Source organism: Oncorhynchus keta, chromosome 10 (assembly GCF_023373465.1).
Source record: "Oncorhynchus keta strain PuntledgeMale-10-30-2019 chromosome 10, Oket_V2, whole genome shotgun sequence".
NCBI lineage: Eukaryota > Metazoa > Chordata > Actinopteri > Salmoniformes > Salmonidae > Oncorhynchus > Oncorhynchus keta.
In genome coordinates, this window is record NC_068430.1 from 53320190 (window position 1) to 53392278 (window position 72089).

General features: G+C 41.9%; 2 protein-coding genes across 2 annotated transcripts; one reads left to right on the forward strand and one right to left on the reverse strand.

Moving 5' to 3' along the window:
- Positions 1-1923: 1923 nt before the first annotated feature.
- LOC118388953 (stathmin-3-like) lies at positions 1924-21099 on the reverse strand. The gene is made up of 5 exons (XM_035778595.2): positions 20881-21099; positions 5455-5550; positions 4980-5155; positions 4616-4807; positions 1924-3974 (listed from the first exon to the last, which is right to left on the reverse strand). Exons 1-5 carry the CDS (start codon positions 20897-20899, stop codon positions 3915-3917), a joined length of 543 nt encoding a protein of 180 aa, XP_035634488.1. The 5' UTR covers positions 20900-21099; the 3' UTR covers positions 1924-3914.
- A 6588-nt stretch (positions 21100-27687) lies between these two features.
- On the forward strand, positions 27688-40467 carry LOC118389546 (helicase with zinc finger domain 2-like). Its single transcript, XM_035779442.2, has 6 exons — positions 27688-27749; positions 34764-35568; positions 35726-35801; positions 36105-39974; positions 40079-40219; positions 40319-40467. Exons 2-4 carry the CDS (start codon positions 34825-34827, stop codon positions 37280-37282), a joined length of 1998 nt encoding a protein of 665 aa, XP_035635335.1. The 5' UTR covers positions 27688-27749; positions 34764-34824; the 3' UTR covers positions 37283-39974; positions 40079-40219; positions 40319-40467.
- Positions 40468-72089: the final 31622 nt, after the last annotated feature.

Genomic DNA, 72089 nt, shown 5'->3' on the forward strand with positions numbered 1-72089 from the left:
TTAATCTATAGCCTAATAAACAACATACCAAACAACACTTGTGAGAATGCTATTCATCGACTACAGCTCAGCGTTCAACACCATAGTACCCTCAAAGCTCATCGCTAAGCTAAGGATCCTGGGACGAAACACCTCCCTCTGCAACTGGATCCTGGACTTACTGACGGGCCGCCCCCAGGTGGTGAGGGTAGGTAGCAACACATCTGCCACGCTGATCCTCAACACTGGAGCTCCCCAGGGGTGCGTGCTCAGTCCCCTCCTGTACTCTCTGTTCACCAAAGACTGCATGGCCAGGCATGACTCCAACACCATCATTAAGTTTGGAGATGACACAACAGTGGTAGGCCTGATCACCGACAACGACGAGACAGCCTCTTGGGAGGAAGTCAGATACCTGACCGGGTGGTGCCAGAATAACAACTTATCCCTCAATGTGACCAAGACTAAGGAGATTATTGTGGACTACAGGAAAGGAGGACCAAGCATGCCCCCATTCTCATTGATGGGGCTAAAGTGGAGAAGGTTGAGAGCTTCAAGTTCCTTGGTGTCCACATCAACAACAAACTAGAATGGTCCAAACAGACCAAGACAGTCGTGAAGAGGGCACGACAAAGCCTATTCCCCCTCAGGAAACTAAAAAGATTTGGCATGGGTCCTGAGATCCTCAAAAGGTTCTACAGCTGCAACATCGAGAGTATCCTGACTGGTTGCATCACTGCTTAGTACGGCAATTGCTCGGCCTCTGACAGCAAGGCCCGGTACATCACTGGGGCTAAGCTGTCTGCCTTCCAGGACCTCTACACCAGGTGGTGTCAGAGGAAGGCCCTAAAAATTGTCAAAGACCACAGCCACCCCAGTCAAAGACTGTTCTCTCTACTACCGCATGGCATGTGGTACCGGAGTGCCAAGTCTAGGAATAAAAGGCTTCTCAACAGTTTTTACCCCCAAGCCTTAGGACTCCTGAACAGGTAGTCAAATGGCTACCCAGACTATTTGCATTGTGTGCCCCCCCCAACCCCTCTTTTTAAGCTTCTGCTACTCTCTGTTTATCATATATGCATAGTCACTTTAACTATACATTCATGTACATACTACCTCAATTGGGCTGACCAACCAGTGCTCCCGCACATTGGCTAACCGGGCTATCTGCATTGTGTCCCACCCACCACCCTCCAACCCCTCTTTTACACTACTGCTTCCCTCTGTTCATCATATATGCATAGTCACTTTAACCATATCTACATACTACCTCAATCAGCCTGACTAACCGGTGTCTGTATGTAGCCTCACTACTTTTATAGCCTCGCTACTGTATATAGCCTGTCTTACCTAGGATAGGATAAAGTAATCCCCCCCCCCTTAAAAGATTTAGATGCACTATTGTAAAGTGGCTGTTCCACTGGATGTCATAAGGTGAATGCACCAATTTGTAAGTCGCTCTGGATAAGAGCGTCTGCTAAATGACTTAAATGTAATATAATGTAATGTCTTTTTACTGTTGTTTTATTTCTTTACCTACCTATTGTTCACCTAATACCTTTATTGCACTATTGGTTAGAGCCTGTAAATAATTTCACTGTAACACCTGTTGTATTCAGCGCACGTGACAAATAAACTTTGATTTGATTTGATTCCGTGACTCCAAGTTGACTTCGAGATGATTATTATATTAATATTTGCGCATAAAGGAGTTTCTGCCACCATTTCGCACATCATACGTTTTATTGAAACAAAAAGATACCACCTTGACTAGTGGATTTTATTTTGTCGACATTTGGAAAGTTTACGAACAAATGTCATGTTTCCATCAGGCCTGTCATGACATTCATTAACCCGAGATGGACTTTACTAGCATAAAAAGTCTGGATGGAAACGTGGTTATTGTAAGAATTGTAATATGTTAATTAATAAGGGTCACAAATGTAAATGACAAAATAAGGTATCACCAACTTTATTATAGTTCATCAGACTTTATATTCCAGCAACAGCAGCCAGTTAACCTTTTATTAAAGGTGAGATACTATTGAGTTATGCACACAGAGTCGCTGTATGCAATGAATCTAAGTTAAATGAATGGCCAACAGTGTGTGTGTATGTACTGTGTAAGCATGGTGGCCTGGTGGACTCATCTTAGACAAGGAGAATAAAAACAGAAGTTGGCATGGTGTCAAGGTTACTTAATACATGGCGACAACCAACCAAGTCAAGCACCTGCATGAAAGGAATGTGTCCTAGCAGAACCCTACTGAAGCTGAGCAGTCTTATCCCAAATAACACTGCTATAGGGAAACCAGGCACGAGTTGCCTACAGATGTAGGATCTTAAATTGAACCAGTTTGCTACAGCAGGAAAATGATCCTGCAGCAACAAGAACTGTGAAGTATTATGTGGATTATAATGAATGGACATTTTTGTAGGGTTTGTTACATTTACTCATTAGAGTAAATCAAGACTGACATTTTTAAGTGGAAATTACAAACTTTAGAAGCCTTTTCAAACCTTAAATACACTACAAGTTTGCATTTCCTGCTAAGCAGGAAAATTCCTGCAACAACAGGATGACCAAATTAAGATATAGGCTGCTAGAAGGGTAAGTGTGTCTGGCAATACATTCAGTGCTGTGTCAGCATTTGATGCCTCTACATTACATGCCAACATTCACATCATAATCCAATAACAAAATCAAATAAACACTTTGCATATAATTTGCATTAAAACAGTTCTGTCACATTGCTCTGTATCTCACTGCAAACAAACTATGGCACTCTGTAGAGGAGTCATCTTGTTACTAAATGTAGTCCCCTAAAGTGACAGCAGAATTGAGTGATTCTCAGAAATAAACAGACTGTGTGGGAGATTTCAGTAGCTAGGAAATTAAACCTAAAAGAGACCGGAACCCACTCTTAAAGCAGTTTAAACGTATGTATCGTAACCTTATTCATTTACTGACGTATACGGCAAACTGAATACTGAACTTTATTGAACTGAAGCCTAAATGCGACTGTGCTCCATTTTATACAGTCACTTGATTGACGTTGCATGCTTGATTGAAGATGGCTGCACAAACTGACAATGGGTGTGACTATATATGATGAATGACCAGGTTATAGTGTTTGCCTATAGAGTGTGCTGAATATTGTATATTATCAGATACCCCTTTTACACATGGTCCAAGCAAGAGCAACACTTGAATCAATTTAGCTTGGCTCTGCTCCCCTGTTATACAGTACCTTATGCAATAGATGGAGGGATTGTGTAAAGACCTCAAGCTCATTTTTCAAGAGAAAGACATTTTGGCAATTTGTGTAACAGGTTTGCTCACAGTACAGATGCAGCATAATCATGACTTCCTATGAGAATTAAGCGTAACTATTGAGCTATGTTTTTGGATCAATAAGGGAAATTCATCATTATGATCTAACAGTAGCTTCTTAGGTCTGACACACACAGAGGGCCCGACTTACCAAGCATTTGCACAAGTGTAAAATTTTACTGATTATTTTTCCAGACAGAACCGAACACAACGACTTAAATGTAAAATTAAATGTAAAATAAAGGTAAGAGAAGGAATAGGTTTCCTAAGATAAAGAAGAAATGTTTCAAATGTTTTCATTTTGTTCCCTTGTATGAACTCACAGGTGCAGTCTTAAGAAAGGTGCAAATGTTTAGTAAATCTGACCCTTGACCTTGGGCCTTACTTCAGCTCTACCCGTGTTCAATATCAATATTATTTAAAATAAATAAATTGAGAGATGAGAAACAATCGGTGTAAGTTGTTGTTGAATTATTAGCTTGTGAAACCAGTGTATATTGAACAATGCAAGAGACTTTCAGACATCAAGATTTAAAAAAGTAGCATTTCTTTCCAACCAAAACCAGACGAGAATCTCTTGACAAAACCGTAGAAAATATCTTCAACCAGAGAGGTCAGCTTGGAGTTCCTTGTTTCTACGGACCTCATCGGCATGGATTTCCTGTGATAGAACAAACTGAAAGTTAGAAAAAAATTGCAATACGATACCGCAGTATAAGTTCATGTAGATATTCCCACTGTTCCCTGCATGCTGTAGCCTCTTACACATAAATTGATTTTGCTTTTTGTTTCTCTCTGCTTGTCATGTCATTCGATGGAGAGATAGCCTAGATATATGAGCACAGATAGATAGAACCATAACCTCGTAGAATTGTTCTTCCGAAGGACAAGACATGGTCCAAGACCTTCCTCTATTCTTCATGTTTCAACCTCAACTGCCATCCAACAAGAGTGAAGAAATCGGATTGTTTCTCCACTTAGCAATGCTAAATTGTTGGCTTGCCAAGGATGTTACAGAATGGTATCTACTTACAGACTGGCATTCAGGCTAATAAATTAATTATATTGCATTTCATCCTGTTGTCACACAGGCTAGGTCATCCTCACAGGTATTCACAATGCATATGTCTACGGCCTTGGTCCTCCTTGTTTTAACCATTACAGTAGCCCCCTAAAACCAAAGAGCACCTCCAACCCTGCCTTTGATACTCTACTCGCTACTCGGTACCCACATAATGCTCCACGTCTTTCATTTCTCTAGACTAGGCCATAGCTTCGATTGACAGTCAGTGGGCGATTTACCTTCTCACGGAGCCTCTGCTTGAGCGCATTCAGGTGGGCCTCGCGGTTCTCTTTGTTGACCTCCATCTTGTAGTTGAGTTTCTCCTCTGCCATCTTGCTGAAGTTGTTGTTCTCCTCCAGGGCCTTGTGGAGCACCTCTCGCTCATGCTCCCGCTTCTCAGCCAGCTGCTTCAGGAGCAGGGCCTCCTGAGACTGCAGAGAGAGAAGAGTGAGAGGAGATGGTAAAGAGGGATAAACAGAGAAAGGGGAGTGTGGAAGAGGGATAGATGGTGAGAAAGAATGGGGAGAGTGAGAGGAAGCATGATTAGAATTGAGGGGTGAAAAAGATATTGCAGACCCATTCTCTGTCATGCTCTCTGTTTACCTTCCTCCTCTCCTCCGCAGCCTCTAGCCTCTGCTGGAGCTCCTCCAGAGAGAGGTCCTTCTTAGGGGGAGAGAACAGCGGCTGGGGCCTGTCAGGAGAGAGGTCAGCGGGGGCCTTCAGGATGACCTCGAAGGCCTGGCCGGATGCCCGCTTGTTTAGGGACTTCACCTCCATGTCTGTGGAGGACAACAGGTATTAGGGCAGTAAGGCTATGCAGACAGACAGACAGACAGACAGACAGACAGACAGACAGACAGACAGACAGACAGACAGACAGACAGACAGACAGACAGACAGACAGACAGACAGACAGACAGACAGACAGACAGAGAGACAGAGAGAGAGAGAGAGAGAGAGAGAGAGAGAGACAAAAGCAAAGGTGGATGGAGTAGACAAACCATAGAATTACATTCTGAGCATAATTATATGATCTCTATGGGACAGAGGCAAACGCATAGAGCTCTTCATCACTAACCTCCATATTGGTAGAGGCTGTTGGGATGTGGTTGTGAGTGGAAGCAGGAGCAGATCAGAGACAGCATGGACATCTCTTTGATCTTGTCCGAGTAGGCTGGAAAAGAGGGAGAGGAGAAGACAGAGTGAGAAGAGATATCCACAGTTATCCTTGAATCCACTTTTAAATTGGCACCTGGCATTTATTGTGAATGATACAGCCATGTTGTATTCGCTAAACAGAGCTGATATCATCATATAATTAAATAATGTGTGCACGAAAGGTCTAATGTGAAAAGGTTGAATTCAGGTTGTATTGTATATTGCTCATAACAAATGACTGTATGACAGGACGAATGGCATGAATATTTTGGGGGGTTTAATCCCATCCCCAGTAACATTGAGAGAATGATCAATTATTCATATGTAGACATTTATCTCTGGTTTTCACTTCACCCACTCACTAGGACTGTGCAGTGTGTGTGTATGTGGTGGATTACATGTCCATACTGTAGCTTATCCACGGGCACTGTACGGTGTGTGTTGTAGATAAGTGTGTGTCCAAGAGTGTGTATGTGTATGTGTTAGGGTTCAATATGACGGCATGGCCGGATTAAGCGTAGGGGTTTTACCGGGGGTGAAGCCCCCTGGGGCCAGGCCCATGGGCCCCAGAGGCAGGAAAAAAATATATATACACTTTTTTATATACAATATATATTAATATATGTACATACATATATATTATTCTTCAATGTAGAAAATAGTAAAACGTTTGGACAGACCTACTCATTCAAGGGTTTTTCTTTATTTTTGACTATTTTCTACCGGTCACCGGTATTGAACCCTCGCTGACGGTTGAGTAAAAACGGAACTGGTTAATACTGAAAAAAAGATTTTCAACTAAGCCAACAATGAACACAGTGGAAGTTGTTTCTGTTCCAGTTTTAGCCAACTGCCTTTTGTTTTTATGCAAATCATGTTTGGGTGAAGGAGTTGTCCGAGGCAGAAACAGGCACAATGGCTAGAAGTTGGATGACATTAAAGTTACAATTGTATGCGGCAAACTTCCTTCCTCTTGACTCCTCACTGTGCTTTGGCTCATGTAATATTTACGTAGCGTCAGTGATAATGATTCGACACGTCACAGAGCTACCACTTTCAGGTTCGGTTGGGATTGTGCACTGTGAACCAACACTTGTGAGGAGACAGCTCACAAAAAAATGCTGTGGCAGGGCCTGCACGCCAACACACATGCCAGTAGCAAGGATGGCTTCAACACGACTGACTTGGCTGAGTTCATCAAGTTCATTCCTCTCTTTAGCAGCATCTTTCAGTGTCACAAGATCTTTGTCAACAGGGGTTTGAACTCCTTCCTAGAAATGATGTTCTGTGTCCTTATAAAATAAAGAGAGATCTTCACTGACGTGTAACGAGGGTCTGTGTGCTGAAACACCTATGTCGATATTCCATCAAAAAATCAGCCGTTTCCAGCTACAATAGTCATTTACATTCATTAACAGTGCCTACACTGCATTTCTGATCAATTTGATGTTATTTTAATGGATGAAAAATGTGCCTTTCTTTCAAAAACAAGGACATTTCTAAGTGACCCTAAACTTTTGAACGGTAGTGTATATACTTGATTTAGTTCTGTAGTGATTTTTATGAAATGGCTTCTTTCAATTATTGACAAACGTGCACCTGTTAAGGCTCCATGGATTGATGTGGAATTTAAAAACTTGATGTGGAATTTAAAGAGATGGGGGGGGGGGATGATCTTTGGAGTACTTTAAATGAAATGATGGGCTGAAATGCAAATTCAACGCCACCTTTCATCGAATCAGATGGCTTATTCATCACAAAACCATTTGATGTTGCTAATTATTTGAATGATTACTTAATCAGCAAAGTGGGCAAACTTAGGCAGGTTATAAAATAAAATCAAAAGTGTCACATGCACCGAATACAACAGATGTAGACCTTACAGTGAAATGCTTACTTACAAGCCCTTAACCAACAATGCAGTTGTAAGAAAACACCCCAAAAAGTCAGAAATAAAAGTAACAAATAATTAATGAGCAGCAGTAAAATAACAATAGCGATTGTATATATACAGGGGTTAATATGTACATGTAGGTAGAGTTATTAAAGTGACTATGCATCGATAATAACAGAGAGTAGAAGCGTAGAAGAGGGAGGGAGCAATGCAAATAGTCTGGGTAGCCATTTGATTAGATGTTCAGGAGTCTTATGGCTTGGGGGTAAAAGCTGTTTAGAAGATTCTTGGACCTAGACTTGGCGCTCCGGTACCGCTTGCCGTGCAGTAGCAGAGAGAACAGTCTATGACTAGGGTGGCTGGAGTCTTTGACCATTTGTAGGTCAAAGACTCAAAGCACGAGCAGATGCCATACCAGGCAGTGATTCAACCTGTCAGGACACTCTCGATGGTACAGCTGTAAAAATCTTTTGAGGATCTGAGGACCCATGCCAAATCTCATAGGTTTTGTCGTGCCCTCTTCACGACTGTCTTGGTGTGCTTGGGCCATGTTAGTTTGTTGGTGATGTGGACGACAAGGAACTTGTAGCTCTCAACCTGCTCCACGGCAGCCCCGTCGAGGGAAATTGGGGTGTGCTCAGTCCTCCTTTTCCTGTAGTCCACAATCATCTCCTTTGTCTTGATCACGTTAAGGGAGCGGTTGTTGTCCTTGCACCACACGGTCAGGTCTCGGACCTCCTGTTACGCGGGGCGGTGCAGGTGAACCCAAATGTAGACTCAGACGAGGAGACAAGGATAGCTAACCAATGTATTTATTGAAAAGCGGGAGAGGAGATGAGGTGCAGTCCAGGGGATCTCGGGCGGGTAGTATGGAATCTGGACGAAGGCTGAGGCTGGGGGCAAGAAGATTAGGAACCGGGTAAGCAGGTCTGGAGCGGAATCCAATGAAGCAGTGTGTTAGGATTTGGGTACACTTATCCAAGATCTGTGACTACTGGAAATATCTACCCACAGCATGTTCATAAATTCTCCCAGACACTCAAGGTAATTTAATAGATACCGGTGTAATCAGACAATCGCAAACACAGGCACTGTTTCCCTGGCGACACAGTTCGTGGGTCAGACTGAGTGCAGACCCAACCCTCCCCTTCTCTCCACCCACTGCAGCAGGGCTACTCAGTTGAGCAGCTCAGGGACGGAAGGTTTGTTTATTTGTGTGTGTGTTTGCATGTGAGTGCACACTGTGTAAAATAATGGCCTGGTGGGCCGATTTTAGACAAAGATTATACATTTAGAAGTTGGCACGATGTCAAAGCGACAACCAACTTAGTCAAGCACCACAATGAAGGGATTGTGTCCTAGCGTGCACGCTCTGTGTGTAGTGAAATTAATGGCCTACAGTGTTTGTGTGTGTCTGTGGGTGTCAGTGAGTATGCTTGCATGTGTGCATGGAGTGGGAGAGACAGAGAGAGGGTGGGAGGGTAGCTGGTGTGTGTCTGTGTGAGTCGATTGCTCCTAGAAACTGTGTTGCCAAGGTGATATCGCTGTCTGCTTGACAGAGAATGAGTCTTCTATCAGCTAGAGCCAGGGAGCCATGTCTGAAACAGCAGTCATAACCAGAACACTCTGTGGCTATGTTCTACAGTGGAAAGAAAAAGTATGTGAACCCTTTGCAATTACCTGGATTTCTGCATAAATTAGTCAGACATTTTTGATTTGCTCTTCATCTTAAATCACAACAATAGATGAAAACTGTGCTTAAACTAAAAACACACAAAATATTGTATTTGTCTTGTCTATATTGAATACATCACTTAAACATTCCCAGTGTAGGTTGGAAAAAGTATGTGAACCCCAAGGTTAATGCCTTTTCCAAAAGCTAATTGGAGTCAGGAGTCAGCTAACCTGGAGTCCAATCAATGAGACATGTTAGGTTCTTATTTTACAGAGTAAATAACTCACAGACACTAGAGAAGCTTAACCAAGTTTAATTCTTCCCAAAGGGTCGTAACAGCAAAGAAAATGGCTTCCCTCATGGTGGTAAGTCTCCTCCTTATCTCTAAACATTGCATCCTTCTTGCTAAGCAGGGAACTAGGTAATATGAGCCTTCAACAGTTTCTCCCCTTATCAGTACTGTCACATGCAATTGTTTTCCCTGCACTCAGCACATTCCAAGCTTAGTTGTCTTGCTACAGATAACCATTAACGTCTCACTCCTTTATATACTATTAGTCTGATCTATCATCTCTTTAATATCTCAATGTTCAAAGTTTACCCCAAATGCAACAGACAAGATTAGAGATGTTGGTTAGAGCTGCCTTGTCCTATAAAAACACACAAAATTTGAGTTTACTATTCACAAGAAGCATTGCCTGATGTGAACCATGCCTCGAACGAAAGAGATCTCAGAAGACCTAAGATGAAGAATTATTGACTTGCTTTAAGCTGGAAAGGGTTACAAATGTATCTCTAAAAGTATTGATGTTCATCAGTCCACAGTAAGACAAATTGTCTATAAATGGAGAAATTTCAGCACTGTTGCTACTCTCCCTAGGAGTGGCCGTCCTGCAAAGATGACTGCAAGTGCACAGTGCAGAATGCTCAATGAGGTTAAGAAGAATCCTAGTGTCAGCTAAAGACTTACATAAATCTCTGGAACATGCTAACATCTCTGTTGACGAGTCCACGATACACGATACGTAAAACACTAAACAAGAATGGTGTTCATGGGAGGACACCACGGAAGAAGCCACTGCTGTCCAAAAAGCACCTGGATGTTCCACAGCGCTTCCGGCAAAATATTCCGTGGACAGATGAAACTAAAGTTGAGTTGTTTGGAAGGAGCACACAATACTATTTGTGGAGGAAAAAAGACACAGTACACCAACATCAAAAACTTTTCCCAACTGTAAAGTATGGTGGAGGGAGCATCATGGTTTGGGGCTGCTTTGCTGCCTCAGGGCCTGGACAGCTTGCTATTATTGACGGAAAAATGAATTCCCAAGTTTATCAAGACATTTTGCAGGAGAATGTAAGGCTGTCTGTCTGCCAATTGAAGCTCAACAGAAGTTGGGGGATGCAACAGGACAATGACCCAAAACACAGAAGTAAATCAACAACAGAATGGTTTCAACAGAAGAAAATACGCCTTCTGGAGTGGCCCAGTCAGAGTCCTGACCTCAACCTGATTTAAAATGCTGTGGCATGACCTCGAGAGAGGCTCACACCAGACATCTTAAGAATATTGAAGAACTGAAACAGTTTCGCAAAGATGAATCAAATCAAAGTGTATTTGTCACGTGCGCCGAATACAACAGGTGTAGGTAGACCTTAGAGTGAAATGCTTACTTACAGACTCTAACCAACAGTGCAAAAAAGGTATTAGGTGAGCAAAAGGTAAGTAAAGAAATTAAAACAACAGTAAAAAGACAGTGAAAAATAACAGTAGCGAGACTTTATACAGGCACCGGTTAGTCGGGCTGATTGAGGTAGTATGTACATGTAGATATGGTTAAAGTGACTATGCATTTATGATTAACAGAGAGTAGCAGTAGCGTAAAAGAGGGGTTGGTGGGTGGTATGTGGCAGGACACAATGCATATAGCCCGGTTCGCCAATGTGCGGGGGCACTGGTTGGTCGGGCCAAATGAAGTAGTATGTACATGAATGTATAGTTAAAGTCACTATGCATGTTTGATAAACAGAGAGTAGCAGCAGCGTAAAAGAGGGGTTGGGTGGGGAGGCACACAATGCAAATAGTCCGGGTAACCATTTGGTTACCTGTTCAGGAGTCTTATGGCTCGGGGGTAAAACCTGTTGAGAAGCCTTTTATTCCTAGACTTGGCACTCCGGTACCGCTTGCCATGCGGTGGTAGAGAGAACAGTCTATGACTGGGGTGGCTGGGGTCTTTGACAATTTTTAGGGCCTTCCTCTGACACATCCTGGTGTAGAGGTCCTGACATTTAATCCAAGTAAAAATTCCCTGTTTTAGATCAGTTAGGATCTTTATTTTAAGAATGTGAAATGTCAGAATAACAGTAGAGAGAATGATTTATTTCAGCTTTTATTTCTTTCATCACATTCCCAGTGGGTCAGAAGTTTACATACACTCAATTAGTATTTGGTAGTATTTCCTTTAAATTGTTTAACTTCTGTCAAATGTTTCAGATAGCATTTCACAAGCTTCCCACAATAAGGGGTGCATTTTGGCCCATTCGTCTTGACAGAACTGGTGTAACTGAGTCAGGTTTGTAGGCCTCCTTGCTTGCACACGCTTTTTCAGTTCTGCCAACACATTTTCTATAGGATTGAGGTCAGTTCTTTGTGATGGCCACTCCAATACCTTGACTTTATTGTCCTTAAGCCATTTTCCCACAACTTTGGAAGTATGCATGTCCATTGTCCATTTGGAAGACCCATTTGCAACCAAGCTTTAACTTCCTGACTGATGTCTTGAGATGTTGCTTCAATATATCCACAGACATTTCCTCCCTCATGACGCCATCTATTTTGTGAAGTGCACCAATCTCTCCTGCAGCAAAGCACCCCCACAACATGACGCTGCCACCCCCGTGCTTCAAGGATGGGATGGTGTTCTTTGGCTGGCAAGCCTCCCCTTTTTCCTCCAAACATAACGATGGTCACTATGGCCAAAAAGTTGTATTTTTGTTTCATCAGACCAGAGGACATTTCTCCAAAAAGTACGATCTTTGTCCCCATGTGCAGTTGCAAACCGTAGTCTGGCTTTTTTATGGCAGATTTGGAGCAGTGGCTTCTTCCTTGCTGAGCGGCCTTTCAGGTTATGTTTATATAGGACTAGTTTTACTGTGGATATAGATACTTTTGTACCTGTTTCCTCCAGCATCTTCACAAGGTCCTTTGCTGTTGTTCTGGTATTGATTTGCACTTTTCGCACCAAAGTATGTTCATCTCTAGGAGACAGAACAGCTTCTAAAGCCATCATTTTCTGGAATTTTCCAAGCTGTTTAAAGTCACATTCAAGTTAATGTTTGTAAACCTCTGACCCACTGGAATTGTGATACAGTTCATTCATTGTGAAATAATCTGTCTGTACACAATTGTTTGAAAAATTACATGTGTCTTGCACAAAGTAGATGTCCTAACCGACATGCCAAAACTATAGTTTTTTAATAAAAGATTTGTGGAGTGGTTGAAAAACGAGTTTAATGACTCCAAGCTAAGTGTATGTAAACTTCTGACTTCAACTGTATATATAAATCAAATCAAATCAAATCAAATCACATTTTATTTGTCACATACACATGGTTAGCAGTTGTTAATGCGAGTGTAACGAAATGCTTGTACTTCTAGTTCCGACAATGCAGTAATAACCAACAAGTAATCTAACTAACAATTCCAAAACTACTGTCTAATACACAGTGTAAGGGGATAAAGAATATGTACATAAGGATATATGAATGAGTGATGGTACAGAGCAGCATAGGCAAGATACAGTAGATGGTATTGAGTACAGTATATACATATGAGATGAGTATGTAAACAAAGTGGCATAGTTAAAGTGGCTAGTGATACATGTATTACATAAGGATGCAGTCGATGATATAGAGTACAGTATATACGTATGCATATGAGATGAATAATGTAGGGTAAGTAACATTATATAAGGTAGCATTGTTTAAAGTGGCTAGTGATATATTTACATCATTTCCCATCAATTCCCATTATTAAAGTGGCTGGAGTTGAGTCAGTGTCAGTGTGTTGGCAGCAGCCACTCAATGTTAGTGGTGGCTGTTTAACAGTCTGATGGCCTTGAGATAGAAGCTGTTTTTCAGTCTCTCGGTCCCAGCTTTGATGCACCTGTACTGACCTCGCCTTCTGGATGATAGCGGGGTGAACAGGCAGTGGCTCGGGTGGTTGATGTCCTTGATGATCTTTATGGCCTTCCTGTAACATCGGGTGGTGTAGGTGTCCTGGAGGGCAGGTAGTTTGCCCCCGGTGATGCGTTGTGCAGACCTCACTACCCTCTGGAGAGCCTTACGGTTGAGGGCGGAGCAGTTGCCGTACCAGGCGGTGATACAGCCCGCCAGGATGCTCTCGATTGTGCATCTGTAGAAGTTTGTGAGTGCTTTAGGTGACAAGCCGAATTTCTTCAGCCTCCTGCGGTTGAAGAGGCGCTGCTGCGCCTTCTTCACGATGCTGTCTGTGTGAGTGGACCAATTCAGTTTGTCTGTGATGTGTATGCCGAGGAACTTAAAACTTGCTACCCTCTCCACTACTGTTCCATCGATGTGGATAGGGGGGTGTTCCCTCTGCTGTTTCCTGAAGTCCACAATCATCTCCTTAGTTTTGTTGACGTTGAGTGTGAGGTTATTTTCCTGACACCACACTCCAAGGGCCCTCACCTCCTCCCTGTAGGCTGTCTTGTCGTTGTTGGTAATCAAGCCTACCACTGTTGTGTCGTCCGCAAACTTGATGATTGAGTTGGAGGCGTGCGTGGCCACGCAGTCGTGGGTGAACAGGGAGTACAGGAGAGGGCTCAGAACGCACCCTTGTGGGGCCCCAGTGTTGAGGATCAGCGGGGAGGAGATGTTGTTGCCTACCCTCACCACCTGGGGGCGGCCCGTCAGGAAGTCCAGTACCCAGTTGCACAGGGCGGGGTCGAGACCCAGGGTCTCGAGCTTGCTGACGAGCTTGGAGGGTACTATGATGTTGAATGCCGAGCTGTAGTCGATGAACAGCATTCTCACATAGGTATTCCTCTTGTCCAGATGGGTTAGGGCAGTGAGCAGTGTGGTTGAAATTGCATCGTCTGTGGACCTATTTGGGCGGTAAGCAAATTGGAGTGTGTCTAGGGTGTCCGGTAGGGTGGAGGTGATATGGTCCTTGACTCGTCTCTCAAAGCACTTCATGATGACGGAAGTGAGTGCTACGGGGCGGTAGTCGTTTAGCTCAGTAACCTTAGCTTTCTTGGGAACAGGAACAATGGTGGCCCTCTTGAAGCATGTGGGAACAGCAGACTGGTATAGGGATTGATTGAATATGTCCGTAAACACACCGGCCAGCTGGTCTGCGCATGCTCTGAGGGCGCGGCTGGGGATGCCGTCTGGGCCTGCAGCCTTGCGAGGGTTAACACGTTTAAATGTCTTAGTCACCTCGGCTGCAGTGAAGGAGAGACCGCATGTTTTCATTGCAGTCCGTGTCAGTGGCACTGTATTGTCCTCAAAGCGGGCAAAAATGTTATTTAGTCTGCCTGGGAGCAAGACATCCTGGTCCGTGACTGGGCTGGATTTCTTTCTGTAGTCCGTGATTGACTGTAGACCCTGCCACATGCCTCTTGTGTCTGAGCCGTTGAATTGAGATTCTACTTTGTCTCTGTACTGACGCTTAGCTTGTTTGATAGCCTTGCGGAGGGAATAGCTGCACTGTTTGTATTCGGTCATGTTACCAGACACCTTGCCCTGATTAAAAGCAGTGGTTCGTGCTTTCAGTTTCACGCGAATGCTGCCATCAATCCACGGTTTCTGGTTAGGGAATGTTTTAATCGTTGCTATGGGAACGACATCTTCAACGCACGTTCTAATGAACTCGCACACCGAATCAGCATATTCGTCAATATTGTTATCTGACGCAATACGAAACATATCCCAGTCCACGTGATGGAAGCAGTCTTGGAGTGTGGAGTCAGCTTGGTCGGACCAGCCTTGGACAGACCTCAGCGTGGGAGCCTCTTATTTTAGTTTCTGTCTGTAGGCAGGGATCAACAAAATGGAGTCGTGGTCAGCTTTTCCGAAAGGGGGGCGGGGCAGGGCCTTATATGCGTCGCGGAAGTTAGAGTAACAATGATCCAAGGTTTTTCCACCCCTGGTTGCGCAATCGATATGCTGATAAAATTTAGGGAGTCTTGTTTTCAGATTAGCCTTGTTAAAATCCCCAGCTACAATGAATGCAGCCTCCGGATAAATGGTTTCCAGTTTGCAAAGAGTTAAATAAAGTTTGTTCAGAGCCATCGATGTGTCTGCTTGGGGGGGATATATACGGCTGTGATTATAATCGAAGAGAATTCTCTTGGTAGATAATGCGGTCTACATTTGATTGTGAGGAATTCTAAATCAGGTGAACAGAAGGATTTGAGTTCCTGTATGTTTCTTTCATCACACCATGTCTCGTTAGTCATAAGGCATACGCCCCCGCCCCTCTTCTTACCAGAAAGTTGTTTGTTTCTGTCGACGCGATGCGTGGAGAAACCCGTTGGCTGCACCGCCTCGGATGGCGTCTCTCCAGTGAGCCATGTTTCCGTGAAGCAAATAACGTTACAGTCTCTGATGTCCCTCTGGAATGCTACCCTTGCTCGGATTTCATCAACCTTGTTGTCAAGAGACTGGACATTCGCAAGAAGAATGCTAGGGAGTGGTGCACGGTGTGCCCGTCTCCGGAGTCTGACCAGAAGACCGCCTCGTTTCCCTCTTTTCCGGAGTCGTTTTTTTTGGGGGGTCGCTGCATGGGATCCATTCCGTTGTCCTGTTTGTAAGGCAGAACACAGGATCCGCGTCGCGGAAAACATATTCTTGGTCGTACTGATGGTGAGTTGACGCTGATCTTATATTCAGTAGTTCTTCTCGACTGTATGTAATGAAACCTAAGATGACCTGGGGTACTAATGTAAGAAATAACACGTAAAAAAAAACAAAAAACTGCATAGTTTCCTAGGAACGCGAAGCGAGGCGGCCATCTCTGTCGGCGCCGGAAGATTGAAGGGGGTACCGGTTAGTCAATGTGCGGGGGCAACGGTTCGTCAAGGTAATTGAGGTAATATGTACATGTAGGTAGAATTATTAAAGTTACTATGCATAGATAATAATAGACAGTAGCAGCAGCGTAGAAGAGGAAGTGGGGCAATGCAAATAGTCTGGGTAGCCATTTGACTAGATGTTCAGGAGCCTGTTTAGCTGTTTAGACACCTCTTGGACCTAGACTTGGCGCTCTGGCACCGCTTGCCGTGTGGTAGCAGAGAGAACAGTCTATGACTAGGGTGGCTGGAGTCTTTGACCATTTTTAGGGCCTTACTCTGACAATGGCTGTTATAGAGGTCCTGAATGGCAGGAAACTTGGCTCCGGTGAAGTACTGGGCTTTATGCACCACCCTCTGTAGTGCCTTGCAGTCGGAGGCCGAGCAGTTGCATACCAGGCAGTGATGCAACCAGTGATGCTCTTGATGGTGCAGCTGTAGAACCTTTTGAGGATCTGATGACCCATGCCAAATTTCTTCAGTCTTCTGAGGGGGAATTGGTTTTGTCTTGCCCTCTTCATTACTGTCTTGGTTTGCTTGGACCATGTTAGCTTGTTGGTGATGTGGACGACAAGGAAATTGAAGCTCTCAACCTGCTCCACTGCAGCCCCGCCGATGAGAATTGGGGCGTGCTCAGTCGTCCTTTTCCTGTAGTCCACAATCATCTCCTTTGTCTTGATTACTTTGAGGGAGAGGTTGTTGTCCTTGCACCATCTGCTCTGGTTCCATCACACCTTTCTCCACTCACACAATCACATACACACACAGAGAGAGAAGGAGAGAGAGAGAGAGAGCACTGGGGGAGTGGTGGCAGGTTAGGGTGGTCCAGGATGAGAAGTGAAGGGCGTGGCAGGAGCAGATGTAACACCTCTTCCCTATAGGTTGTCTCGTCGTTGTTGGTGAACCTCCTCCCTATAGGCTGTCTCGTCGTTGTTGGTGATCATGCTTAGCACTGTTGTGTCATCTGCAAGTCGTACCTGGCCGTGCAGTCATGAGTGAACAGGGAGTACAGGAGCGGACTGAGCACGCACCCCTGAGGGGCCCCCATGTTGAGGATCAGTGTGGCGGATGTGTTGTTACATAACCTTACCACATGGGGGCGCCCTTTCAGGAAGTCCCCAGGATCCAGTTGCAGAGGGAGGTGTTTAGTCCCAGGGTCCTTAGCTTAGTGTTGAGCTTTGAGGGCACTGTGTTGAATGCTGAGTTGTAGTCAATGAATAGCATTCTCACATAGGTGTTCCTTTTTTCCAGGTGTGAAAGGGCAGTGTGGAGTGCAATAGAGATTGCACCATATGTGGGTCTGTTGGGGCGGTATGCAAATTGGAGTGGGTCTAGGGCTTCAGGGATAATGGTGTTGTTATGAGCCATGACCAGCCTTTCAAAGCACTTCATGGCTACAGACGTGAGTGCTACGGGTCGGTAGTCATTTAGGCAGGTTACCTTAGTGTTCTTGGGCACAGGGATTATGGTGGTCTGCTTGAAACATGTTGGTATTACAGACTCAGACAGGGAGAAGTTGAAAATGTGCTCAGAGTACACGTCCTGGTTATCAGTCCTGTTGTTTAAAGGTCTTATTCACATCGGCTGAGGAGAGCGTGATCACACAGTTGTCCGGAACAGCTGATGCATGCATGTTTCAGTGTTACTTGCCTCTAAGCGAACATATACGTTATTTAGCTTGTCTGGTAGGCTCGTGTCACTAGGCAGCTCTCGGCTGTGCTTCCCTTTGTAGTCTGTAATAGTTTGCAAGCCATGCCACATCCAACGAGCGTCGGAGCCGGTGTAGTTTGATTCGATCTTAGTCCCGTATTGACGCTTTGCCTGTTTGATGGTTCGTCAGAGGGCAATAGTTGGATTTCTTATAAGCTTCCGAATTAGAGTCCCGTTCCTTGAAAGCTGCAGCTCACTCTTTAGCTCAATGCGGATGTTGCCGATAATCCATGGCTTCTGGTTGGGGTATGTACGTACAGTTACTGTGGGGGCGACATCATCGATGCACTTATTGATGAAGCCAATGACTGATGTGGTGTATTCCTCAATGTTATCGGAAGAATCACGGAACATATTCCAATCTGTGCTAGCAAAACAGTCCTGTAGTTTAGCATCTGCTTCATCTGACCACTTTTTTATTGACCGAGACACTGGTGCTTCCTGCTTTAATTTTTGCTTGTAAGTAGAATAGAATTATGGTCAGATTTGCCAAATGGAGGACGAGGGAGAGCTTTGTATGTGTCTCTGTGTGTGGAGTAAAGGTGGCTAAGAGTTGTTTTTCTCTCTGGTTGCACATTTAACATGCTGATAAAAATTTGGTTAGATGGATTTAAGCTTCCCTGCATTAAAGTCCCCGGCCACTAGGAGCACTGCCTCTGGGTAAGCGTTTTCCTGCGGTCTTAGTGCCAGCATCAGTCTGTGGTGGTATGTAGACAGCTACGAGAAATACAGATGAAATCAGTCTAGGTAGATAGTGTGGTCTACAGCTTATCATGAGTTCCTCTACGAGCAAAACCTTGTGACTTCCTTAGATATCGTGCACCAGCTGTTCCTTACAAATGTACAGAGACCTTCACCCCTTGTCTTACCAGAAGCTGCTGTTCTATCATGCTGTTAGAGTGTATGTTATTCATGTCGTCATTCAGCCACGACTCGGTGAAACATAAGATATTACATGATACCATGCCAACAAATGCCAACAATTACCAGTGAGCCATTGTACTCATGCATAAAAACAAATAATGACAGAAAAGCATTGTAGGTTTGACATTTGTACGGAAAAATTATTGTTATCGATCAATAATGACTCCTGGCATTGACAACTTAAATGGAAAGCTACTAAGGATGGTAGCTGATTCTACAGCCACTCCTATCTGTATATCTTTAATCTGAGCCTAGAGGGAAGTCTTTCTCCTCAGGCCTGGAGGGGAGACAAAGTCATTCCACCACCCAAGAGTGGTAAAGTGGCCTTTACTGGTTCTAACAGCAGAGCTTTTAGCTTGCTGCCAGCTCTTAGCAAACCATTGGGGAAAAAATGTGTTTGACCAAATACCATGCAATTTCTCTGTAAACAAATTAGCAATAGACTTTCAACATTCTTATAGAGAAGGGCACACATGTACTGCACTGACACAAATGACTGATAATTGGTTGAAAGAAATTGATAATAAGAAGATTGTGTGAGCTGGAATGATAGATTTAAGTGCAGCCTTTGATATTATTGACCATAACAGGCTGTTGAGAACGTATGTGTTATGGCTTTTCAACCTTTGCCATATTGTGGATTCCGAGCTATCTATCTAATAGAACTGAGACGATTTTCTTTATTGGAAAATTCTCTAATGTCAAACATGTTAAGTCTGGTGTACCGCACTTAAAAATAAATGTACCATGGGGTTGGATAAAAGATCACTGATGTAGAGGGGGTTTAAGATTGGATTAGCTCCTCCCTACTGAAGATCAAGCTCTCCAGAGACATCTACAGTTCACTTCCACAAAAGAAAGGATTGACTGACAGGATAATCTTATGTATGCTACTGATTCTTTACACATTATTTTGACACTGCAGTAACTGTAGAGTTTGTTACGGCGCTTAGCTTTTGATATGACACAACAGGCTGATAATCTACAGCACCATAACACGTTGAATACTTATTCCATGCTGCATATATAGTCAAACAGTAATACCTACGCTAAGAACAGTTATTCTTTGATGGAAAAGATGTGAAATGAGTATTGATGTTCATCACAAACCGCCTGCCTTTTAGCTGGCTGCGTGGCTGATGATGCTGACAAGATCCTATAGCTGTCGGTGATCTCTGAACTGTTCTAGAATCAAATAAGCAGGCCTAAAGGGTGGAGCTGTTATACTGTCCTGTATCATATTTTATTGAGTCATATTGTGATACATTCTATACAATATATTGTATCAAATACTGTAATGTATCATAGGTTTGTCAGAGGTTTAAACCCTTGGTGATTCATATGGAATAAACTGTATGGGACCTATAGCTTCCCGCATTGCAAGCCCAATGAGCCCAAGCCCTTTTTATTGCTTCAGGTCTGCATCATCAAGCAGCCATTTTATCAGCAGTCACACCTTGGTTGTGTCACAAAATGCACCTTATTCCCTATATTGTGCACTTCTTCCGACTAGATCCCTATGGGCCCTGGTCAAAGATAGTCCATTATATAGGGAATAATGTGCCATTTAAGATCGCAGCTCTTGGCACGACTGAGGAAAATCCCTGAGATCTCCAATCAGCAATGGAAATGATCTGATCCCATAAAATAATCCAGTTCTTTAGGAACATGATACACAGCATGGTTGGTCATTTTAGACGGACATAACAAATGCAACCCTCAGTTTGTACATATGACCTTTATAAGCATTCAAATGAAACAAATGTGATTCCTAGATCCTCTTCCATTCATAAATGGACAAATTTGATGTGGCCAGACATTAGGTCAAATAAATGATGCTCTCAGAGATCTATTTTACATGGAAAATAAACCACCTATATGAGCAACACATCTCAGTTCATATCAAAACGCTCCCCACCCAGCAACGCATCTTCAATAACATCTCGATATTCTGTCTAAAATCATACAACAGAAGGATTTCATCTGATAAATACATGTCCACACCCATTTTATAACACATAGTTGCTAACAAAATGTTGGATGTTTTACCTGATACGGTGCTGGCCATGGTTGCTGGAGGTGGAGGCGAGAGTAGGATGCTGCCGGATGGAGGAGAGGCAAGAATGTGAGAGAGGAGGAGGAGAGAGATGGCTCTGTGTGTATATCTGTCTCCAAGTGGTGCAATGCACAAGCCTCTCTGCGGTGTTGCGTGGACAATGACCAGCCGGCTCGCCTCGATAGGGGCTGCTGCAACCTGCCAGAGACAAGGAGAGGGGGAAGGGTGGAGGGGAGAGAGAGGCCTATTCACACACACACACACACACACACACACACACACACACACACACACACACACACACACACACACACACACACACACACACACACACACACACACACACACACACACACACACACACAGACACACACACACCTCTCTCTCTTTCACACACACAGGCAGGCACACATACTACAGTACCCCTCGCTAAAGCACTAAATAGGTTGCTTTAATATGTTTTATTCTTAAAATGTAGCATTATGTCGAACATCTTAGGATCTGATGTGCATCCTCAAAAGAGGATGTGCTAGTAATAGCCTAAACACGTCATAATGCTCAGCGCTGCAAACCAAGCCTCCTCCATGAGCATCCCTTTCTCTGGCTCTCTCACCCCCTGTGAGATTTCAATCGCTTCTCACACCAGCACTTATCTGTCCATCAAACATGTAAACAACTAGCATACCTGTGCCATAGCAAGCTGCTCTATCCACATTCATTGGTGGAGCTAATTTATGAGCTAAATGTAAAATCCATGTTGATTTCACAAGATAAAAATGTATGAAAGGAACTATATGAACCGTTACTATTTTGGGGTTCGAACCAGTTCAGAACTTTATTATGTGGGAATGGAAGTAAATAAATAGGAGTTTGGATAATAACGACTGGAAAATAATTTTGGTTCCAACCCCTGGTTGTCTCTGCCTTCTATAGTTCAATTTCTACATCTACAGTTCCCTGCCACCTTTAATGTAACACCTGTGTTATTTAATTGTTGATTTCATTTTCTGTCCATTTTCTATCTAAAAGCACCTTTTTCAAATTTGGTTCAGAGAAGACTGTACTTACCCCCTTTGTATGATATGCCACAACAGAAGATAAAATGGAGCGGGGGAGGGCTTAGGTCAATGCTACAAACCCGAGTGGAGAGTCAACCCACCGCGACCCATCCTCATCCTTGGCAACTCCAACATCACTCAACTATAAATGGTCCGATCTAGACAGATCCAAACAGAGGCCTATCCCAGCGGTGGCCATTGCCATGCCGTCTGTGTCCTCGACTGCCTGGTGCCGGACAGTTGCCCCGAGGTGACCATGGTCATCCTGTCGTTCAGCCTCAAAAATTGTTCAGCCTCAAAGGACCCCTCTCCCCTGATGATGGCACCTTCTCCCTGACACACGTGATGCTGACAGTAAGAGGGTCTGGTCAGGGTAGGGCCTAGAGGTCAGAGGTTATCTGGACGTTAAGAATTGGACATGACTCAGAGATGGGTCATATCCTGTAACTGATTGATCAAATACACTAGAATGACATGCTGTTGGCTTTGTATAAGGATAGACACATGTAATGAGTAACTTGAATTGGTCATTTTTTGTTGTTCACCAAGATGATGAAACAATAGGATCAAGAACAAACCTTCTTAGCATAGCTTACCTTATAATGTCACACTTTTTCATTGCTGTCACGACTTCCACCGAAGTCGGTCTCTCTCCTTGTTTGGGCGGCGTTCGGGCGTCACCGGCCTTCTAGCCATCGCCGATCCACTTTTCATTTTCCATTTGTTTTGTCCTTGTCTTACACACCTGGTTTCAATCCCCCAATTATTTGTTCATTATTTAACCCTATGTTCCCCCATGTGTGTTTGTGAGTGATTGTTTATTGTATTGCGGTCCGTTATTGTGTCCTTTGAGTTATTTGACGTGTATTGTGATTATTGTTGAGTAAAATTGTGTACATTACTCATATCTGCTGTCCTGCGCCTGACTCATCTACACCAGCTACACACAGATGCATTACAATTATTATAACATTGTAAATGACACAGCAAGCATTAATTTCCCATGTAAAATGGTATTGGATTATGGTATCTTAACTTCATGATTGTCATATATTATAGTTTATGGCTATTTCATTATACTGGGTCATGACATTGATGATTATAGCTCACTTCCTGTAAAATACATAGGCCGACATGTAAAATGCACATGAATGGGTACTTTGGGTAAAGGAAATTGTGGCTTTGATTTGCAAACATTGTTGTTAAAATCTCTCTTCACCCAGCTGTCATGTTTTGTCTTATATTGTCTTGTCATTATGCTTTCCCTTCTGTTCGTTTCCCCCTGCTGGTCTTATTAGGTTCGTTCCCTTTTTCTCTCTCCTTCCCTCTCTCTCCTCTCTCTCTATCGTTCCGTTCCTGCTCCCAGCTGTTCCCCATTCTCCTACTCACTCATTTAGTCTTTTCACACCTGTTCCCTATCTTGTCCTCTGATTAGAGTCCCTATTTCTTCCCTTGTTTTCCGTTTCTGTCCTGTCGGATCCTTGTATGATGTTCGCTGTGCTGTGTCTTTGTCTCGCCCTGTCGTGTCTTGTCTCCTTCAGATGCTGCGTGTGAGCAGGTGTCTGAGTCCGCTACGGTCGGTGCCTTCCCGAGGCAACCTACAGTTAATGGTCGAGTCTCCAGTCTGTCCTCGTCACTACGAGTGGATTTAAGTTTTTTATGTTTTGTTTTCTGCTCTGATTGTCCAGGAGTATTGCTTATATCCTTTACTGGAATAAAGACTCTGTTTTCGCCAAGTCGCTTTTGGGTCCTCATTCACCTGCATAACACCAGCATCAACACTAACCATCTCTGCAATCCTCCTCCATGCCATTGACCTTTTGATTTGGTCTCTGTGTTCTAAAATCATTCTCAGCAAATAAATAGAATTACAACACTCCCCATGCCCCATTATTTTATTTTATTTTTGTACATTTTTTAAATTAGCCTACAAATGGTGTCAGCTCCTTATTTGCATGTGCAGTACTGTACCTAGAATACAAGGGTTGGATTTGCACTAAACAATGGAATATGTCAGAAAAATCTTGTAGAAAATCTGGTTTATGGAAAATCTGGCTTAGCATCACATTATCTATTGGTATCATGTTATATTGAGGACATATAGCTAGCTATTCTCTGCTTCAGATGTACAATGACAAAGTGCACATTGCACATGCCTGTTAGACGAGCATTGTCATCCTACTGTAGGACTATGGCTGCAATAAGGATGCATGCCATTATGATAAATTGCAAACTAGGTTCACATGGCTGATATCCTTAGACAGAGTGACAATCAAATAAAACAAATTGGAGAGCTCACAACTGGATAAAACGTTAATGTTCATTTTAGAAATCAACACAGAATCAGTCAAATTAGAGACAGATCCCCTAGCCTAGGTTTGCGTTTTAGCAGAACAGAAATGTTTTACTATTACTTAAGTATTAATTGATAACTATTAATATCAAACAAATCAGGTAAATACATCACTTTTCTCTCACAGCAGACAGTCTTTTGCAGCTCTCCATGTATGAGGACAGATATCACAAAGAAACAGGCTTCATTATATGTCAGAGGAATTAAATTCCTATATGTCAATTCAATTAATACACTCTGCCCATTTCTAAGGATTTGTAAGATACTTACTTGCATAAAATGGGCAGAGACCAGTCTCAAAATCAAGCAATAGCGTTTATTCTCGAGAGTACAAAACATGATACAATTTACAACAGGTTATAACCTGAAAATGACGTCATTAGGTTTCAAACTGTCCCGTCCCTCCTCCACTCCGGTTCAATGGCAGTATAGTTCACAATCTTTCCTACATCGTCCCTCACCGATTGAGATAATTTACGATAATTTATACATCTATACAGCAACATAATAGTATTCTGATTAGTCAGTCCTGATTGAAATGTATACATAATTAGTCATTATTGATAAAAAAAATCCCTTATTACAATTAGACAACCCTGACTATTATCTCTCTGTCTGTCTACATAGTTTTACTCTCCAGGGACTAGAACTGGAGAATATTTTCATAATTTCCTCCCACAACCTGCTCTAACTTGTACTTATCTACACTACATGACCAAACGTATGTGGACACCTGTCCGTCAAACACCTCATTCCAAAATCATGGGCATTAATATGGAGTTGGTCTCTCCTTATCTGCTATAACAGCCTTTACTCTTCTGTTTCTTTTATCTGTACGACTCGTTGAACGTCAAGCTTGAGAGGTCAAGCTTGTCTTCAAATGTAAACATATCTTTTAAACCATGTGAAGGGAAGAATGAGGGGGAACCAATTATCTCTTGGCTCCACAATGTCTGTGTGCCAGTCACTGTCTCTCTGTGATCTTCTCCAGGAGGGGGTGCATTTGATATATGCTAGTGGTGTAACGGCGTTCGTTTGGTGAAAGAGAGTCGGACCAAAATGCGGCGTGGTGGTTACTCATGTTCTTTAATGAAAAAATAATGAACAATACATGAAATAACTAAATAGCAAAACAACAAACGAAACGCGAAAACCTATACAGCCTATCTTGTGAAAACAAACACAGAGACAGGAACAATCACCCACGAAAACACAAACAGAATATGGCTGCCTAAATATGGTTCCCAATCAGAGACAACGATAATCACCTGACTCTGATTGAGAACCGCCCCAGGCAGCCATAGACTACGTAGACACCCCACAAACCCCTAAGACAAAAACACACCACAATAACCTATGTCACACCCTGGCCTGACCAAACAAATAAAGAAAACACAAAATACTAAGACCAAGGCGTGACAAGTGGGTGAGGTTTTGTTTTTGGTCCTGTGTGGTACCAAGAGCGAGATAAGAGCTTTGTTTAGGGGACCAAACTGAATGATAATTTGTAGCTAAATACTGTCTGGCGATGGGATACTCCTCTCTCAAGAAAAAATGTTCTTTGTATAATGTTCTTAAGATCTGTTATTTGTCATGTCGACTAGGGGGGTGGATCTTTGCTATAAAGGATCTCAGTTGCCATTATGTTGACACTCTCAGAGAATTCATTTATAGACACTGAACTGAGTCACAGGGTTGTGATGGAGCTCATAATAATTAAAGATGGACTTTATGACAACTCTGACTTGTGTGGTGGTTTGCGCTCATGATTTGGTAAATACAGGAAATTTCCACTACAGTGTTCCTGTCACCTCTCCCCTTCTTACAACCTACAAGCCTCTGCCAAAGCAAAGCAGAACTCTGCCCCCTGGGCTGACACAGAAGCTGGCAGCTAGCCAGCCTACACTAATCCCCCGTCGTCACACACAGAATATCCCGTCACCCTCTTCCCTTTTGTGGTCATGGAACTAGAGCAGTCTGTGTACAATACTTCTGTCTCTTGCTAAACAGGCAGCAGCTTTGAAGTAATATGGTCTGGGTTAAATACATGCGATTCTCCCTCCCCAGGCAACAGGATTACTTATTTATTTTACTAGGCAAGTCAGTTAAGAACAAATTCTTATTTTCAATGACAGCCTAGGAACAGTGGTTAACTGCCTGTTCAGGGGCAGAACGAAAGATTTGTACCTTGTCAGCTCGGGGGTTTGAACTTGCAACCTTCCGATAACTATAGTCCAACACTCTAACCACTAGGCTACCCTGCCGCCCCAGGCTACCCGGCGCAGGATTCAGACTTCCCCCATTTAACGTTAACACGCATTTTGTCATCTCGCACTAGTAATACATTGTGCTTTCGTGCTGTTCACGATGGTTGCTACAGCGTGTGGAACATACAGATCTGCTGTACTTTTTGACCAACTGTGATCGAAGCAGTGTTATGCAAAACCATTTCTATCACCCGTACTGCCCTCAGACACAGCAGCATTCCTCTCTCTGCCTTTTGCAACCCATATCGCTCTTTTTCCTCTTTAAGAGAAGGATATAATGATGTGACCTGTTTCACTTTGTAGCCTGGGGCGAACGGTGGAGGAGTGGCATGTAGTAATGAATGTAGTAATAAATTGTTTTTTAAAAGTTTTTAAACATGTATTTTATTTACTTACTTGAATAGGTTCACGCCCACGAACACGAAGCGGCCAATCTCAAAAAAGTACTGTATGTTAAATGTGATATCATCGACGCTTTAGACCAGTAATTCTCAACTGGTGGGTTGCGACCAAATTTGGGTCCTGGGATGTTTTGAATGGGTCGTGGGTTTCTGAGTTTAAAAAAATAAATTTTGTAGATTTTATTTTAGGGGTGACAAACCTGTTAGAAAGTTTGTAGAAATAATAATGAACCTACATTTTTTTGTCATTTAATCTGAGCTATTTTTCTTAAATCACAGTATGTTTAATATATAGCTACTGTATTAGCCGTGCTATTTAGCAGATTTTGTTGTCCCAGACCAGTGAGCTTATTAATATTCTTCATCAAGAATATGGTCAAATTGTTATTATTGACAATGATAAAGGTGGGAATCATGTTCCCTTTCCATATAATTGCTACATGTATTATCAATATAGCATTAAAAACAGTTTTCCAGATTGCATTTTGACAAAAAAAAAAAAATGGATTTGAATATTGGGTCGCGACTGAGACAACCTGCTTCAATTTGGGTCCCCAAGGTCAAAACCAGTTGAGAACCACTGCTTTCAGACTGGAGTAACTCCATGATGCCGACGCCCAGAATGACAGAAACAAAACTTAACTCAACAGCAAATGAAATGATCCTCCAGCGATGGGAGGGATTATTGTCTCAAACATCCACAATGAGATACAACTGAAGAAAAAACTGGACTTTTAATTGAGTGGGTAATGCCTGTTAAAAACTCCTCCTGAAGCTATTGTGGTAAGTTCATATTTTCAAAAGGAGTTCATTTACAATGTGTAGCCTACACATGGACGTGTTGATATAATAAAACTGTGAATGGGAAGTGTCAGAGGCTCCTGCTTACTTCCCCCTCCTATTCCAAACCAGGAATTACTTGATGGTGCATTTTTTTTGTAATGACAACAAATTGACTAATTGTTGCCTGGTGAAAAGTCAGCCAAGTAAGTAGATTAAACAGGCAAAGAAAATGTTTTGATCTTAAATTACATAACAGTAACTTCAGAAATTACTGTTAAAAAAGCACATTATTGGTCTTTTGTTGGGACTTAGAGTGACATGTGATGGGAAAGTAATTTAACACTGTCTTTTTTTGGTAACAATTTACTTTGATTATATATCCAAAATACATTCATTATATATCTATAAGCATTTCATGAATGTGTTCTAACAGTTCCAAAATGCATTATTAAAGGTTAATGAAATATATCCATAGCATTGTGCCTTCATATAATGCTATGCAAGAGCTCTTTAGGTATCTTAATAGATGCATCGTTACCATGAACGAGGAGAGTAAATCCACACCATCTAATAAGTAGATGATCCTGATGAAGGCTGTTGTAGCCGTAACACAGTGTTTTTTAAATGATTGCCATGTATAAGCCATAAAACAATAAAGGTTTTTGAAATGTTCCACTATATGAGAATGCCTTGAATACTTCTGGAAGGTTGTTTTCACAAAGGCATTGTTTACTATCCAGCATCAACTTCTTTTTGTTCAATAGTATTTCGTCACCTGATCAAAGAGTACCAGATGGATTAACCATAAACCAAAGAACCCGGTCCTCTCCTGTGGCTCTCTCTTGCTCTAGATATACAGTTTACGTATTTTTGCCTTACAATCTTCAATAGTTCTTACACAAAGCCATGAATATAAAAATTCTATGTTCTGAATCAGGGGAGGATGGGAGAAAAATTCACAGCTTTATTTATTTGTTGAACTTTCCCCCCAAAATGTTCCATCTTTCAATCTTCAATAAACTCTTACACAAAGCGTGCCATGACTATGAATATTTAATATAATGTGTATATCCAGATATTATTGAAGATGTGTTGATGGGTGGGGGGTATTTTGTTATGAACTGAGATGTATGGCACATATAGGTGGTTTATTTTCTATAAAACAATTTTACATCTACAATAGATCTCCAGAGCATCTTTTGTTTTACCTAATGTCTGGCAACATCAAATTTGACCATTTATGAATGGATGAGGATCTAGGTATCGCATTTGTTTAATTCTGAATGCTTATAAAAGGTAATATGTAGAAACTGAGTGTTGCATTTGTTATGTCCGTCTAAAATGACCAAGCATGCTGTGTATCATGTTTCTGAAGAACTGGATTACTTCAGAGGATCAGATCGTTTCCATTGCTGATTGGAGATCTCAGGAATTATCCTCAGTCATGCCAAGAGGTATGGTGTTCTTTGGGTGCAACTCAGGATTCTTTGTCCTCCAAACATGACGAGTTGAGTTTTTACCAAAAAGTTATATTTTGGTTTCATCTGACCATATGACATTTTCCCAATCTTCTTCTGGATCATCCAAATGCTCTCTAGCAAACTTCAGACGGGCCTGGACATGTACTGGCACTGCAGGATTTGAGTCCCTGGCGGCGTAGTGTGTTACTGATGGTAGACTTTGTTACTTTGGTCCCAGCTCTCTGCAGGCCATTCACTAGGTCCCCCCGTGTGGTTCTGGGAGTTTTGCACATGGTTCTTGTGATCATTTTGACCCCACAGGGTGAGATCTTGCGTGGAGCCCCAGATCGAGGGAGATTATCAGTGGTCTTGTATGTCTTCTATTTCCATATAATTGCTACCACAGTTGATTTCTACAAACCAAGCTGCTTACCTATTGCAGATTCAGTCTTCCCAGCCTGGTGCAGGTCTACAATTTTGTTTCTGGTGTCCTTTGACAGCTCTTTGGTCTTGGCCATAGTGGAGTTTGGAGTGTGACTGTTTGAGGTTGTGGACAGGTGTCTTTTATACTGATAACAAGTTCAAACAGGTGCCATTAATACAGGTAATGAGTGGAGGACAGAGGAGCCTCTTAAAGAAGAAGTTACAGGTGTAACGGCGTTCTTCGTTTGTCGAAAGAGAGTCGGACCGAAATGCAGCGTGGTTGTTACTCATGTTCTTTAACCTGTTAGTCCTATAGGGGCAGTATTTCATTTTTGGATAAAAACACGTGCCCGTTTTAAGCGCAATATTTTGTCACGAAAAGATGCTCGACTATGCTTGGAATTGATAGCTTTGGAAAGAAGACACTCTGACATTTCCAGAACTGCAAAGATTTTCACTGTGAGTGCCTTAGAACAAAAGCTTCAGGCAAAACCAAGATGTTTGAGCGACCAGGAAATGAACAGGATTTCTGAAGGTACGTTTTCCATGATCGCCTTATATGGCTGTGAAAGCGACAGGAATGAACGGACACTTTCTAGCGTTTCCCCAAGGTGTCTGCAGCATTGTGACGTATTTGTAGGCATATCATTGGAAGATTGACCATAAGAGACTACAATTGCCAAGTGTCCCGCACGGTGTCTGCGTGGAAATTGGTGCGCAAAAGTCAGCTACCAGTATTTTTACATCCGAATCAGAGAACAAAGAAGGCTTCTAGGACTGCCATTTCAATGAAGAGATATATGACAAAACACCTTGAGGATTGATTCAAACAACGTTTTCCATGTTTCAGTCGATATTATGGAGTTAATTCGGAAAAAGTTCGACGTGTAGGTGACTGAATTTTTGGTTAGTTTCGGTAGCCAAATGCATAGTAACAAAACGGAACGATGTGTCCTACACAAGAATCTTTCAGGAAAAACTGGACATCTGCTATGTAACTGAGAGTCTCCTCATTGAAACATCTGAAGTTCTTCAAAGGTAAATTATTTTATTTGATCCCTTTGCTGGTTTTTGTGAATATGTTGCGTGCTAAATGCTAACGCTAAATGCTAAGCTAGCTATCACCACTCTTACACAAATTATTGATTTTCTCTGGTTCTAAAGCATATTTTGAACATCTGAGACGACAGGATTGTTAAGAAAAGGATAAGCTTGAGAGCAGGCATATTTATTTCATTTCATTTGCGATTTTTAGAAATCGCTAACGTTGCGTTATGGTAATGAGCTTGAGGCTGTAGTCACGATCCCGCATGCGGGATGGGGCGGACTAAGAGGTTTAATGAATGAATCGTGATACATGAAATAACTTATACAAATACAAAACAACAAACGGAACGTGAAAAACCTAATTACAGCCTATCTGGTGAACACTACACAGAGACAGGAACAATCACCCACGAAATACACAGTGAAACCCCGGCTACCTAAATACGGTTCCCAATCAGAGACAACGAGAATCGCCTGACTCTGATTGAGAACCGCCTCAGGCAGCCAACCTATGCTACACCCTTACTCAGCCGCAATCCCAATGCTTACAAAACCCCAATACGAAACACAAAATTAAACCCATGTCACACCCTGGCCTGACCAAATATATAATGAAAACACAAAACACTATGACCAAGGCGTGACAACAGGTCTGTGAGAGCCAGAAATCTTGCTTGTTTGTAGTTGACCAAATACTTATTTTCCACAATAATTTGCAAATAAATTCATTAAAAATCCTACAATGTGATTTTCTGGATTTTCTTTTCTCATTTTGTTTGTCATAGTTGAAGTGTACCTATGATGAAAATTACAGATCTCTCTCATCTTTTTAAGTGGGAGAACTTGCACAATTGGTGGCTAACTAAATACTTTTTTGCCCCACTGTATATACTGTATATATATACTGTAGTACCAGTCTGGACACACCTACTCATACAAGGGTTTTCTTTATTTGTACTATTTTCTGCATTGTAGAGTAATTAAAACTATGAAATATCACATATGGAATCATGTTGTAACCAAAAAGTATTAAACAAATCAACATATATTTTAGATTTTAGATTCTTCAAAGTAGCCACCCTTTGCCTTGATGAAAGCTTTGCACACTCTTGGCATTCTCCCAACCAGCTTTACCTGGAATGCTTTTCCAACATTCTTGAAAGCAGTTCCCACATATGCTGAGCTCTTATTGGCTGCTTTTCCTTCACTATGTAGTCCTACACATCCCAAACCATCTCAAAATGGGTAGAGGTCGGGTGATTGTGGAGGCCAGGTCATCTAATGCAGCACCCCATAATTTTTCTTCTTGGTCAAATAGCCCTTACACAGCCTGGAGGTGTGTTGGGTCATTGTCCTGTTAAAAACAAATGATAGTCCTACTAAGCGCAAACCAGATGGGATGGCATATCGCTGCAGAATAATATGGTAGCCATGTTGGTGTCACACCCTGACCATAGAGAGCTTTTTATTCTCTATGTTGGTTAGGTCGGGGTGTGACAAGGGTGGGTCATCTAGGTGATTATATTTCTATGTTGACCTGGTGTGGTTCCAAATTAGAGGCAGCTGTTTATCGTTGTCTCTGATTGGGGATCATATTTAGGCAGCCATTTCCCCTTTGTGCTTTGTGGGATCTTGACTATGTATAGTTGTCTGTGAGTAGTATTGTAGCTTCATGTTTCGTTTTGTGATTTATTGTTTCCTTTGAGTTTCACTTCAAAATAAAGAGGATGGAACCATACCACGCTGCATCTTGGTCCACTCATTATAACGATCGTGACAGAAGATCCCACCACAAAGGGACCAAGCAGCGTGGCCAGGAGGCAGCGAGGGAACAACAACGACGACACCGGGGTTCGCTGCCACGACGGAAGCCCGAGAGGCAGCCTCAAAACATTTTTTTGGGGGGGGGACACGGGGTGGTTGGCGGAGCCAGGTTTTGACCCAGAACCAACTCCCCGTACTCACCGTGGGGAGCATGTGACCGGTCTGGCACCATGTTTTGCGGTCATACGCACTGTGTCTCCAGTGCGCATTCACAGCCCGGTGCGTTCTGTGCCAACTCCTCTCACTTGTCGTGCTAAAGTGGGTATCTGTCCAGGACGGCTTGTGCCGGCTCAGCGCGCCTGGTCCCCAGTGCGCCTCCTCGGTCCAGGATATCATGGGTCGGCTCTACGCGCTGTATCCCCAGTGCGCCTTCACAGCCCAGTGCATCCTGCGCCAGCTTCCTGCACTTGCCGTGTGAAGGTGGTCATTTGTCCAGGACACATTGTGCCAGCTCGACGCTCCAGACCTCCAGTGCATCTCCACAGTCCAGAGCTTCCGGCGACAGTTCCCAGTCCGGAGCTTCCGGTGACAGTTCCCAGTTCTGAGCTTCCGGCAACGTTTCACAGTCCGGAACCTCCGACGGTCCACGGTCCGGAGTCCCCGGCGACGATCCACGGTCCAGTGTCCAAGCAAGCAAGTCTCCCAAACAAGTCTCCCAAGCAAATCTCTTCTTCTCATTGGTGTCCTTTAGTAGTGGTTTCTTTGCAGCAATTCGACCATGAAGGCTTGATTCACACAGTGTTCTCTGAACAGTTGATGTTGAGATGTGTCTGTTACTTGAACTCTGTGAACCATTTATTTAGGCTGTCATTTCTGAGGCTGGTAACTCTAATGAACTTATACTCTGCAGCAGAGGTAAGTCTGGGTCTTCCTTTCCTGTGGTGGTCCTAATGAAAGCCAGTTTCATCATAGAGCTTGATGGTTTTTGCAACTGCAATTCATGTCTTATAGTAATGATGGACTGCAATTTCTCTTTGCTTATTTGAGCTGTTCTTGCCATAATATGGACTTGGTCTTTTACCACAAATGAACTTTAGCAAGAAAGAATTCCACAAATGAACTGTCAGCAAGGCACACCTGTTCATTGAAATGCATTCCGGGTAACTACCACTTGAAGCTGGTTGAGATAATGCCAAGTGTGCACAAAGTTGTCATCAAGGCAAAAGATGGCTACTTTGAAGAATCTCAAATAGAAAATACATTTTGATTTGTTTAACACTTGTTTGCGTACTGCATGATTCTGTGTTATTTCATAGTTTTGATGTCTTCACTATTATTCTACAATGAAGAAAATTGAAAAATAAGGAAAAACCCTGGAATGAGTAGGTGGGTCCAAACTTTTGACTTGTTCTGTAGATATGTGTGTGCGTTTCCAAATCATGTCCACTCAATTGAAATTACCACAGGTGGACTCCAACGAAGTTGTAGAAACATCTCAAGGATGATCAATGGAAACAGGATGCACCTGAGCTCAATTTCGAGTCTCATAGCGAAGGGTCTGAATACTTATGTAAATAAGGTATTTCTGTTTTTTTTGTAGTTAGAAAATGTGCAGAAACATGTTCAAACCTGTTTTCGCTTTGTCTTTATATTATTTCCATAATAAGCTATTGATTGATGATAGAAAAAAATATTTCATCAATTTTAGAATATTGGCTGTAGCGCAACAAAATGTGGAAAAGGGGTCTGAATACTTTCCGAATGCGCTGTGTATGTTCAGTCTTACATTATGCAATTAGTTGACATGCAGTCAATTCAGGAAGTTATTTTAATGTAAAATTTAAGTTAAAAAAACATTTCAAGATTACAGTACTTCTTCAATTTGAATTGACTCCAGCTCTGAGTTGACAGGCAAGCATTGTTACATAATAGTGCTTAAAACTGTTAATAACATATGTGAGATTTTTGTAAACATTAGATTTGCAACAAAATACTTTTATTTGACCTCTGTGTAATGATTAAGATAGCACAGTTAGGTCATAGGTCATCAATCATTTGAATTGTGTAAGCCTCATATGGGTTTGACAGTTATAAATTAACATTTAAAAGTATTGTGCCATGTACTAATCCCAATGTTAATACACAGATTTGAATCCAAATGTTAACACACACACACTTGTAGTTGTAATGTACCTGCTTTTTAATTACTGGTGCAACATACATTTCATGAAAAAGTAGGGAGACCAGTTTTCCATTCTGGTTTTAAGGACAGTCACATTTTAATGGTAAGCATAGTTAACCCCTCTCTTTCTCTGGTCAGCTCTGCAGATTTGTATATCAAAGACCATTTCCATCCATACGTCAACTCTGGACACCCTGAGATGAAGCCACTGAGAATAAAAGCAAATAAACAAGAGGTTCTAGTAAGTTCTACGGATGAGATCGCTCAGAAGTACTGCCTTCTATCCAAAGACGGTCAGTTTTTTCTACCTCCTACCAAATCTGCTTTGGATCACCACAGAATAGTCATAACAACTACTGCAATGGCAAGACACTTCAATGACCTGAATCTTTCCGATGGCTACTTCACCCACATCCTGATTGACGAAGCCTCCCAGATGCTCGAATGTGAAGCCCTAATGCCCCTTGGTCTGGCAGGGCCAGTAACTCGGGTGGTTCTAGCTGGAGATCACATGCAGATGGAACCAAAACTATTTTCAACGGACGATGACCAACACTCCAATCACTCTTTGCCGAACCGCCTGTTCCACTTCTATCAAGGCCGTGAAAGTAGTACAGCTTTGAAAAGCAGAATATTTTTTCACAAGAACTATCGCAACACAAAAGAGATTTTGAAAAGAGAATTTGTGTCCACTCACTTCTACGTTGGCAAGTCGGATGCCATCAAGGCTGTTGGTAATGTTCCAGCTCATCCGAACAGCCACCCTTTGAGGTTTCACCATGTCAGAGGAGAATCCCACTTGGACACCGCATCCATGTCATGGTTTGATCTTGACGAGGTTGAATGCGTGGTTGAAATAGTGCAAAATCTGCTCAGAGATTGGCCAATCGCATGGGGGAATCATGACCAAAGCTCAAGCTGTGTTCTCTCTGAACGATGCCAGGTGAAACAGTTGTTCCTCATAAAAAAAAATGTAATCAATTACCGTGCACAGTTTAATAATTCTAATGCATTTGTTGTGAAAATGAGGAAAAACCTCTCAAGTCAATGTTGTGTTATGTCCATAACTTTTTTGGTTGACATTATTTATGTATTCATAGGTTTCAATGATCAGAAAAGAGCTTCAGAAAAGATTCCTTGGCCGAGTGACTGTGGAGAACATATCCAATGTTCAAGGTATTTATCATGAAAAACAACTCAAAGATTTCGTCTGGAATTTATTCCGATCGCGCTTTGCGAACTATGCAGCTTTTAAAGGCAATGCTCTTGCATTCGAGCAAACGTCGTTCACAGTAGCTGCATATGTCGACTCAAATCAGAAATTAACACATGATTTGTTAACATAATACCTTTTTTTTGTAATATTTTTGTTGACTTCATTTATTTTATGTTATTTTGATCTTTGTATTGAAACCTTTCTATTCATCAAAATAATGGGTTGTTAATTAACCATATAACACTTTCATTCTTTCTTGACAGGCAAACAGTTCAGAGCAATAGTAATGACTGCCGTTCAAACCCGTGACAGCCTTCACCCTCCTGACTCATATTGTGTGGAGTTTTTCTACGATGCTCGCATGCTGAACACAGCCATGACTAGGGCTCAATCCCAGGTTGTTGTGGTTGGAGATGCTGCTGCGCTTTGCTACTTTGGGAAGTGCTCAAGAATCTGGAGAAGCTACATTCACCATTGTATTAGCAAGGGAAGTGCTGAACCGAAACACCTTACCAATGACTTCATTGATGGCGATATCAAGGAAATCTCAAGATTCCAAAGGACAGAATACCTGGATGAGAGCAGCACTCAGTCAGTTATGTTCGATACAGAGAACAACATTGATGCTATTCTCCAAGAACTACAAGAGGAGCAAAACAGGGCACACTACACACTACTGGAACGAAAGAGACTATACGATAGTGCCAAAGTTGAAAGAGATGCCTTGTTGCAGTTGTTGAGAGAGCAGCCCAATGTGTACAAGCGAGGTGAATTGGTCATGGAGAAACATAATGCAGGTTATATCATTCCATTTGACAACCCAACTAACCACATTATCATCAAAGGTAGATGTAACCTCGGCAAGTCCTTCAGTGGTGATGAAATGGTGGCCGAAGTAGTTCCTTGTGAGGGTATTCCACAAGGAAAAGTGTTAGGCACCATCAAGGCAGCTGAATCCCGTCGTGTGTTTGCTTGTACCCTTGAAGTTGAAGATTACCAGAAACCCAAAACGAAGACTGAATATCAATTCCTCAGAAAAATGATGGTACCACTCAACACAAACACCACCAAAATATGTACCTTGGTCAGCAAGAAGAGCCACAATTTAATTCCAATATGGAAGCACAATGATGGAGAATGGGAGATTGTCAGATATCATCAACTTGATAAAGAAATCAAACGCAATCATGTATTTATGGTGGAAGTGTTTTGCTGGAAAACGAAAATAGAAAACAAAGGAAACTATGCCTATCCGTTAGGGAAGGTGATAGACATTCTTTCCATAGGATCACCTTTGGAGGAGGGCTTAAGGATTTTGGATGCAGAATTTAATGTTCAACCGTTGCCTCCCAGCCATGTTTTAGCTGAACCATGTACCTGGAAAGACACCCAAAATAGTAACAGAAAGGACCTCCCGAAAGTTTATTACTTTCACTGTTGACCAAAAGAAATCCCTAGACTTGGATGATGCAATCAGTGTCATTGACATGGAAAGCCATTATGAGGTTGGAGTCCACATAGCAGATGTGGCAAGTTTCGTGAATCTTGGCGGTTCATTGGATGATGCTGCACAAAAACATGGTGCAACATTTTACAGCCCTAGAGAAGAACCTGTTTACATGTTCCCAAAACCAGTTAGCATCTACCACTTGAGTCTCCTGCCTGGTATAGATCGAAAGGTAGTTTCGTTAATGGTAAAAGTGGACAAGGCAACACACAAATTCACCGAAAAGAAATTCCAGTTTTCGCAAATCAAGTCCGATAGAAAGTTGTCTTATGACGAGGCAGAGGACATCATCAGTAAGTGGTCAGGAGAAGAGGCCAAGTTTGATACTTTAGAAGACTGTGTTTCTGTGGCATATCGTTTTGCCAAAGTCCAAAGGAAGGCCAGGCTTGGCAAGGATTGGAGCTATAGACAATTGGACGATCACCAGAAGCCAGGGAAGAGGAGATCCAGTCAGATGATTGAGGAGCTTAGTGTACTGTTCAACCATTCTGTGTCTGAATTTTTGATCAATGCAAATGAAACCATGTTCTGCACTCCACTCCGATGTCAAGTAAGCCCTGACCCTGAAATGTTAGAAGACTTGAAAGAGCGATACAAAGACATCATACCACTGTCCTTACACCTGAGGCACAACCTTGACCGTGACATTCAACTTGACCAGGAGGCCATGGAGAGCAAAAGCTTCTACGTGCTAACATCAATATGGAATGAGATCCTGTCAGCTGCCAAGAAAGAGGAAGTTGACACTGACACAATGATTGATCTGATTGGTACAGATGACATCTACCCCCAGCTCCTTCCAGTGATATATGAGTTTAGGAAGTGTCTTGACGAAGCCTACGTCATCCGCTCCAATTCATCCCGGGAAAAGGTTGGGCACTATTCCTTAAAACTTGAGTCATATACACAAGCATCCTCGCCCATACGTCGCTAAAAATTTACATTATCCTGCAAAGGCTTTTGCATTCAGTCCTAAGCGGCACTCTGGTCCAATATTCTCCACAGGAGATTGACATTCTGTGTCAGAAGATTGAAGACAGCTACAAGAAGGCCAATGATTATGAAAAGAAGGCTGCGATGATATCTTTCGCCATCAACATGAAGAAACAAAATTCTCTGAAGCTAGTATTTGTTGTTGGTGTAGCAGCAGGAGACAGTTTCAAGCTGTCATTTCCGTTCGACAGGCACTCTTTTCCAGAGTGTTTGCCTGTTAGGTACAGAGATTTGCAACCGAAGGATCAACCACTGTACGATTCAAGTGAGAACCAAATGACTCTGACATGGAGAAGACGAGTGTACTCAATTGACACTGCCAAAATTCACCAAGAGCTAAAAAAGGTGCAAAGTTCAGCTGCCTGCATCAAGCAAAACAAAAGACTTGGCAAGCCATTGTTAATGAAATGGGCCATGAAAAATGGAACATAGCAAGGTCTCTCATACTAGATGCCACAACAAAGCAAACAGAAAATGTAAAGAGTCTCTCAAAACATGCCAAGGTGGATTTGCTTGAAGCTGGGAATGACTCCCATAGAACTGCACATGGACAAGCTGAAAAATTTGAAATGTTGATCTTACCCTACATTTGATGCCGGGAGACACACTTCAAGTCCAAATGACATCTGAAGGAAAAAAAGGTTATTGGACACCCACTGTTCAGTTGGTGTGCATCAAACCAATATTTGAGGTGTGTGTAGACCATGCCCACAGTCCTATCACATCTTTTTCCAAACGTGCAGACTGTCCATCCAAGAGTGAATATTGCAATGCAAGAGAGTATGTGAAGATCTGGCGACCACTTTGTGAGATGGAGTCTGCAGACAATGCTGTGGATGAAAGTGACAGCATAATAATTGAGGACCTGAAGCTGAACTTGAAGCAAGGGAAAAACAGACTGAAAGGAAGTTTCGAACTTCCACTCAAATACATTAAAGAATGGGCCATTGAATGCGACCTTAGCAAGTGCTTTCTGTGCATCCGAAAAAGGGGATTGAAACTGACTTCAATCCCTGACCAATCAGAGGAAGTAGTCGACCCTAAGAATTACACATGGGTGGCACATGGTGTTTACAACCAACTTTGAAGAACCAAAAAACAACCAAAATCAAGCCAGAAAAGTGCACTTCTACATCAACCACTTGCCAATGGATACCATTCCAGAGTGTGTCTACCAGAGAAAGACAACATACACGGTTGAGATAATCCCAAAGCTTCTGACAGACGTGCAAGTATTAAATTAGTATGCAAAAAAAAGAGATTGAACAATTGTCATTGAACAAATGTATTACCGTTATTAATTAAGTCTCATTTAAGTTGTCAAAATGGTGCTTCAAATGTAACTACCATTTTTAGTAAATACCTGGTCATTGCTGCAGTTAAATATAAAGTAATACTCACATTTTAAAATAAGATTTATTTTTAAGTGCACTCTTTAAAATTAGATCATGTAAAAAAAAATCTCATATTTTTATTGGATGGACATAATGTTCCCATAATTAATTCAGTATACATAATGAATGGTTGTTAACATTTCTACTGTCTAGACGTAAAGAAATGGCTGTGAACAACATTGTGTCTGCAAATGAGCTTGTTCAGAAAATAGCCCGAGGACAACACGTTCCAAAAGGAGGTAAAGTAACCCCATTTTATATCTGTGGGAATATACAACAACCTTGTTTTTAATTAAGCTAAATGCTTGAAAGTATTGTTTTGTGGTCTTGCTTGGGATTGTAGCTTCGCAATCTGTTGTACCACCACGGTACCAACTCATGAGGGAAAAGGCACCAGAGGGTCTCCCAGAGCTGAATAAGAGTCAAATTGATGCAGTGGAGAAAGCTCTGAATAACAACTTCACAATCATACAAGGGCCACCTGGTAAGTTAACAAATACAGTACTACTACCAGAATACCTGAAGCTGTTTTATTGCCCATTGCTATGTTTACTCGAGTAAAAAATACACACATGTTTCATAGGGACTGGAAAGACTGTCTTAGGAGTTTACATTGTGTACTGGTTCCTTGTGATGAACTCCAAAAACCCCAGGATATTTGAAAATCCGAAGGACAAGGACAAGAAAGAAGTTATTCTCTGCTGTGGTCCTTCCAATAAGTCTGTCGATGTGGTTGCTGGCAAGTTACTTCATACTTGAATTGTGTATAATTGTGTATATTGTGTAAATAAATTTTGTAAATGACATCGCCAAAGTCGAGGATTGGTAGGATGGTCAGTTTTACAAGGGTATGTTTGGCAGCATGAGTGAAGGATGCTTTGTTGCGAAATAGGAAGCCAATTCTAGATTTAACTTTGGATTGGAGATGTTTGATATGGGTCTGGAAGGAGAGTTTACAGTCTAACCAGACACCTAAGTATTTGTAGTTGTCCACGTATTCTAAGTCAGAGCCGTCCAGAGTAGTGATGTTGGACAGGCGGGTAGGTGCAGGTAGCGATCGGTTGAAGAGCATGCATTTAGTTTTACTTGTATTTAAGAGCAATTGGAGGCCACGGAAGGAGAGTTGTATGGCATTGAAGCTTGCCTGGAGGGTTGTTAACACAGTGTCCAAAGAAGGGCCGGAAGTATACAGAATGGTGTCGTCTGCGTTGAGGTGGATCAGGGACTCACCAGCAGCAAGAGCGACCTCATTGATGTACACAGAGAAGAGAGTCGGTCCAAGAATTGAACCCTGTGGCACCCCCATAGAGACTGCCAGAGGTCCGGACAGCAGACCCTCCGATTTGACACACTGAACTCTATCAGAGAAGTAGTTGGTGAACCAGGCGAGGCAATCATTTGAGAAACTAAGGCTGTCGAGTCTGCCGATGAGGATGTGGTGGTTGACAGAGTCGAAAGCCTTGGCCAGATAAATGAATACGGCTGCACAGTAATGTTTCTTATCGATGGCGGTTAAGATATCGTTTAGGACCTTGAGCGTGGCTGAGGTGCACCCATGACCAGCTCTGAAGCCAGATTGCATAGCAGAGAAGGTATGGTGAGATTTGAAATGGTCGGTAATCTGTTTGTTGACTTGGCTTTCGAAGACCTTAGAAAGGCATGGTAGGATAGATATAGGTCTGTAGCAGTTTTGGTCAAGAGTGTCCCCCCCTTTGAAGAGGGGGATGACCGCAGCTGCTTTCCAATCTTTGGGAATCTCAGACGACACGAAAGAGAGGTTGAACAGGCTAGTAATAGGGGTGGCAACAATTTCGGCAGATAATTTTAGAAAGAAAGGGTCCAGATTGTCTAGCCCGGCTGATTTGTAGGGGTCCAGATTTTTCAGCTCTTTCAGAACATCAGCTGAATGGATTTGGGAGAAGGAGAAATGGGGAAGGCTTGGGCGAGTTGCTGTGGGGGGTGCAGAGCTGTTGAACGGGATAGGGGTAGCCAGGTGGAAAGCATGGCCAGCCATATAAAAATGCTTATTGAAATTCTCGATTATCATAGATTTATCGATGGTGACAGTGCTTTCTATCCTCAGTGCAGTGGGCAGTTGGGAGGAGGTGCTCTTATTCTCAATGGACTTTACAGTGTTCGCAGAACCTTTTGGAGTTTGTGCTACAGGATGCAAATTTCTGTTTGAAAAAGCTAGCCTTTGCTTTCCTAACTGCCTGTGTATATTGGTTCCTGACTTCCCTGAAAAGTTGCATATCGCGAGGGCTATTCAATGCTAAAGCAGTATGCCACAGGATGTTTTTGTGCTGGTCAAGGGTCGTCAAGTCTGGACTGTACCAAGGACTATATCTGTTCTTAGTTCTACATTTTTTGAATGGGGCTTGCTTATTTAACATGACGAGGAAAGCACTTTTAAAGAATAACCAGGCATCCTCTACTGATGGAATGAGGTCAATATCTTTCCAGGATACCCGGGCCAGGTCGATTATAAAGGCCTGCTCGCTGTAGTGTTTTAGGGAGCGTTTGACAGTAATGAGGGGTGGTCGTTTGACCGCGGACCCATTACGGATGCAGGCAATGAGGCAGTGATCGCTGAGAACCTGGTTGAAGACAGCAGATGTGTTTTTAGAGGGAAGGTTTGTCAGGATGATATCTATGAGGGTACCCTTGTTTACAGATTTAGGGTTGTACCATGTAGGTTCCATGATAATTTGTTGATGTTGAAGAGGCGCTGTTGCACCTTGTTCACCACACTGCCTGTGTGGGTGTACCAGTTTGTCCGTGATGTGTACACCGTGGAACTTAAAACTTTCCACCTTCTCCACTGCTGTCCCATCCATGTGGATAGGGGGGTGCTCCCTCTTCTGTTTACTGAAGTCCACGATCATTTGTTTTGTTGACGTTGAGTGAGAGATTGTTTTCCTGACACCACACTCCCGAGTGCCATCACCTCCCTGTAGGCTGGCTCGTCATTGTTGATGATCAAGCCTACTACTGTTGTGTTTTCTGCAAACTTGATGATTGAGTTTGAGGCGTGCATGGCCATGCAGTGATGGGTGAACAGGGAGTACAGGAGGGGGATGAGCACGTACCCTTGTGGGACCCTAGTGTTGAGGGTCAACAAAGTGGAGATGTTGTTTCCTAACTTCACCACCTGGGGGCGGCCCGTCAGGAAGTCCAGAACTCAATTGCACAGGGCGGGGTTGAGACCCAGTGCCTCAAGCTTAATGATGAGCTTGGAGGGTACTATGGTGTTGAATGCTGAGTTGTAGTCAATGAACAGCATTCTTTCATAGGTATTCTTCTTGTCCAGATGGGATATGGCAGTGTGCAGTGTGATGGCGATTGCATCGTCTGTGGACCTATTGGGGCGGTATGCAAATTGCAGTGGGTCTAAGGTGACAGGTAAGGTGGAGGTGATATGATCCTTGACTAGTCTCTCAAAGCACTTCATGATGGCAGAAGTGAGTGCTACAGGGCGATAGTCATTTAGTTAAGTTACCTTTGCCTTCTTGGGTACAGGAACAATGGTAGCCATCTTGAAGCATATGGGGACAGCAGACTAGGATAGGGAAAGATTGAATAACACACCAGCCAGCTGGTCTACTGTTAAGGGAATTTTATCAATGATGACTAATTATGTATACATTTCAATCAGGACTGACTAGTCCAAATGCTATTATGTACTGTACATATATGAATTTTCTCTGTTACTCCCATTCCCAATTGTGTATAATATAGTCAGGAGTTTAGAACAGTGCCTTGGTACAAATGAATGAACTATCTCCAGATGGCAGGACGGACTATCTCCAGACTGTCTAGAATGCTATCTACTCTGACTGACCTTGGCTTCAGGCGAGGAGGGAAGGCTCGAGAACTATAGGACCTCTCTACTAGTGTCATGAAGAGATAGAACATTTAGAAAACGCTGACGTCATTTTCAGTTTATAACCCGTGGAAAAATGTGTATGTACCCAGTACTCTCTTGAATTAAACGCTGTTACCTGACTTTTAAGACCGGGGCTCTGTCCATTCTTATAAAAAATATAGGGTTTTACAAACCCTTTGAATGCATTGACAGAGTATTTAATTCTGATTGGGAAACAATACAGAGGAATTTAGAATTCCTTCAACATCTACGCATGCTCTGAGGACGCAGCTAGAGATGCCGTCTGGGCCGGCAGCCTTGCGAGGGTAAACAGGTTTAAATGTCTCACTCACGTCGGCCACAGAGAAGGAGAGCCCACAGTCCTTGGTAGCGGGCCGCATTGGTGGCACTGTATTATCCTCAAAGTGGGAAAATAAGGTGGTGTTTAGTTTGTCTGGAAGCAAGACGTCGGTGTCTGTGACGTGGTTGGTTTTCTTTTTATTTTGTCTGTGATTGTCTGTAGACCCTGCCACATACGTCTTGTGTCTGAGCCATTGAGAGATGTTTATTTCTGTCGGTGCGACGCACAAAGAATCCCGGTTGCTGTACCGTCTCCGACAGCATAGCCCCAGAGAGCCATGTTTCCGTGAAACAGAGTATGTTACAATCCCTGATGTCTCTCTGGAAAGCAACCATTGCCCTAATTTTGTCTACCTTGTTATCTAGGGACTGGACGTAAGCGAGTAACATACTCAGAAGCAGTGGGTGGTGTGCGCACCTCTGAAGTCTGACCAGAAGGCCGCTTCTACCTCTTCTACCTCTTCTGCCGCAATGTTGTTTTGGGTCAGCCTCTGGAATCAGTTTGAATGCCTTGGGTGGTTTGAACAAAGGATCTGCTTCAGGAATGTCGTATTCCTGGGCGTAGTGCTGGTAAGTTGACGTCGCTCTGATATCCAATAGTTCTTACCGGCTGTGTATAATAACACTTCGGATTTTCTGGGCTAACAGTTTCAGAAATAATCCATAAAAAACAAAATACTTCAAAGTTTCTTAGGGACGAGAAGCGAGGCAACCCTCTCTGATGGTGCCATCTTGTAGAGGGTTTACTAACGCATTCGTTCTATTAGCTATGTAGACTATGATGTTACTTTATGGTAACAACACTGTAGGCTGTGTGTAGCGTTTATGATATGGTTTGGCTTGGAAAGGTTTTTTGCACGGTAACATACAGCTGATGTGTTGTGCAATGAAGTCCACAAGTGAAGGGAAAAGTTGAGAGGAGAGTGCGTAGATGTGAGAAGGAATATAACGTGAACTGTGTTTACACGTGATCAGGGGTGTATTCATTCTACCAATTCGGTTGAAAAACGTTTCTTAAACAGAAGCAAGCGAAATGGGGATAAACATACCTGAATTTGTCCAATAGAAACTTGAGTGTGCAAGGCGGTATTGAATGTGTCACTGTCCAAGTGTCACTGTCTATCGCCTTAGAAATTTCTCTCCACCTGTGTGCACCTACGTTGTAAACTTTCGTACATAGGCTAGGTTGTAGCAACCTAATTATGGGTAAAAGGACCATTTTAGTATCATGTAGTAGCCTAAACCTATCGCTGTTACATTGAACTGGGTGAATAGAATATGAATGACAGTCATCCAACATGCTGTAATAGAAATAAGGCCATGCTCATGGAGAAACAAACGTCCTCCATCATCTTAAACATCACCGACCGCCGCTGATATGTACATATAGGTAGGGATAAAGTGACTAGGCAACGGGATAGATAATAATCAGTCACAACATCGTATGCGATGAGTCAGAAGCGATTAGTGCAAAAAGGGTCGATACAGATATTCCGGGTAGCTTTGGTTAAATATTTAACTAACTATTTAGCCATGTTATAGCTTGGGGGTAGAAGCTGTTCGTGGTCCGAGAGAACTGTTTATGACTTGGGTGAATTGAGTCTGACAATATTTAGGGCCTTCCTCTAACACGCCTGCTATAGAGGTCCTGAATGGCAGGGAGCTCATCCCAAGTGATGTACTGGGTCATACGCACTACCCTCTGTAGCACCTTGTGGTTGGATGACTAGCAGTTTCCATACTAGGCGGCGATGCAGCCAGTCAAGATTCTCTCAATGGTGCAGATGTAGAACAGTCTCCTGAGGGGGAAGAGGCATTCTCCTACTCTCTTCGCAACTGTGTTGATGTGTGTGGACCATGATAGTTCCTTAGTGATGTGGAAAAGCTCTTGACCTGTTCCACAACAGTCTGGTCGATGTGGATGGGGGTGTGCTCGGCCCTCTGTTTCCTGTAGTCCATGATCAGCTCCTTTGTCTTGCTGACTTTGAGGTTGCTGTCCTGGCACCACACTGCCAGGTCTCTGACCTCCCCCCTGTAGTCTCATCATTGTCGGTGATCAAACTTACCACCGGCATGTTATCTGCAAACTTAATTATGGTATTCGAGTCATGCGCAGCCACGCAGTCGTGAGTGAACAGGGAGTACAGCAGGGGACTAAGCACAGAGGATCAGCATGGCGGTTATGTTGTTGCCTACCCTCACCACCTGGGGGCAGCCCGTCAGAAAATCCAGGATTGAGTTGCAGAGGGAGGTGTTTAATCCTAGGGTCCTTAGCTTAGTGATGAGCTTGGAGGGCACAACGGTGTTTAACGTTGAGCTGTAGTCAATGAACAGCATTCTCACATAGGTGTTCCTTTTGTCCAGGTGGGAAAGGGCAGTGTGGAGTGCAATAGAAATGGCATCATCTGTGGATTTGTTGGGGTGGTATGTGAATTGGAGTGGGTCCAGCGTGCCTGGGTTGATGGTGTTGATATGAGCCATGACCAGCCTTTCAAAGCAATTCATGGCTACAGATGTGAGTGCTACGTTGCGGTAGTCGTAGAGACAAGTTACCTTGTGGTTCTTGGATACAGGGACTATGGTGGTCTGCTTGAAACATGTACACTACCGTTCAAAAGTTTGGGGTCACTTAGAAATATCCTTGTTTTTGAAAGAGAAAGCTATTTTTTGTCCATTAAAATAACATCAATTTTATCAGAAATACAGTGTAGACATAGTTAACGTTGTAAATTACTATTGTAGCTGGAAACAGTTGATTTTTAATGGAATATCTACATAGGCGTACAGAGGCCCATTATCAGAAACCATCACTCCTGTGTTCCAATGGCACATTGTGTTAGCTAATCCAAGTTTATCATTTTAAAAGGCTAATTGATCATTAGAAACCCCTTTTGCAATTATGTTAGCACAGCTGAAAACTGTCATTCTGATTAAAACTTATTATGGCTTGAATCCCGCTAACGGGATCGATATGACAACAGCCAGTGAAAGTGCAGGGCGCCAAATTCAAAACAACATTAATCTCATAATTAAAATTCCTCGAACATAGAAGTATTTTACACCCTTTAACAGATAAACTTGTTGTTAATCCCACCACAGTGTCCGATTTCAAAAAGGCTTTACAACGAAAGCACACCAAACGATTATGTTAGGTCTGCACCAAGTCACAGAAAAACACAGCCATTTTTCCAGCTGAAGAGAGGAGTCACAAAAAGCAGAAATAGAGATAAAATGAATCACTAACCTTTGATGATCTTCAACAGATGACACTCATAGGACTTAATGTTACACAATACATGTATGTTTTGCTCGATAAAGTTCATATTTATATTCAAAAATCTGAGTTTACATTGGCGCGTTATGTTTCGTAGTTCCAAAACATCTGGTGATTTTGCAGAGAGCCACATCAATTTACAGAAATACTCATAATAAACATTGATAAAAGATACAACTATTATGCATGGAATTATAGATACACTTCTCCTTAAAACCTCTTAAAGCTAGGGGGCAGAATTTTCACTTTTGGATAAATGGCGTGCCCAATTTCAACTTCCTGCTACTCATGCCAAGAATATAAGATATGCATATTATTCATAGATGTGGATAGAAAACACTCTGAAGTTTCTAAAACTGTTTGAATCATGTCTGTGAGTATAACAGAACTTGTGTAGCAGGCAAAACCCCGAGGACTAACTGTTCAGAATTGTTTTTGTTTTTTCCCCATCTCTTCCCTATATTGTCTTTGCCATTGGAAATTTAATAGGAACATACTTTCAGTTCCTATATCTTCCACACGATGTCGCCAGTGTTTGAAATATGGCTGAGGTTATTTCTTTGTCTTAGCAGGAAGTAGGCCAACTCGGAACGGGGGACACTTTTGTGAGTTGCACGAGACGTGATGAGCAGAGATGGTTTCTTTTCGTTCATGAATTGAATACATTAATACATTGCCCCGTCTACAATTTGATCGATTATTAACGTTTAAAAATACATAACGTTGTATTACAAAAGTAGTTTGAAGTATTTTGGCAAAGTTTATAGGCAACTTTTGAAATATTTTGTAGTGACGTTGCGTTTTTCTAAGCTGTTTTTTATGGATCAAACAGGCTTTATAAATGGACATTTTCGATATATATGGACGGAATTAATCGTACAAAAGGACCAATTGTGATGTTTATGGGACATATTGGAGTGCCAACAAAAGAAGCTCGTCAAAGGTAATGCATATTTTATATTTTATTTCAGCGTTTTGTGTAGCGCCTACTACACTAGCTCCATTGTTTACTGCTGGTTAGGATGGCTGCAGGCTATAAGATAATAGCTTTATATGCTTTCATGCTTTAAAATCTGACATGTTGGCTGGATTCACAACGAGTGTAGCTTTAATTGAGTATCTTACATGTGTGATTTAATAAAAGTTTGAATTTTATAGCATTTTATTTGAATCTGGCGCTCTGCATTTCCCATGGAAATTGGCCACTTAAGACGCTATCGTCTCCCCTATCCTCAAGCTGTTTTAATGCAACCGTTGTGTCAGATTTCAAAAAAGCTTTACCGAAAAAGCACATCATTAAATAATCTGAGTACAGTGCTCAGACAACAAAATCAAGCCATGCAAATATCCGCCATGTCGTGGAGTCAACAGAAGTCAGAAATAGCATTATAAATATTCACTTACCTTTGATGATCTTCATCAGAATGCACTCCCAGGAATCCCAGTTCCACAATAAATGTATGATTTGTTCGCTAAAGTCCATCATTTATGTCCAAATACCTCCTTTTGTTCACTCGTTTAGCCCAGTAATCCAAATTCATGACACGCAATCACTAGGTGCAGACGAAAAGTCAAAAGGTTCCGTTACAGTCTGTGGAAACATGTCAAGCGATGTATAGAATCAATCTATAGGATATTTTTAACATAAATCTTCAATAATGTTCCAACTGGAGAATTCCTTTGTCTGTAGAATTGCAATGGAAAGCAAGCTAGTCTCAAGCTCACCATCTGACTCTTCATCAACGTGTGTTGGCAGTTTTGTAGGAGTAACACCTCCTGTCTCAAGGTTACCATCTGACTCTTAGTCTACATGTGTTGACAATCTTGGAGGAGTACCTTCCACTGCCTCAACTTCACTATCTGACTCAATTTTACTCTCAGATTCAGTAGGACTGGTATTTTCACTCTTCATGTCAAACTGGCTGATAAGACTAGATCCACTTTCATTGTCACTGTCTTCCTTCGCCACCCTTTTTTGTTAACCTCTCTGGGAAATGTGGGACGGTAGCGTCCCAACCCGCCAACAGCCAGTGAAAGTGCAGGGCGCCAAATTCAAAACAACAAAAATCTCATAATTAAAATTCCTCAAGCATACAAGTATTTTACACTGTTTTAAAGATAAAATTCTCATTAATCCAGCCACAGTGTCTAATTTCAAAAAGGCTTTACAGCGAAAGCACCACAAACAATTATGTTAGGTAAGCACCTAGTCACAGAAAAACACAGCCATTTTTCCAGCCAAAGAGAGGAGTCACAAAAAAAAATCATTTTACATTGGAGTGTTATGTTCAGTAGTTCCAAAACATGCTGTGATTTTGCAGAGAGCCACATCAATTTACAGAAATACTCATAATAAACATTGATAAAAGATACAACTATTAAATATGGAACTTTAGACAAACCTCTCCTTAATGCAACCGCTGTGTCAGATTTCAAAAAAACTTTACAGAAAAAGCACACCATGCAATAATCTGAGTACAGCGCTCAGAATCCCAGTTCCACAATAAATGTTTGATTTGTTCGATAAAGCTCATTATTTATGTCCATATACCTCCTTTTGTTAGGGCGTTTGGTAAACTAATCCAAACGCGCGTGCAAGTCCAGCCGAAAGGTCGGACAAAAATTCCAAAAAGTTATATTACAGGTCGTAGAAACATGTCAAACGAAGTATAGAATCAATCTTTAGGATGTTTTTAACATAAATCTTCAATAATCTTCCAACCGGAGAATTCCTTTGTCTGTAGAAAAGCAATGGAACGCGAGGTAACTCATACATGAACGCGCGTCACGAGCTCGCGGCACTTTGCCAGACACCTGGCTCAATCCCCTCTCATTCAGCCCCCCTTCACAGTAGAAGCATCAAACGAGGTTCTAAAGACTGTTGACATCTAGTGGGAGCCTTGGGACGTGCAGAATGACCCCTCAGACACTGTGTATTGGATAGGCAAAGAGTTGAAAAACTACAAACCTCAGTTTTCCCACTTCCTGGTTGTATTTTTCTCAGGTTTTCGCCTGCCATATGAGTTCTGTTATACTCACAGACATATACGCATATTCTAGCTTTTATGGCTGAGTAGCAGGCAGTTTACTCTGGGCTCCTTATTTATCCAAGCTACTCAATACTGCCCCCCAGTCACCAAGAAGTTAAGGGTGGTTTTATCCCTTGACAATTAGTCCAGATTCAATTTTATTCTCTCTTCCTTGAAGTACTTGACATCTGTGTTACACCAGTGGATTTAATGATCTGAAAATGATTAAACAATGATATGACAATGGCTCTACACATACAATACAATATTACATTGGACTACCTTACTCTGGACATTTTCAATCTTCATAACACAGAAATGGAAAGAACATTCATCTCTACTACCCAAGATGTTATCCATAATATCATAATCAGAATATTGAATCATAACTTAAATGAGGAAAGAGGTGACCACAGCTTCTCAGGATATTGTGACACTGCAAGGTGTTTGAATAATGTTGGTGTTATAGAACGTATCAATTGCACTTTTCATAATCTGGATTGTGCAAATTTAGACAGCCCTTCAGTAAAAAATGTATATATCAAGCCATCGTTTGCATTATACATTTTTACGTGCTTATGCTAGTAATAGACCAAGAACACTTGTCAATGTTGTTCATCAGGACCTAAGAACATGATTACTGAACTCTTTAATACAGGCTGTGATTACGCAGTAGAACAAAGCTGTGCAAGAGACATCTTACTCACAATATCTTTTTCTTATTGTACACCGTCAGTCACCTTACCGAAACACAAGCCAACAAATTCCACACTGACTGAGTGAAAATCAGCAAATTAAGTTCCAATGTAGCACTCACGTCTGTAGCCATGAAGTGCTTTGAAAGGCTGGTCATGGCTCACATTAACACCATTATCCCAGAAACCCTAGACCCACTCCAATTTGCATACCGCCCCAACAGATCCACAGATGATGCAATCTTTATTGCCACTCCACACTGCCATTTCACACCTGGACAAAAGGAACACGTATGTGAGAATGCTATTCATTGGCTACAACTCAGCGTTCAACACCATAGTGCCCTCAAAGCTCATCACTTTGCTAAGGACCCTGGGACTAAACACCTCCCTCTGCAGCCTATAAGGAGGAGGTCAGAGACCTGGCCGTGTGGTGGCAGGACAACAACTTCTCCCTCAACGTGATCAAGACTAAGGAGATGATTATGGACAACAGGAAAAAGAGGACTGCACATGCCCCCATTCTCATCGACAGGGCTTTAGTGGAGCAGGTTGAGTGCTTCAAGTTCCTCAGTGTCCACATCACCAACAAACTAACATGGTCCAAGCACACCAAGACAATCGTGAAGTGGGCACGACAAAAGCGATTTCCCCTCAGGAGACTGAAAATATTTGACATGGGTCCTCAGATCCTCAAAAGGTTCTACAGCTGCACCATCGAGAGCATCCTGACTGGTTGCATCACTGCCTGGTATGGCAACTGCTTGGTTTCCGACCGCAATGCACTACAGAGGGTGGTGCGTACGGCCCAGTACATCACTGAGGCAAAGCTTCCTGCCATCCAGGACCTCTATACCAGACGGTGTCAGAGGAAGGCCCTAAAAATTGTCAATGACTCCATCCACCCTAGTCATAGACTGTTCTCTCTGCTACCACACGGCAAGCTGTACCGGAGCGTCTAGGTCCAAGAGGCTTCTAAACAACTTCTACCCACAAGCAATAAGACTCCTGAACATCTAATCAAATTTCTTCCCAGAATATTTGCATTGCCCTCCCCCTTTTACACCACTGCTACTCTCAGTTGTTCTCATCTATGCATAGTCACTTTAATAACTAATACCTACATGTACATATTACCTCAATTACCTCGACTAACCTGTGCCCCCGCACATTGGCTCTATACCGGTACCCCCCTGTATGTAGTCTCGCCAGTGTTATTTTACTGCTCCTCTTTATCTAATTTTTACTTTTATTTATTATTCTTATTCATGTTTTTTTTACTGCATTGTTGGTTAGGGGTCTCATAAGTAAGCATTTCACTGTAAGGTCTACTTGGCGCATGTGACTAATTAAAATTGTATTTGATTAGATTTTTTGTAGTCAGAAATACAACGTTACAAATACACCACCACTTGACTCACTGACAATGATCCATAATGTCTATTTATAATTGTCATTGCAACATTAGATAACTATGCACTGCTCTTTAGCAAACATTCTTAAATTAGATGTTATATGAAAATAATATTTTTAGGTCAATCTCCAAACATTACTAAACGTCAGAAAGTTAATTGAGAGCCCCAGAAAATGCAGTATCTGGTAACAACTGGGAACGTAACTTTCGTCAGTAGGTACCTACAGTACCAATTAGGCATGTAACAGTGTGCACTTTCAGGGAAGATTCAAGGACATCTCTTATAACGTTATTAAATAACAATATTCAGCTTTTCAGGATCCCCCATATTTCAACGTCTTGAAGAGACTTGGGACGTAACTTTTGTCAACTGACACCACAGGTACATCTAGGAGACATTTCATGAAAACGTTATTTTTACGTCAACCACATCACGTTGCTAAATGTCAGAAAGTACATTGAGAGCCCCACAAAATGCAGTTTCTGGTATCCACTGGGAAGTAACTTTTGTCAGTGTGTACCTGCAGTAATAATAAGGTACATAACATGTGCACGTCCAGGGAAGATCCATGACATTTCAACGTCATGAAAAGCCTTGGGACGTAACTTTTGTCAGCTGACACAACAGCTGCAAGGCACGTTTCACAATAACGTCATCTTGACGTCCTCAAACGTAATTTTCTTAGCTGGGTTACTACGATATTCCGAAATGTACCTGACTTTTAGGGATCTGACATTCACAACATCTACTAGACTCATTGGGAACGTTATGTAAAATATTGCCAAAGTGACCAGACATTCAGTACATTTCAGGAACCTTCTGTGAACTTTACAAATACTACCATGTCATCCAATTTGCCAGACATTCAGAACGTCTAGATTAGTTATTTAGAACGTAGCAAATGTTCCTACACACTTAGAAAGACAACTTTACAAGTGTACCACCACTTGACTTACAGACAACGTTCCAAAATGTATTTCTATCATTACGATTGTAACGTTATATGAAGACAAACCATAGCTCTAAATCTAACGTAATGAAATGTTCCAAGGATATCTCCAAAATAACATGATATTCAGAACCTTTCATGGACTACCAAGGAACGTTTTTAATGTTCCCATGATGTCTGTATTGCAACCGGATATTTGTAACCTCTATAATACTTATTGGAAACGCTATGAATGTGCCTATAATGTCCCAAACGGGCTATGACATTCAGTACCTCTTGAAGACTTAAAGGGAATGTTACAAATGTCTCAGTTACTTGTTAGCTGGGGTCATACCCAAGAAGACTCGAGGCTGTAATCACTGCCACAGGTGCATCAAGAAAGTACTGAGTAAAGGGTCGGATGTAACTTATGTAAATGTTATATTTACATGTTTTATTTGTAATAAATGTGCAAAAAAAAATCAAGAACCTGTTTTTGCTTTGTTATTATGAGGTATTGTGTGTAGATTGATGAGGGGAAAACACAATTTAGTCGTTTTTAGAATAAGGCTGTAACATACATGTAGCAAAATGTGGAAAATGTCAAGGGATCTGAATACACTGTATGCACTGTATTTGTTGGAAGTAAAAGCCGTGGGTGGCGAGTTGATACAATTCCAAGTACGGAAGGTTAAAACCACCCTCAAACTTAGGAAGATGTCAAACGTTCCTTTGATTCTATGAATTCTATTTTCCCATATAAAATCTTATGACCGAGTATACTTTTTTAAAGAATGTCTTTAAATTGGTATTAGCAAAAATAAATAGAAAATCTTTGGGACCATGCCATTCTAAAGAGGTTTATGCTACCTGTAGGATTTATGGGAAGATTATTCCATTTAATTAGATCTGCTTTCATATTGTTGAGTAATGGAATAAAGTTATCTTTATATATATTTGTTGTTCGTTGTCACTTAAGCATCCTAAGTATTTAATATTTTTTTGTGTCCACGTAAATGATTGCTGTCTCCTGCCAAAGCATGAATTGCCCTGTTTAGTCCCTAATAGAGAACAGATTAAAAAACATGATTTGCATAATTTTTCATTAGCTGGCTAGCCAGAACACCAATTCAGGATTTTAAAAATCTGTGCGGGTCTTCATAATGGACACATTCCTGAATTAACTAGTTAGTTTAACTTTGGTTGTTTGTCTAAACAGCTGACGAGATCACTTGCTAGCCATCGCTAGTGTCCAATGTTAGCTAGCTAGCTAAAACACACATTCAGCGTTGCATGCCCCAATGCAGAGCTGCCAACTCTCACACATTGGTCGCAAGACACATGCATTTTACCCTAATCTCACGGCACATCTCTTATATCACACGCATTGAAAAGTACTGCTTTTATTTTTCTAATCGGTCCATTGTATAGTCAGCGTGTTAACTTTTCAAATATGCTCCAAATGGTTTTGAAATCAGAGCATCTGCGCCTGCAGTTTAACATCACGTGGGGAAACTCAATCATTTTCCTGTCTTGCCACAGCACTGAACCACGGCACACGTAATCATATGATTGGTCTAGTTATGTAAGGGATCAAGGGGATTGGATGCATGTTTTAAAGAGACACTGAGTGGCTGAATGGAGAGAAAAAACCTTTCTCTGCTCAGTGTATAAAACTGTAAAAAGAGCAGCATGGTAGAACTGTTTTACGTGTCAACAAAATTCAATTACTCCCATCCCTGTTGTAGAATGCAGCCTTTTGCCAGCATACACTAGTTGATTTAATCCACATTAGTCCTCTCGTTCGGTGATTGCCATTTAGGCTGTGTCAACAAAAAGGCAGCAGACAGACCTACAGTTGTCACATGGAGCGGAACAGTTGAACCCAAGAGAAGACTCAGACGAGGAGACTGGAATGAGGGGGAAGATTGATTGCCGGCCAGGGGAAGCTCGGGCGGGTTGCTGGAAACCAGGTGCTGAGGCTGAGGCTGGAGCGAGAGGTGTGGGGACAGGGTAAGCAGGTCCGGAGGGGAATCCAAGGGAGCGTAGAGTGGGATGAATCCAGGACAGAGTAGCAGGACTGACGAGAAGTCCGACTGGAGAAAGGGACCAGAGTCGAAGCGGGCAGAACTGTAGTGGATCGGAAAACAGCATCAGGCAAGGGAAACCAGGCACAACAGGATCAAACAGCTAGAACCATGGACTGACTGGACAGAGACTACAATCTGGCAGTGTGGAAGTGGCAAGACTGAGTATTTGTGTGCACACAGCTGGGCTGGGCTGGGCTGTGCAGGGATTCATAAGCTTCCTAAAGCATCTGTCAGGTGAGATCTCATGCCTGCTCACTACATTCCTCTCTCCCTCTCAAATAACTCCCACCAGAATGTTGAGACACTGTGGCAGCTCGACACACTCTCATACAGAAATTAGAAGGTGACCCGCTCTAAGCAAAGCTGCAGTGGAGGTGCTAGAGGCCAAGACTCCAGTGGATGGAGTATCCCGCTATGCTACTCCACTTCTCCGTAAGAAGAACATATCCAGTCTGGAAGCACCTCCCACAGCTGTGATGGCCCTCCTGGGAGCTATAGAGCGTAACCTAATGCACAACCCTGAGCTAGCCACTGTGTACAACGCTATCGAGAGCCGGCTACGCTATGAAGATCACAGGTGATGAGGCCAGCCAATCAGAATCCTGGTACATTTTAGGAACAATACATTTAGAGCACAGGTTATTGTATGGGACAATAAACAATTTTCTCTGATAAAGATCATTAGAAAAATTATATTTGAAAAAAATCTGTTAGTGAAATATATACTTTTTTCATAATTTTGATAAGATATGAAAATGCAATGAATTGAAGGTTAGTTGTTGATGTAAAAAAAATATATATATCTACTGTACATGCAGGTTTATAGACAAAAAAGCTGCAGATTAGGAGCAGGGTGTGTGTGTGTGTGTGTGTGTGTGTGTGTGTGTGTGTGTGTGTGTGTGTGTGTGTGTGTGTGTGTGTGTGTGTGTGTGTGTGTGTGTGTGTGTGTGTGTGTGTGTGTGTGTGTGTGTGTGTGTGTGTGACTGTGTGTGTGTCCTGCCCCCAAAACTGGCAGCGGGCAGACAAGTTTGCTATCACTTAGTCAGAAAGCGCATAAGCGTTTCTTCTTTACTTATTCTCACTTTGCTTGTTAGATATTATGCACATTGATAGCTTGCTAGCAAATATCGTCGCCTATTGATTTATCATACTAGCAGGCTAACAGGACGTGGCAGTAAACGAAATGATCAGACCGAAAAATGCGATAAGAAGTCGGGTCAATATGAAACGAGTGTACTAGACAGCTTGGGGTGAAATATGAAGCGAGTGAAGAGACTGCTTCGCTATATCCAATCAGAGTAGCAGGTCAGCGTACAGCCCGTCCTTCTCTTTACAAACAGGCAAACTAGCCAGTTTGAGTTATTTAGAGCACAATGCACAATGCTGAGGAGGATGATGAGCTGTTGCTTTGACTGCCTTCAAATAAATACTGTGTTCCTATGAGTGACCTAAGCAAGACAGACAAAATCAATAAAGTGAGCAAAAGCAGCATGCTGTACATGTTACTCGTTTCAGGAAACTAGGCGTATGTCGCGTGTCACTACTTCGAAGGAGAGGCATTTGAACGTAAACATGCATTTTTTTTAAATCAAAATACATTTTATGGTAGAAATGCTTCCTGGAACATGTGTACTTTCATGTGCCTTAATAATAAACTTGTTTGCCATTTGTAAAGACAAATAAAATTGTTCAATTATGGGCCTAGTTGGTATAGCCACAGAAAAAGAGAGGAATATTCCCGCTACCCATGATTGACTGAAATAATGGATGGGCTGGACATGCCGAGAGGTGAGTTCAGATTCATGCCATGTAGCATGCTTCTCTGAGCTGCTCAGTATGTCTAGCTCTGTAATTCTTTCTAATAACGCATCTTTTTTTGAAAGATATCACAAAGAACTGCATAAGTGTTGCTAAAGCTCCACACTTTCTGGAGGACCGAGTTTTGAAATCAGTGGAATGCCCAGTGTAAGCAGAGTATGATAGCTAAGGAGATGGAGAAAATGTGTCCATTTGATTGCAAATAATGCGGAGGGAGTTGAAAAGAGAACACACAGATTATATCTTCTCTTGATTACATCATCAAACAAAGGGCAACCGTGGCATCAGTTACAGAGAGGAAGAAGCGTTCATCCATGTATAAGATAGTCTAGCGAGCTACATTTTCAGATATTATACGTTTCTAATTTTGTCAGAAAGTCATTTTCATTGCAAGTTAAAGCACACTGTTAGCTAGGTAGCTAACGTTATCTGGCTGGCTCGCTGCTAACGTTACGTGTATGATCTGTGTAGTAATATTATTTGTATCTCAGAGCCATTTGCATGGCTAGTTATAGCCTAATGTTAGCTAGCTAGTTAACATTGAACCTAACTAGTTGGTTAGCTTTAGCTACAAGCAGATTCATGAAGGGTAGTAACATTATGAGTTGGAATTATGGTGCATCGCTTAGCTAGCTACATGTCTAAACAAAAGACTCCACTATGCAAGTAACCATTTCACTGTACCATTTATCTATTCTGTATCCTGTGCATGTGACAAATACACTTTGATTTTAGTTGCTATACCGTGTGTTTACCAGAGACGGTAATTTGAAGAACAACTTGACCTGCACCAAAGTCAAATTAGGATATAACGTTAGGCTAATATGACAGTGTCCAAGTTCTAAAATTATCTGGTAGAATGCCCTGCTTTTATTTCATCACACTCACAACCATAAGCAATTTTTTGTAATTAACTCACTGTCACACCCTGACCTTAGATATCTGTTTTTCTATATATTTTGGTTAGGTCAGGGTGTGACTAGGGTGGGTACTCTAGTTTTTTGTATGTCTATGGTTTTTTGTATGTCTAGGGTTTTGTAGGTCTAGGGGTTTATGTATTTCCATGTTGGCCTGATATGGTTATCATTGTCTCTGATTGGGGATCATATTTAGGCAGCCATTTTTCTCACTTTCTGGTGTGGGATCTTGTCTATGTGTAGTTGCCTGTCAGCACTAGTTTGTATAGCGTCACGGTTCATTTTGTTGGTTTTTGTCGGTGTTCATTCAGTTAATTTGTAAGTCGCTCTGGATAAGAGCGTCTGCTAAATGACTTAAATGTAAATGTTAATTAAAAAGAATGTACGCATACCACGCTGCGCCTTGGTCCGATCCTTATAACAAAAGTGACACTCACCATTAACTAAATAATGAGCTTGTTGAGAGTTTATTTTCCTGTAATAATGAATACAAATTAGCCAAATTTCCACATTTTGTTACATTACAGCCCTTTTCAAAACATGTTTAAATTTGTATGTTTTTTACCTCATCAATCTACACACAATACCCCATATTGGCAAAGCAAAAACAGTATAAATATGTTTGCAAATGTATTAAAAAAAACGGGCATATAACATCTACGTAAATATTCTGAACCTTTACTTACTATTTTGTTGAAGCACCTTTGGCAGCGATTACAGCTTTGAGTCTAATTGGAAATGACACTAGAAGCTTGACACATATGTATTTGGGGAGTTTCTCCCATTCTTCTCCGCAGATCCTCTCAAGCTCTGTCAGGTTGGATGGGAATGTCTCTCCATGTTCATGTCTCTCCAGAGATGTAAGATCGAGTTCAAGTCCGGGCTCTGGCTTGGCCACTCAAGGACTTTCAGAGACCTGTCCCGAAGCCACTCCTGTGTGGCTGTGTACTAAGGGTCTGTTGGAAGGTGAACCTTTGCTCCAGTCTGAGGTCCTGTTTCTCTCCACCATACCTCTTATGCCACGAGCGACTCAGCCTCCCCCCCACCCACCCAACCTCCATCCCTTTGGCCCAACTCCATCTGTCAAACGCCTGTGTTTAGAAGAGGTGGAGTGGATTCCTTTGTTCAGCACTGAAGCGTTGAACTGCATGTGCGTGTTATCTGAATTGTTTTGCTCCACAGTCCAGTTTTGTTGAGAGTTGTTCTCGGTGTGCAGTATATTGCAGCCTATATAATTTGCCCAGTTTCATCCGGGTTTGGCCGGTGTAGGCCGTCATTGTAAATAAGAATTTGTTCTTAACTGACTTGTCTAGTTAAATAAAACATGTAATTGACTTGTCAATGACTCACAATAAAGAGTTGTTTATGTAGAGATAGAGACATTATCATGCAAGTGCCAGCCAGCAAAAACATTTTATTGATGGTAAATGTCTTATAACAGCCAGAAGCATCCTTTTTTATTTGCTTTGTTCATAACACCGTAAATCCGCCACAGGCGTATCCATATGTAGACAAGAGCGTTGTTATCAGTAGTAAGATATTGCCTGTGTTCCTGTGAGACAAAAGGTGAACGCCCCCCCTCACACACACACACACACACACACACACACACACACACACACACACACACACACACACACACACACACACACACACACACACACACACACACACACACACACACACACACACACACAACCTAAAAACGAACTCTACTATGTAACAGTAGAGTTAGCAAATGTCTCCAATACCACATTAAACCAGTTGCATAACAGGATTATGGACATGGGAGAGAATCACTGGGCAACCATCTGCCACGGCAGCCCAACAATGACAATCTGCAGGATTGACGGAATTTCGCTTTGACTCAGATTTCTCTTTTAAATCTATGCCAAACAAAAATCATTGAATTCAAAGTGTGCCAAACCATATAACTCTATGCACAAGGACTACTTTGAACAATTTTCACAGAACATTTTACAAACTCATTTACTGGAAAAACTGTGCAGATGCAACAACACAAAATCTCCCTCTGTTTTTTATGCGACAATTTTTTCCAAAAAGATCTAAGTAACTACAATGTTGTTGATCCAACCTCAGTTTTCTATCACAGCCATAAAATCACCATTGGCGTCATCCCTAAGCGAGTTAGGAAGGACACCTGTATCTTTGTAGTGACTGGGTGAATCGATATACCATCCAAAGTGTAATTCATAACTTCACCATGCTCAAAGAGATATTCAATGTCTACTTTTTATGATTTTTTTTTTTACCCATCTACCAATAGGTGTCCTTCTTTGCGAGGCATTGGAAAACCTCCCTGGTCTTTGTTGTTGAATCTGTTCTTGAAATTCCCGTTTCGACTGAGAGACTTTACAGATAATTGTATGTGTGTGGGCTACAGAAATGGGATAGTCATTCAAAAGCACCATTATTGCACACGGTTAGTCTATGCAACTAATTCATTACATTTTACTCAAGGTATTTAGACTTGCCATAATAACAACGACGGGGTTGAATACTTACTGACGCAAGACATTTCAGCTTTTCATTTCTTATTCATTTGTACATTTTTATCTATTTTAAATTCAGGCTGAAACATAAAGTGGAAAAAGTAGAGGGGTGTGAATAGTTTCTGAAGGCATTGTGTACCTTAATAAAAATGAAAGATTAAGCTTTCATTTGACACCAAAATGATAAACGGCTGTCTCTGATTGGGAACCAATTCAGGCCACCACAGACATATAATAAACCTAGACTAACAAACACCCCTAGATATACAAAAAACCTAGACAGGACCAACAAGCATACCCACCCTCGTCACACCCTGACCTGACCAAAATAAAACATAGAAAACTAAGGTCAGGGTGTGACACTATAGTACAATTAATTTATCATAGTGAGTGTGGTTTTTGTTTGACTAAATAAATAGGTTTGCCAGGTTTCGGTGTTTATAAATCTGTTTTTACATACACATATACACTCAATGCCTGGCTTTCAGATTAAGTAAACACACTGTTGAGAGTGTATATTCCCTCTGGGAGCAGCTAGCTGTTGGTCTAACAAGCTCAGCTGGCCTCAGTACGGCCAGTGTGGAAGAGCCGGGTGGCCCTCCATGTTTGTTTACTCCTTGCAGAGGAGGATTTTTCTTTGAAGTATGAAGAGCCCCTAGTGGTTTGATGTCTCACGCTGGCTTCCGCTCAACCATTTGTCCTTAAGCCACACCTTTAGGTCATGCAACAGAGAAATCAAGCAGCTTAACTAACCGTAGCCTTTTAATAGTGCAATCATTGAGATTAAAAGGTTTACTGTGAGAAAATGTAACGTAGGCCGTGTGAATGTGCTCGCTTGTGGTTTTAGACGGTGTCCTTTGTCTTGGCTCAGAAATCCTCTGATATCTGATGATGCCACCCATAACCTCAGGTTGAAAGGCTGTTAGGTTACACCTGCTTTCTTGCGCTGTTTTTTCCCCGATCATGCCTCATTTATATTTTGGTCAAATATACTAACTTTTATTGTTTTTTTCCCCGCTCTGTAGTTAGCATGACTTGAATTGCATTTCATTATTTTGTTGCATTTGTTTATTTTCTTTATCTCCTCAGATACTTCTTTCAAACATCCTGGACTCAATAAATCAGTGAAAGGGACTCTTTACTTTTGGAAGACTGTGAAACGTCTATTGTGACACATGTGAAGAAAAGGGAAGCATTCCACCCAACTGCAGTTCGTATACTGCAAATGGAATCTTGTTTACTATACGGTTCTCAACCTACAGCATATTGTTACAGGGAATGTTTTACTTGGCCTGAAATATTTTCGATAAAGAGAATAATGATGACACGTACTCTATTTGTATTGATATATGTGTTGTTATATCTGCTGCTTTGTAGTAGAGTGTTTGTTTGAATGGAATATGTTTAGGTTGTGGTGTCATGCTCGTTTGCGCAGAACGCCGCAAACGGTTGGCACTGTGTATCCAGAGACTTTTGAAAAAAATACACCTTGGGCTCTCGTTGCCCTATTAAGTCTGCATGTTTCACTGACACCCCACCATCTTGCCCCATCTTCAACTGACAAAACACATTACCCTAGTGCAAGCCCATACAGATTTTCATCCAGTTTTGATAAAACTTGTGCAGATTCTCCATCACTTGAGAAGGCATGGCATAGAATGGTGAGCAAATTGTTGATTTGAAATTCAGTGGAAATTCAGTGGACTTAAAATGAACATTTGTACAGATACTCTGTGCAGCCTTGCCCCCCCCCCCCCTAATTGGAAATGATAATGAAATCCAAGAAGCCTAAATTTGAGAACATAAACACTTTTTTTTATGCCCGCCGTGCCTAAAAGTGGGATAGAGATGATCATTAGATTTTTTTTTATTTTGGCACTTTCTTATTTGATTAACTTGTCCTTTTGTCAAGATTTCTGTTTGGAATTCCTTTTTAAAGCCAATGGGTGAGATTCGATTGATGCCGAGGAGCGGACATGAAGATATGTCATATAAGACTGGCCCAGTAGTATGTCAAAAACCTGTTTAAGGTGAACCGCACTTTTACGTTTAGGGCCGGTTTCCTAGACACAGATCAAGCATAGTCCATTTCTAAAAAGCATTCTCAATGGAGATTCTCCATTTCAAAGTGCTTTCTAGTCCAGGACTTGGCTAAATCTGTGTTTGAGAAACCGGACCCTGATTGCTATGAGACCGGCCACCACCCTACTCCACCTCTCCTTTCCTAAGTCAAATATATATGAATTGGTCATGATTTTCTTGTATTTTGTTAACTGTTTTTGCCTTTTTACACTTTACGTAAGAGCAGCATATTTATTTATTTGATTCTGTTTAAAGATTCTTTGTTCAAACATTTGTACTGTTCTTTTTTACTTTGCTTGTCGAGCCATATTGATGAATGGTATTATCTTTACGTTTCCCAACTTCCTTGTTGGATCTTACACAATGATCTTCTTGCAATGGTATAAATGTGTGGCCAGCGTGAAAAAGGAAAGTTGTATACGGCATATATTGATTGTAGACTACTAATGAAAAATCTTGATCACATTTAGAGAAATATCATCTTTGCATATCAGAAGAGATATGAGGACAATAAATTCACATAATTGCTTTAGTTCAATTTAAAAACTTTGGACTATCTACCATCTCTGATTTATGAAATGTAGACACTCAACCAAAGTTGCTGCTGTAACGGTTCTCTTCGGGTGAAGTAGAGGCAGACCAAAACCCAGCGTGGTTATATTGATTCATGTTTAATAAAAACACAAACACTACAAAACAATAAACGTGGAAAACCAAAAACAGCCCTGTCTGGTGCAAAACACAGAGACAGGAACAATCACCCACAAACACACAGTGAAACCCAGGCTACCTAAGTATGATTCTCAATCAGAGACAACTAATGACACCTGCCTCTGATTGAGAACCATACTAGGCCGAAACATAGAAATACCCCAAAACATAGAAAAAAAACCATAGACTGCCCACCCAACTCACGCCCTGACCATACTAAATAAATACAAAACAAAGGAAATAAAGGTCAGAACGTGACAGTTGCTTTGCAAACCATTAATTGACATCACTTTTGCTTCTGCATCTCAACATTTTACAGTCACCAAGCAGCCACAAATATATGGACTTATTTCCTACCATCCTTCATGTATAATGCTACCTCATTTTCCTGCACATTTGCAGAGACATTTCTCGATTGAGCCACCATGTAATATTTGTATTTTCAGATTCTTTGGGAAGTACAGATTGTGAATCTCATCGCTATCAGAACTACAGTAAGTGTATGTAAGTTGTGTGTCGGTTCTATTCAACTGTATTTTTTATTTTATTTGTTGCTTTGTTTTCATTTTAGACTCGGGCTTAAAAGAGTCATTTTGTGTTGTTTGAAATGGATACCCAAATAACACCAAGTCCACATTTGACTAAATATAAACTGGACAGTTATGTGTTTTGTCTGTTTTATCCTGCACCGATTTAGCTGACATTTAGATTAAGCTTACTTTTATAGTAGACAATTCTGTCTTTCTAATACAATGGTCATCCGTCTCTTCAGGTTTATCTGTCGTGCTTTGGTCACCCTCTGCTTGAGAAATATATCTCATATTCAACTACTTGTTTAATTGTTGGTCAATTGTAAGAAGGCGAGGCCTGAGTTTATCGTTTGATCTACCCAATTAATGAAAGGGACCATGAGCCGAAACTATAAGAGAGAGGTTTTAGAAATACAGGCTTTCTTTCAGGCCTCTCTCCTCTTTTTTATACTTCTTTAATTCAGGGTATTACAAACTCTTTGAATCCAATATTTTTACTCAATTGAAAATCTTCCTATAGTGTGACATGGGAAATTCCATGGCAGGTTTGCAGCTTAAAAGATGCCCCCAGATATCTGTAAGTCGCTTTGGATAAAAGCGTCTGCTAAATGGCATATATTATTATTATTATATCCCAATAGTCTCAGTTGTAAAGGTATTTGGTACAGAAAAACGGACTCTGCTGCTGGGTTTGGTAAATTACAGATCTACCTGACGATTTTCGGTAATGTGTGGTTTGCCGCTGATTAGTGACACACTTTCATCTCATGTTCTAAAGTTGATCAATCATGCAGAGCTGATGCGACCCCATCAGGTCTTTGTGTTTCCATTTGATGATTCCCACGACACTCTTCTATGCAGTCATCCCTCACTCAAACACTGCAACAAAGCAGGTTTAAATGGGGTTGTTTTCTAATTAACTCGCTCTCTGCTTGCCATCGTTCTCTGAGGATTTAGAGGAGGAATCTCCATCTTGTTGTGATGTGAAATATGTTTCCTATAGTTTCGATGTTAGCTTCAGTGAAGACTTTTCTTTGGAATCGTGCAATACATTGTAGATCTTGTGATTTCTTTCAATACATTTAGAAAATAAAAAACTACAGTATGTTCTGTCTTTTACCAATTGTGAGTTTTGTCCTTTCCGTAAAGAGAAGTAGAACGTGTGTAGTCAGCCTGGTGAGACAATGCAATAAACTAGCTCTAAATGTTGTTACCAAAGCACTCTGGCATTGGCTTTTACGACGATTGGATGCTGCCTTTGCTTGTTTAATCATGCCCAATAGACAAAGGATATTGGCTCAACCATTACTGGCTGGGAACAGGTAAGTCTGTTAATTAAAAAGAGAACTTTTGATTCTCATGAAATACTGGTTTTGTACATTCTATAGTAACCCCCATCACTGCTTTAAAAAAGCCAATGCTATGCTGAAGAAAACGTATCATTGCAGGCAGGGCGCAGTGGATCAAAAGGTGGATTTCAAAGTGATGTTAGAAGGGGCCGGTACTTACTGTATGTCCTCAAGCCCAGTCGTATTACACTTAATTGGAATCACCTCATAAAAAAACAGAGGCTAAAGGACATTGGTAACATGTCAGAACACATCCCAAGTCAAACATCGGACCAGGTGAATTCCTCTCAGGAGTGAGTCTGTTTTCATTTGAATAAAGGAGGAGAAACGCGACAGAGAAACATACTGCCGTTTTGTTTCAGGACAAGGAAATCCCTGTCTTACAACGGTCGAACGAACGCCATCCTGTCAACTGGAGAAAAGGTGACATAATGAAGAAAATGTCCATTTGTAAAAACAACACATATGGAGAACAAAAAGAAGTAGTGAACACAATGACAACTTTATACCGGTACTTTGTCGTGAATTAATTTATGACTTGGTAATAGTTTCTGTCTTACTGGCCACACATCAGGTACATGAGTCTGACAGAGCACCTGTCCTTTGGGGTGCCCTGGGGTATGACACCAGTGGGAAAATTACAAAAACAAAGGATTTCTTGCATTGTTCTTTGTGAAACGTCCTTCAAAGTCATTGAGGAGCATAGGTGGTGACTGTGTAGATTTCATAAGCATAATCTCATAGCTATTTATGTCTCTGCACAGGCAACGCTAGTTAGCAACTGGCTCGTAAAACTGCTTCTAACTGTACACAAAGACATAAAAATGGTATCCACGAGTTTATCTGACTCTGGGGAAGTAGATAAAGGGCCCCCTTGCCAAAATCCCGAAGTATCCCATTAAGATCTCCAACATGTCCTCTAACCGTGTACTAACATGGCCATAAAAGACGAGGTAAAACAGCCCACCATAGCACACAAAGAGATGCTGACCTCGTAAAAATGTACGCACTGCAAGCATTCCTGGGTTCACATGCTGTAGTCATTTGTGTTCACTACTGGGGGGATATATTTTCACTTTATCATAAAAAGCCTCATTGGCTCACTTTTGCAAGATTGAATGGTCCATTGACTTGAAGATGCGTAATAAGAAATGTTACTGAATAATTTCCTGATCTAGAAAAATATTGACATCAGCAGACAATAGGATGGGCACTAGTCCAAATAAAATGATGGACCAATAATTTCTAAAATTGACACATTTTCCCAATTTTTTCATCCCCATGCCTGTTAATATATTCTGTGTGAAAATGATTAATAAATAGTTAACTATTAAATAATAATTCACACAGGTTCTATCCCACAGACCCACAGACCCACTTTCCTGAGGAGTTACTGATATAGAGGCTCATCCGTACCGATGTGAGAGCCAGACGAATTACCAGGGCGTCAGAGCATGCGCTGACCAGCTGGCAAGTACATATCTACCTCAGTTACCTCGTACAACCATACAGTACAGCTAAACATGGGAAACAAATACAAAAACAGGAAGCTACAGCAAGCCTATGCTGGAGGGGGCTAACAAGGGCGAAGAGTGTGGCCACGGTTAGGTATATGCTCTCCCAACATGGGGGGGGAGGGGTAGTATCTGAGGAAAAATAGAGGGTGATTGGAGAAAGGCTGCTGGAGGAGGAGGAGGAGGAGTGTGTGTGTGTGCGTGTGCGTGTGCGTGTGTGTGTGTGTGTGTGTGTGTGTGTGTGTGTGTGTGTGTGTGTGTGTGTGTGTGTGTGTGTGTGTGTGTGTGTGTGTGTGTGTGTGTGTGTGTGTCGTGTACTCAATGAATGGGCAGAGGGAGTTTTTAAAGTTTATTCGCCCTGTGCACAGGATACCGCAAGTGTAAAACAGTACATTGACATTCATACGTTGAGAGTGCTTACCCAACAATGCAGTGATAATAGTAATATAGATAATAATAGAAAATATAACAAAAAATATTATATTTGCATATGGCATTGCGCATGGTGATCTTAGACTTGTGTGCGGCTGCACGTCCATGGAAACCCATTTCATGAATCTCCTGGCGAATAATTATTGTTTTAATGTTGTTTCAAGAAGTAGTGAGTGTTGCAATCGAGGACAGACGGTTTTTACTCACTACGCGCTTCAGCACTCGGCGGTCCTGTTCTGTGAGCTTGTGTAGCCTACTACTTCGTGGCTGAGTCAATGTTGCTCCTAGACGTTTCCAATTCACAATAGCAGCACCTACAATTGACCGGGGCAGCTCCAACAGGGCTGAAATTTGATGAACTGACTTGTTGGAAAGGTGGTATCCCGTGATGGTGCCACATTGAAAGTCACCAAGCTTTTCAGTAAGGCCATTCTACTGCCAATCTTCGTTTATGGAGATTACATGGCTGTGTGCTCGATTTTATACACCTGTCAGCAACGGGTGTGGCTGAAATAGCCAAATCCACTCATTTTAAGTGGTGTCCACATACTTTTGTATATATAGTGTATATCCTTGCCAGTGTCAGTATCGTATTCAATATGCAGGGGTATTGGAGTGGTTGAGGTGGGTTTAAACATAAAAAAGTGACTGGTAGTACGATATACCGTATAAATACTTATTCTAATATACTAATGGTAATAAATACATGTAAACAGGTGTAAGAATGACCAGTAGCAGGATAAATACTAATAGTAATGTCTTTGTTGTTACTTTTAAGGTTGGAACAAACATGCAGTACCTCCAGAAGGCAGAGAGGCAAGAACCATTTGTCTGCCAGCTCAGGGACAAGCTACACTATTCACACCCCTGTGTAATGTTCAATATAATTGCATTGCAGGACTTTTTGAAACTTCACTTTTTATTGATTTAAATGTATAAAATAAAAGGAAATGTATGGTTTCATCATGCCTTTAATATGTAGGTGTTTAATCTGTCACTGATAATTCCCTAAGTGTTAATACATTTGTGGTTACATCATTAAGCCTTTATGTATGCGTTATGAGTGAGCAAAGGGGTCTGACTTTAAAGTAAGTACAGTGTCATGCAATGTAGAGTCTTTATGGATGTGTTTACAACCTGTTACAATGGTACCAACATTTTGTGACTGATCTTTCGGCGGGGGAGTGGGTGAATGTGTCAAAGACCTGACTGGGTTCAGAACCACACGGTATGGCTCATTATATTACATTTACATTTACATTTAAGTCATTTAGCAGACGCTCTTATCCAGAGCGACTTACAAATTGGTGCATTCACCTTATGACATCCAGTAGAATAGTCACTTTACAATAGTGCATCTAAATCTTAAAGGGGGGGGGGTGAGAAGGATTACTTATCCTATCCTAGGTATTCCTTAAAGAGGTGGGGTTTCAGGTGTCTCCGGAAGGTGGTGATTGACTCCGCTGTCCTGGCGTCGTGAGGGAGTTTGTTCCACCATTGGGGGCCAGAGCAGCGAACAGTTTTGACTGGGCTGAGCGGGAACTGTACTTCCTCAGTGGTAGGGAGGCGAGCAGGCCAGAGGTGGATGAACGCAGTGCCCTTGTTTGGGTGTAGGGCCTGATCAGAGCCTGGAGGTACTGAGGTGCCGTTCCCCTCACAGCTCCGTAGGCAAGCACCATGGTCTTGTAGCGGATGCGAGCTTCAACTGGAAGCCAGTGGAGAGAGCGGAGGAGCGGGGTGACGTGAGAGAACTTGGGAAGGTTGAACACCAGACGGGCTGCGGCGTTCTGGATGAGTTGTAGGGGTTTAATGGCACAGGCAGGGAGCCCAGCCAACAGCGAGTTGCAGTAGTCCAGACGGGAGATGACAAGTGCCTGGATTAGGACCTGCGCCGCTTCCTGTGTGAGGCAGGGTCGTACTCTGCGGATGTTGTAGAGCATGAACCTACAGGAACGGGCCACCGCCTTGATGTTAGTTGAGAACGACAGGGTGTTGTCCAGGATCACGCCAAGGTTCTTAGCGCTCTGGGAGGAGGACACAATGGAGTTGTCAACCGTGATGGCGAGATCATGGAACGGGCAGTCCTTCCCCGGGAGGAAGAGCAGCTCCGTCTTGCCGAGGTTCAGCTTGAGGTGGTGATCCGTCATCCACACTGATATGTCTGCCAGTGTGGATGAGTGAGTGTGTTTGTGTAATGAGGAACATGGAACTTGGTTCCAGAAGAAAGCTACTTTCAACTTCCTTATGTTGGGGGCTTTCATCAAGGTAAGTGTTTGTTGGTGTAACATTGTCCCCGGGCTATGGCGCACACAGCCTATATAAGCCTGGGATATCAACCATTCAAAGTTGGCCTTCGTGGGAGTGACCATAGAATTCTATTCCCCCTGGTCGTTAATAGTTAAAACAGCCACAAAGTCATAATTATGGCTGAACAATTCCCATTTCTACAATTTCTCTTCTTAAAATTAGATTTTAAAACTAACCCTAACTAATGAAGGCCAAGTTTGATGAGTTGTTCCACCAGACCTTCCACGCATTTGCGCGGAAGTGTCTGGGAACGAAATTAGGTGTAATGTGACTAATATGACTTCACTTTAGAGCGTCTGCCATCCTTCAGCACATGTCACCCTTTATAAAGCACATGATTATATAATATTCAACATACTGGATTATGTCACATTTGACATTGGTGACTATGTCACACAGTTATGCCACATTTATGAACCCTTTATAAAGCATGACATATGGTTATAGATGCTTTGAAGAACATGTTAGTGCTTATGAAGGCTTTATGAAGCCTTTATAAGCTGAACATAATTTAAAGTGGGACCAATACATCTAATCAATCATCTTTTTAGCATAATTTGTGTCTGAGTGGGTAGAGACCTGTGGATGGACATAGAGTCAGTGTGGATAGTCTGTTTTCTGTCCAAGGGACAGAAGCTGTAAAAGAGTCTGTTGGTCTGAGCCTTGATGCACCGGTACCACCTGCCGGACAGGAGCATGGAGAGAACATTCCGCCTGGATGGCTGGGAGCTCGCCCCCAGTGATGCGCTGGGCCATCCGCACCACCCTCTATAGGCCCTTCCATTGTGGGCGGTGCAGTTACCATACCAGACGGTGATACAACCATTCAGGATGCTCTCAATGGTAAAGCTGTAAAAGTATGTGTAAAAAACATGAGGAACACCTGTTCTTTCCATGACGTAGACTTATCAACTGAATCCAGGTGAAAGCTATGTGAAAGCTATGATCATTTATTGATGTTGTAGATGAAGCGGAAGGAGACAGGTTAAAGAAGGATTTTAACCCTTGAAACAATTGAGACATGGATTGTGTATGTGTACCATTCAGAAGGTGAATGGGCAAGACAAAATAGTGAAGTTGCCTTTGAACGGGGTATGGTAGTAGGTTCCAGGCGCATCTGTTTGAGTGTGTCAAGAACCTCAATGCTGCTGCGTTTTTCACGCTCAATGGTTTCCTCTGTGTATCAAGAATGGTCCACCACCCAAAAGACATCCACCCAACTTGACAGAACTGCGGGAAGCTTTGGACAGACAGAGTCCATGCCCTGACGAATTGCAAATGTTTTGTATACTCAGTGTATTTTCCTATGAGTTTACCCATAAAGAACTGAAATCTTGGAATGTGACGTGAATGTTGTATTCAATTGAGAAAACTATTTACTCTTCATGTCTTTCCTAGCACAACACAAGAACAAAAGGTAACAGCGACCCTGCGGGTGTGATCTACCAACATGTGTTGATATCAAAATGCTCAGATGTTCAGAATATCAAACATTTTACTTCCTCTTTGCTTTTGAGGAATCTCTTTATCGTGTGTCACTTGTTTGAAAGTATATGTGTGTCCCTCAGATGTTGTCACTTTCAGTTTTGTCAGGCATATGTGTATAGGTGGCAGGGAAGTCAGACGCAGGAGAGTCAAACGGAGTGTAAAATGGAGTCTTTTAATAATATCCTAGTAACATGCTCCATAACACTAAACAGGAAAATAACATAAACAAAATATGGGTACGAAGACCCGACGCGCACCTATACAACAAACAACACTACACTGACAATAAACAATCTCTGACAAAGACATGAGGGGAAACAGAGGGTTAAATACACAACAGGTAATGAATGGGATTGAAAACAGGTGTGTGGGAAGACAAGACAAAACCAATGGAAAATGAAAAAAGGATCAATGATGGCTAGAAGACCGGTGACGTCGAACGCCGAGCACCGCCCGAACAAGGAGAGGCAACGACTTCGGCAGAAGTCGTGACAAGTTTCCTGTTTCAGCACACAGAGGGGAAGTAGGCTGAAGTTGCCTCTAGACCAGGGATGGGCAACCTTTTGTAGGCCTGTGGATAAATATACAGAAAAATATATATAATCCCAAAGAATATATAAAAAAAAATGTTTGGGGGGACTCAGGTCTGAATTTACTGTTTAGAGTGAGAATAGTAGAATACACAAGGTGCCATTTTGAAATGTGGTTGTGCGTCATCAGTTTTTCTTTTGTTCTGACAGTCACTCAATTAGCCATGTCAGCTAACACATTTTTGATTTGTAGTTAGTCTAGCCAGCTATCTAAACCAGTTACTAGTCCAACGCTCTAACCATTAGGCTACCTGCCACTGGTAAGAAAGAATAAGGTATCTTCTCTCTAACACTTTAAATGTTAGGGTGGACCTCATTGGACTACTTTAAATGTTAGGGGTGGACCTCGTCGGACCCTTCACGAAATCCAGGAATGGCAACAGCTGGTGTCTGACTGCGACTGATCACTTTACCAAGTGGGTGGAGGCAATACCCATTAATTTTTTA

Bases quoted from the DNA above. Each gene is read 5' to 3' on its own strand.
- LOC118388953 (XM_035778595.2), bottom strand. The intron at 4,808-4,979 runs GTAAACAGAGAG...CTCTCTCTGCAG, and splicing joins CTGCGGAGGAGAGGAGGAAG to TCTCAGGAGGCCCTGCTCCT. The intron at 3,975-4,615 runs GTAAATCGCCCA...GTTCTATCACAG, and splicing joins AGCAGAGGCTCCGTGAGAAG to GAAATCCATGCCGATGAGGT.
- LOC118389546 (XM_035779442.2), top strand. From the start codon at position 34,825: ATGAAGCCACTGAGAATAAAAGCAAATAAACAAGAGGTTCTAGTAAGT. The intron at 35,569-35,725 runs GTGAAACAGTTG...ATGTATTCATAG, and splicing joins TTCTCTCTGAACGATGCCAG to GTTTCAATGATCAGAAAAGA. The intron at 35,802-36,104 runs GTATTTATCATG...CTTTCTTGACAG, and splicing joins GAACATATCCAATGTTCAAG to GCAAACAGTTCAGAGCAATA.